The sequence below is a fragment of the Pinus tabuliformis genome, chromosome J, assembly GCF_031772625.1.
Source record: "Pinus tabuliformis cultivar Carrire ecotype Pingquan chromosome J, CPIR1, whole genome shotgun sequence".
Lineage (NCBI taxonomy): Eukaryota > Viridiplantae > Streptophyta > Pinopsida > Pinales > Pinaceae > Pinus > Pinus tabuliformis.
The window spans coordinates 1,511,948,321-1,512,020,409 of record NC_142295.1 but is presented as its reverse complement, the minus strand read 5'-3'; the positions used below and the strand labels follow the sequence as shown (position 1 = coordinate 1,512,020,409).

At 38.5% G+C, this 72,089-nt stretch overlaps 1 protein-coding gene and 2 pseudogenes across 1 annotated transcript; all 3 read left to right on the top strand.

Moving 5' to 3' along the window:
* The first annotated feature begins 19,676 nt into the window (after window positions 1–19,676).
* On the top strand, window positions 19,677–20,759 carry LOC149233203 (cytosolic sulfotransferase 5-like). The gene has a single exon (XM_089382122.1). The coding sequence runs from the start codon at window positions 19,677–19,679 to the stop codon at window positions 20,757–20,759; it is 1,083 nt and encodes a 360-aa protein (XP_089238248.1).
* Window positions 20,760–48,284: 27,525 nt separating this feature from the next.
* LOC149233202 (cytochrome P450 71AU50 pseudogene) lies at window positions 48,285–48,793 on the top strand (annotated as a pseudogene).
* Window positions 48,794–48,817: 24 nt separating this feature from the next.
* LOC149233201 (cytochrome P450 71AU50 pseudogene) lies at window positions 48,818–49,210 on the top strand (annotated as a pseudogene).
* Window positions 49,211–72,089: the final 22,879 nt, after the last annotated feature.

The following is a 72,089-nucleotide window of genomic DNA, read 5'->3' as shown; positions in this document are numbered from 1 at the left end:
CTTATTTATATATATATAACAACGTAAATTTATATTAAACTTAATTTATCAATCAGTTGTTAAAGGGGTTTAATTTAGAAAATATTAAAACAATGATAATATATATAATAGGATTTAATAATTGAATCTTAAATTTAAATTGATTTATAACCAATATATACTTGTATATATAAGTATTTATTTTTATTTATTTTTAAAAAATTATATATAAAAAATATCTATATATCAAAATTAATATAATTACCACTTCCATATATTTATAAAAATTTAATCTTTCATAATTTAAAGTGAAAAAATTCTATCAATCTCATATCTATACATACTATTATGTATAATTAATATAAATAAATATTTTGACAATTATATAAATATAAATATAAAAGTTAAGAGATTTAGTAAATAAACTTATAAATGTAATCGATGATAATTAAGTAAAAGTTGTCTTAGGAAATAATTAGATATTACTAACATAATTACATGATAATGAAATAAATTTTATATTAAAGAGTTGTATAGTAAAGTAGAAATTGTATTGAAGGAGAAATTAAATGTAGAAAGTGTGTTTCATGAGAAGTAGTGTTGGAGCAAAGTGTTAGAATTGATTTATTCCCTTTTTATTGTTACTTTGAAGGTCTCAATTTTTTTTAAGCATTTATATTCTAAATGATCCTTCATATACAAGCTTTCTTTCCCATGAAGTCCTTTTAGCAAAAACTCAAATATTTGGAACGCTGCATCAAAATATGGAATAAGAATGAATTTGGGAAAATATGGAATAAGAATGAATTTAGGAACATCTTACATGATTAGTGAGCTCTTAAAGAATGCATCCAAGAAATAAAACAAAAAATCATCATGGGTGATAGATCAAAAGGAATTGTGACAAAGGAAGAAACCCTCATCACTCATCTTGAAGATCAGAAAAATTAGGATGAGATTCTCTGGCATTAGAAATCATGCATAATATGGCTCAAAGAAGGTGCGAAAAATTCTAAAATTTTCCATTTCTAAATACTTAATCACAAAAGTAAAAATAAAATCTCCTCCCTAAGAATTTTAGTAGGCATCAAACTCTAAAACATGTCCATATTGAAGATAAGCTCGTTTCCTATTACCAACATCTCTTATTGGATTTCTCCCCTTTAAAAGTTGAAGCAATTAGAAAAATCACCTTTGCATCCCTCCTTTAGTCAACTTGGAGAAAAATTAGGCTCTACATCATTCTACTACTATAGAAGTAAACGGAACCACCTTTGGAATGCCTAAAAGAAAAGCAGTAGGGCCTAATGGCTTGATCTCCAATTTCTATTAGGCATGTTGGCCATTCACAAAAGAGGATGTCTAGATAGTTGTTGAGGAACCTTGATGAACAAAATTTTTCCTACCTTCCCTAGATGGTACTCTTCATACCCTTGTGCCCAAAAAGGCCAATTTATAGGACATTAATGGTTTTTGTTTATTTCCATTTACAACGCTATCTACAAATTCATCTATAAAGTCATTTCCAATCGTTTGAAACTCCTTCCATCACTCATCTCTTCGAAGAATATATGCTATGTTAAAGGAAGACAAATTTTGGATGGCATAATAGTGGCTGAAGAGCTAGTTCATTCCATTCATCTTCTGAAAAAATAGGTATGATCATCACGCTCAATTTATCTAAGGATTTTGATAAATTAAGTTAGTGTTACATTTCATAAAAACATTAGAGTGTTGCTTCCTTGGAAGCCTAGATCATCTGGATCATTTCCCTTATCTCCTATGGCTTCTTCTCTATCTTAGTTAATGGCTCTCCTTATAAGGCCTTTAAACCTCCTAGAGGAATTCATCAAGGAAATCATGTTTCCCCCTCTATCTTCAACCTAAGGGATGAAGGGTTGGGACATGACCTAAAACAAGCTATTACTACTTGTGCTAGCAAGGGTCTACATTTCTCCAACTCTAATGAGAAAGCTTCGCACCAACAATTTGTGGATAATGCAATGCTCATGGGTATTCCAACTATCTAAGAATCATTGGCCTTTTGAAAAGTCTTGGATGATTTCCTAGCTACCTTATGCATGGACATAAATTTGCAATATTTTGAAGTCTTATTCTTCAATAATCCCCTTCCTATTCATTGTCATCTTAGTAATATCTTGGTTTTCAAGAAAAGAACCTTAGCCACTACCTATCCAGGTGCCCCTTTAGATCCCAGTTCCATGTGTACCAAAATTTGGTCTAAACTCATTCAAAGTTTACCAACCAATTGTATAGATGGACTTTTTGCTCAATTAATATATGTATCCTCCTTAAATTTGTCCTGCATCTGTTACCCATGTATCTTCTCTCCTCTCTTGTACTCCCAAAATCATGCTTCATCTAATCAAAGTCCTGCGGTGAACTTTCTTATGCGGAGAAGAAAAAAAAGAGAAAAAATGGGAACTAGTTTCTTGGGAGAAAGTATATATCCCCAAAAAATCACAAGTATTGGGATTCTAAGATCTAGAAAATTTGAACATTATCTTAGGATCGAACCTTTGGTGGTGTTGGCTACAAGAGGGTCAGGACTTTTGGAAGAAAATATGGTCCAGTAAATACAACAACCGCATTTCTAATGAATTGTGCATCTGCATTTTATACAATAAAATTGCTTCTAGGAAGTCAAGCGTGAAATAATTACTCACTTTTGGGATGATTCTTGGCATCGATTTTGAAAACATTCCCCCTAAGAGCATATTCAAGATATACACTATGTTATGGAATCTCATGTGGGGATTCTTGCGTCTAATTACTGGGAAAACATTGTAAACTCCTCCCACATCTACCCAAGCAATTGGCCAGGTGGGGTAAACATGCGACGAGAGGCCATGATGATAAGACTCAACCTACTAGGTAACCTTAAGGAAATGGAGTCGATAAAACAAGACCTTACATACCTCCCTTAGGTGCTTCAGGAACCCCAAGAGCTAATCCACCACTCTAGGTGCCCAACTCCTAAGTTAACCTAGCATTTAGATGAATTAAACCCAATTTCGCTCCCATGACAAGGCATGCATGTGAATGTAACCCTAAATTCACTCTCACAAGCTTTTGTACTAGCACTTAGAGACCTAAATTGTCAGTGCTATGCCAACGACTCTGGGATTTGAGCCACTTTTCCAGGCCTAAGGCCTAGGTCACTACCTAGAACTGAACCATCTCTTCAAATAAGTAAAATAACATGGAAATGACAGTACTAAAGAAAATACTTGTTCACGACCTTGACTGGACCCATACTATCCATGACAGGTATTTTATCAAACACTTAGTAAATATGCAACCTACAGGTGTAAATAACAAATCTTAGCATAGGGGTCTCATACTTTTCTGAGATTCGCTTTGAAGAATTGTATTCTTATCACATTAGCTGCCATTTCATCCATTAGGTCATAGATAAATTGATTATTCAATAACAAGTAAGAACATGATGAGATCAATACATAACTGTTTTCATAAAATACATACATAACCAGTATAATAGGGACAAAAATTTCAATAAAATAACAACCATATACACCTCATATAATCCATCATAATATTCATAGAAATACCAAGAGATATCGCCTTTCATTAATGATGCAGAATCCAAACCTAGGATGGGACTTCCAAGCTCCACCCAACCATATAATGGTTGAGCCTAATCTCTCTTCAACCATTCACCCTCGTGCCATATTCCAAGCATGAATGTGGGATCTCATAAAACACATCAATCAAAACTCATCCATGACTTATAGAGGCCATCCGCCTCAACCCATTAAATAGTGATTCCACCTCGCGGTCGAACATCACAAAACCATCCTCAGATCAGTCTCCATCCCAGCCATCGAGGGCTCCAGAGTGTTTGTTCCAACCCGGCTTCACGAGGGCTTCACTGGTGGAGAAATACCATACCACTTAGGTTCATATTGGGGGATATATAATAAGGAAAACTTGACTTAATATATTGGGGGATATATAGGGGGTAAAGGGTTTTTATATTAGCAAGTATAAAAGATGGAGCTCAAAGTTAATGAAAAAATATAAAGGGGTATAAAAACTGTTAATGAAAAAATGGATACCTACAATACTTAGTGAAAGTAGGGGTTCTTTCAATTGGGGAGGTATATTGGGTTCATATTGGTAGGGGGCTAAATAATGTGATTTTTAGAGGTATTTTCCAATATGTAGTCCAATTAGGGGTATTGTTTAGTATGCCATGAACGCATGTGATATGTCAGAGGTTCATTGAGTGAAGCCCCCATGCCTAGCTTCTAGGACTAGTAACTCAACCCACAACTTTTATCGGGCTCCAGAGCATTTGTCGAACCAAGGCTCCAGGACAAGTAACTCAACCCATAAATTTTACTGGGCTCCAGAGCATTTTTCCAACCAAGGCTATGGGACTAGTAACTCAACCCATGAAGGGCTCCAGAGTGTTTGTCTAACCAAGGCTACGGGACTAGTAACTCAACCCACCAAGGGCTCCAAAGCATTTGTCCAACCAAGGCTACGGGACTAGTAACTCAACCCAAGTTGTTACAGGCCTCCAAAACATTTTTCCAACCAAGGCTTCGAGAAACTAAGAGCTCAACCCAAGCTAAGGAAACATGAGAATTAACCAAAAACACAACAAGGAAATAAACCCACAATCACCATGGCTATCCAGGAAATGGCAAGGCTAGGAAATCCACTGTCATTCTTGGCCATCCTCCATGCCAATGATAGATCACAACCAACAAACCTCATGCATATGCCATGCATGCAAAAGCTAGTGAAGGAAACATACATGCAACTCGATACCTGCAACAAAACCTGTTGTAACTGCTGATACTGATGCCCTTTTGTGCTTTCCTACTCTTCATTTGCCTTCTTGGTCCAAAACTCCAAGTATGCCACACACTCCAAGAGTTCTCTAAGAAAAATCTAAGTATCCAAGAGTATGAGAGAGAGAGAGAGAGAATAATGAGAGAGCTCCAATACTGAATATATCAAGTCCTGCCCACTGATCCTCAGAAGCCTTTTTATTAATGAGACCTCTATTTTCTTCATTTTCCATTATTTCCCTTCAATTTCCTCCTCACATGCAACCTCTGACCTTTCACCTTCCTTTTTTCCTAATTTCCATTATTTTCATAAATAAAATGGCAATAAATCCCTCATGCCTTTCGAAAGCCTTTGCCATTGCCTTTCCCAATTTCCTTAACCATAATAAACCGAAATCAACACCCATTAGGATGCTTCCCCCACCATTCAGCTTGGAATACATGTCCCATCACCATGGCCTTATCTCTCTCTCTCTCTCTCTATATATATATATATATTACATGGAATTTTCACTAGGAATTTTATAGAACCCTCTCCCTTGGGGGAAAACCATCCTCGATGTTCACTGACACCTATAACCAACAAGACTACTGAAAAAAAAACATACTTCCCATGGAGCTTTATAACATAGCTCGTTGCAATATTTACAATGAGCAATGTTGAAACATGACAAACATACAGTTTACTGGAGCTTTATAACACAACTCATTACGGTATTTACAGTAACCACATATACACATACACATTTTCTTCAGCTAGAAAATAACCGTACTATCTATGGATCTTTATAAATACAGCTCGATACAACATTTACAATAACATACGCATATACACATTTTCTCAGCCAACAAATAAAAATTAATGATGCCTGCATCTGTAACAAGGGAATCTAGAGGCTCAGACATCCACCCTCAAGTAATTCTAGGATTCACCTCCTTCCTAGGAAGTCCAGAATCCACTACCACAATCAAAATACATCTAATGTCCAACACTATAATCCTCCACCACTTGTCCTCTTAGTGAACAATTACCATCTCATTGTTCTAGGGTGTACTCCAAATGTGCATCTGAATCCACCTGGCAATGCTAATGACCAAAAAAAATGCATCCTCTACCTTCCCTTGTCTGCTACACAGCTCCTCAGGTAGCCCGGTCACCCCTTCCATGTGGTCACTCACCTTCCAAGTTCCGCTGGAACCCCCATCTTGGGAATTCCATCCCTTGTCAACGCTTCCTCACATCGGAAGATACAAAAACCAAGGAATATCCCTGTCTCAAAACCATCATACCGGTCATAGAATTCTGATGGAAACCAATGGAAATGATTGGGTACCAGTGTCCCACAATGGCCCTGTTCTTGAAGTGCTTTACCAACATACTACTGCATGTTCCAATTTCTTTTGCTACTGCTGCCAATTCTTGCAGTCGATTCAAGCACCCAACTGGGCGTGTTCATGCATTCATGTACCAAGCACATAACTTCCATTAGATTTAAAATAAATTGAAATAAATTCATGTCATACCTCATTGGTAGAAAAATATCACATCAGGTTAGCTCAAAAAATAACCACCAAAATTATAAATCACATATAACCATCATAAACTAAAATCATAGATCACATGTAATCATCATAAACCAAAATCATAGATCACATGTAATCATCATATACCAGGATCATAAATCACATGCATAATAAAACTAAAATAATATACCGATACTTATCCTTTAATTGATCCTTACTTCTACCTTTGTTCTTATTTCCTATGCACACTAGATCGGTTTCCATACCCATCAAACACCCAATTCCTTCTCCTCAACCAGGTGCACATATACATAGTGTGCATCACACACATACGACCACTCCTGAAATCCAACTCCATGTAATACATGCACCTACACCTGACATACAACACATACACCTACACCCAATTTATACAATATAATACATATTCCTACATCTAATGCATAACATAATACATACACCTGACGTACAATAGAACACAACACATCTATACCCAATATACAACACCACACAATACATGCACCTACACAATGCACATACCTAGTACCACATGATCTCAACACAACATGTATGACATGCACACGATACCACATGTGCACTAATACCATATGTACAACATGTACACAGTGCCACCTGTACACCACACCACCTGCACAATGTGTGCACAACATCACATGTACACGACACCACCTGCACAACATGTACACAATGCCACATGTACACTACACCACTATACAATGTGTACACAATACCACATATACATAGTACCACACACACGACATGTACACGACACCACATGTACACATCACCATATGCAAGACATGTACAGAGCACCACTTGTACAACACGTACACAACACCATATGCACACAGAGCCAATTTTACAATCATGCACACCACACCATATGTACATAGCACCACATGTACAACATGCATGCAACACCACATGTACATAGCATAATCTGTACACAACACCTCATATCCAACAGTGCAGAGCACCATATGCATACAACACCGCATATCCATCTTGCACACAGTACAATATGTACACAACACCGTATATCCAACATGTACATAGCATCATCTGTATATGACACCTCATATCCAACACATGCAGATCACCATATGCATACAATATCGCATATCCATCATGCACACAGTACAATATGTACACAACACCATATATCCAACATGTACATAGCACCATCTATACCCAACACTGAATATTCAACATCATACAACACTATCTGTACTAACACCCTATAGATAATATTGCATAAGAAACATGTACACATACGACATATGCACAATAATGGATGTGCATAATCATCATATATGAAACATGTACAAAATATACAACATATGCACAAAAATAGTACCACACATTCAAAAACACATTGTCTTCACCAAGAACCTTGCTTCCAGTGTCTTATCCATGCTTGTCCCAGCATGTCACAGACCACACTGCTTTCATTTCACCGATGTATCCCTTGGTATTGCTGGGTTGTGTTATATTCTTTCCATGACTAGCCCATGTAGTTAACCGGGGGGTTAGAAGGGGTGCAGGTAACCCCACTCTATGGGGTCCGGTGTACCGCCCCGGAAAATTTTGGTTTTCGAACCTATGTTAGGTTGGGCAGACCCACCTATCATTTTGTGCATGATTTTCGCACATGTTTTTTGGACGCGATGGTTTCTGGTCCATGGTTTTGGACGCAATGGTTTTCAGTCGATGGTATTGGATGCTTTGGCATGTATAAATATGTATTGTAACATTGAAAGGATAATAATGAAAAATCAAGCTGGTAGTCCCGGTTTTGGGATCCAGGGGAAAATCTCTGTGTATATGTGTTTTATGTGTTATGCTCTCGCATTGTTTATTTTTTGTTTTTTAGAATTCATATGCAGGTAATTTTTGTACAGGGTTAAAACATACATTTGGTATCAGAGCTATTTTGGCTTCAAGGGGATGCCTTTGTTGCTGAGGGGTTTCACTCAGGCTTGTGGTAGACCCTATTCAGTGGGAGATCTGTGAGATCGATTCTGGTGGTGAAAGAAGATGGAGAGCAGTGGAAAGATAGAGATCGAGAAATTTAATGGTCAGAGTTTTGGGTTGTGGAAACTCAAGATGGAGGATTTGTTGGTGGATAAAGATCAGTGGATCGCAATATAGTACTAAACCAACGGGAGTGTCCGATGAAGAATGGAAGAAGTTGGATCGGAAGGCAAAGAACACAATATGATTGTGTGTCTCAGATTCAGTATTGTTGAATGTATCAAGGGAAGCTACGACGAAGGCTTTGTGAGACAAGTTAGGGACTTTGTACCAATCTAAGTCTCTGGTGAATAAACTATTCTTACAGAATAAGTTGTATAACCTGAGGATGAAAGATGGAGACTCAGCGACAGAGCATCTGAATGCATTTAATATTGTGGTAAGTCAGATAGCATTTGTTGATATTAAAATTTCAGATGAAGATAAGTGCATTAGTTTGTTGTCTTCTCTACCAGATTCGTGGGATAGTCTGGTTATTGCAATAGGTAGCAATGCAACTGCCTTGTAGTTTGATGAAATAGTCTCATCCTTGCTAACGGAGGAGATGAGATGGAAAAATATGGAGAGCCAGAATGGTGATGCCTTGTCTGTACGAGGACAGTCCCAGAACAGAAACAAAAATAAGTCATCGAGTGGGAGATCTAAATCTAGAGAGAGATCTAAATCTCCAGGAAAACTTGTAAAGGTGGTGTGCTGGAAATGTGGAAAGGAAGGGCACTACAAAAGGGACTGTAAATCTAAAGCTCCTGAAAAAGGAAAGGGATTTGATGATGCTCCTTCTGCATAGGTGAAAACCACCTCAGATGAAGGTGGGGATGTGTACTTGGCTTCTTCAAGTACACATGTAGATCATGAGGCATGGTTGATTGACTCAGGTGCATCTTTTCACTTCACTCCCCATAGAGAGTGGTTCTGCAAGTATGAGAAATACGATGCTGGTGATGTCTTCTTAGGGGATGATAGGAAGGCTAGAATCGTTGGTCGCGGAAAAGTAAAGTTGAATTTTTTAGTTACAAGGTGGAAGGGTTAGAACACTTTTGGGTGTTCTGCATATTCCTGCATTGGCCAGAAATCTAATTTCTGTAAGCAAGTTGGATGATACAGGTGTAAAAACAATGTTCGATAAGGATACCTGCAAGATGGTTTCGGGAGCACTGGTATTGATGCGGGGAGTTTGGATTGGAACTTTGTACAAGCTGCAAGGTAGCATGGTTGTTGATGGGTGCAACAGTTCTGTGGTTCCTGAAAGTGGAGTAGAAAATCTAGTGGTCTCTAGAGAGAAGACCATGTTGTGGCATAAAAGGCTTGGACATATTAGAGAGAAGGGCCTTTGAATATTTCATGGTAAAGGTGTGGTAGAAGGTATGAGTAATAGCTCTCTGGATTTTGATTTCTGTGAAAATTGTGTATATGGGAAGCAAAATCAGGTGAGTTTCTCCTCTGGTGGTAAGAGGGCGAAACAGATATTAGAGCTTGTACACAGTGATGTGTTTGGACCTGTGAAGGTTCCATCACTGGGTAAGTCTGTGTACTATGTATCCTTTATAGATGACTTCTTAAGCAATACATGGATATATTTCCTTAAGAAGAAATTTGATGTCTTTGACAGGTTTAAAGAATTCAAGGCTCTGGTGGAAAACTAGACAGAGAAGAAGATAAAGGTGCTGAGGACAGATAATGGTGGAGAGTTTTGCAATAAGGAATTTAAAGAATTCTGTAAGAAGTGTGGTATATCACGACAAAAGACTACTCCATATACACCTTAGCAAAATGGAGTTGTAGAAAGAATGAACAAGACATTGATGGAAAGGGAAAGAAGCATGCTCAGTGGTGTCGAGTTAGGATAGGAATTTTGGGCAGAGGTGGTGGAGACAGCATGTTACCTGGTCAACAGATCACCTTCATCACTGTTGGAGGATAAAACTCCACAAGAGGTATGGACTGGTAAGAAACCCTCTCTTTCACATATGAGGGTATTTGGATGTGACGCATATGTACATGTTCCAAAGGAGAAATGAACCAAGTTGGATAGTAAATCTAAAAAGTGCATCTTTATTGGGTATAAGGATGGTTAAAAGAGTTATAAGCTTTGGAACCCAATAACAAGGAAGGTTGTGTACAATGGAGATGTGGTGTTCAGAGAGGTGAAAGATGTTATTAAACATGAATTCCAACCAAAGGAACTTGAGAAGATAGAGTTTGATCTAAAGGAGGAAGAATCAGACTCTACAATAGAGGAGGAATCAGAAGATGAAGAGCCAACTACGAGTGTGAGAAGATCAGTTCGAGAAAGAAGGTAGCCAGAAAGGTATAGTCCATCTACTTTCTGTTCAAATTTTTCTTTATCTATTACTGATGATGATACCAAAAATATGAAGGAAGCAGTAGATTCAGAGGATGGAAAACTCTGGAAAGAGGCCATGGTTGATGAAATGGCATCTTTGCACAAAAATGAGGCTTGGGATTTGGTGGAGTTGCCGGCTAGAAGGAAACCCATTGGCAGCAAATGGGTGTTCAAGAAGAAGACAAATGCATAAGGAAAGGTGGAGAAATACAAAGCTTGGTTGGTAGCAAAAGGTTATTCCCAAGTGCCAAGAATTGATTTTGGTGATATTTTTTCTCCTATTGCCAAGGTAACTTCTATTAGATTACTTTTATCTATTGCTGCTACTTTTGATTTTGAGGTAGAACAGATGGATGTGAAGACAATATTTCTTCACGGGGATTTGGAAGAGGAGATCTACATGAAGAAACCTGAAGGCTTTGCAGTGAATGGTAAGGAATAACTGGTATGTAAGTTAAATAAGTCTCTGTATGGGTTAAAACAGTCACCAAGGATGTGGTATCAAAAATTTGATACATTTATACGGGGACTTGGCTTCACCAGAAGCAAAGTAGATCACTGTGTGTATTTTAAATTAAGTGGTGACCATGTTATTTATCTGGTCTTGTATGTGGATGATATGTTACTGGTTGGAAATGACAAAGAAATTATCTAGGATTTGAAGATCCATTTGTCCTCCAAATTCGACATGAAAGATCTTGGTGCTGCAAACTATATTTTGGGCATGTAAATTAAAAGAGATTGGACAAAGAGGAAGCTCTGGTTAAACCAAAGGAAGTATGTCGAGACAATATTACAGAGGTTTAATATGCAGGATAGTAAACCAGTGAAGGTTCCTATTCCCGTAGGTGTAAAGTTATCTGCTAAACAGTGTCCCAAGACACAAGAAGTGGAAGAGGACATGTCCCATGTTCCATATGCAAGTGCAGTTGGTAGCCTGATGTATGCGATGGTCTAGTGATTATGGTATTTACTACCAAGGAAGACCTAGATTGCATAGAGTGTTGGATATTCGTGGCTTTGTTGATGCAGACTGGGCTGGAGATCTGGATCAGAGAAGATCTACAAGTGGGTATGTGTTTAACCTATTTGGGGGTGCAGTCAGTTGGATGAGTAAGAAACAATCTGTAGTGGCACTATCAACTACAGAGGCATAATACGTGGCAGCCACTCATGCAAGCAAGGAAGCAGTTTGGTTGTAGAGATTGTGTTCAAGTATGGGGTTAGTACAGGGAGCTATAAGGATGGACTGTGACAGCCAAAGTGTAATTTTGTTGGCAAAGAACCCTGCATATCATTCAAAAACAAAGCACATTGATGTTTAGTATCACTTTGTGAGGGATATGATAGAAGAAAAAAAGGTGTTGCTGGTAAAGGTGGACAATTTGAAGAATACTGCAGATGCATTGACAAAATCTGTGAGCTCTGAGAAGTTCTCTTGTTGTAGAGAAACAATGGGCGTTGTAGGGCTGGATAAATGACTAAGCTCTCTTGTGTCCCCCTGTGGAAAGAAAATAACAAGTGGAATATTGTTGGGTTGTGTTATATTCTTTCTACGACTAGTCCACGTAGTTAACCGAGGGGTTAGAAGGGGTGCAGGTAACCCCACTCTATGGGGTCTAGGGTAGCGCCCCGAAAATTTTGGTTTTGGAACCTATGTTAGGTTGGGTGGACCCACCTATGTTTTTGTGCATGATTTTCGCACATGTTTTTTGGACGCGATGGTTTTCGGTCCATGGTTTTGGACGCAATGGTTTTCGGTCCATGGTATTGGATGCTTCGACATGTATAAATATGTATTGTAGCATTGAAAGGATAATAATGAAAAATCAAGCTGGTAGTCCAGGTTTTGGAATCCAGGGGAAAATCTCTGTGTATATGTGTTTTATGTGTTATTCTCTCACATTGTTTATTTTCTGTGTTTTAGAATTCATATGCAGGTAATTTCTGTATGGGGTTAAAGCCTACAGGTATTACCTGTCCATAACATAGACATAATATAATCACATAATATCAACTCATAACCACGTAATACTGACCTCATATATTTTTCATGACTACTCTTCCCAATTGATTCCTCGTAAGGCCAGGAACCTCTTCATGTCATTTGTTTGCGTAAGAAATCATACCTCCACATGAATTATTCTTGATGATCCTGTCGGATAGTGACATAGATACATAGACACATGCATACATATACATAAACATTAGCATAAAACAATCATGATCCATGATGACCCTGTCAGATAACAACGTACATACGTACATATATGCATATAATAATTAGCATAAAGAAATCATTATCACAACATAAATACTAGATATCAAGGTCAAGGTTAAGAAAACTTCCTTTATTCATGCACAACATTGATAACCACCATTACCAACTTAGTCAAGACATCTGACATCTCAGGTCCATTTACTTTACCATTTTTGGCTACCTTTCTCCTGCCTATCTTGTCATCATCCATTTACACAAATGAACCCAACCAGTCCAAATGGGTGTCATAGTCTTACCCTCCGTTGTGCTTACTCATGCATAGAGCCTCATCTGAATCATATATTACCTTTTGGGTACCGCACAACTCTCCCAAGCTCCATCAACTTTCCTCTTTCCCAAACAATTTCCAAGACTCAAAACATAAAAGGAAAGACAAGAAACAACTAAGAAGAAAACCATGAAAGTCAATAAAAATATGACACCACAACAAAGTGGAAAGGCCTTACACAAGACATAAAAAAACCACAATCAAGCTCAACAATTCATAAAATACCAAAAGCACAAGTCTGGAGATAGACACCATGACTCAATCCCCATGGTTCCTAAGGAAAGCTCAACCTGAGCCTTCTTCAAAATTTCATGGAAATTTATACATAACAATACACCAATTACCTTATCGTGTTTGCCAAGCATGCTACCTTGTAGCTGAACACATTTATGCCATGTCTCAAGGGACTCCAATTCCCTTGACGGATCTACCTGTAACTAGAAACTAGCCAATATACCTGTCAAGTACGTGTTCATGAATGTAACATGTATCCACATAATGTTAGACAAAATCAAGGTTAAGAAGACTTCCTGTATGCAAGCACTCATTCGTTTGGAATTAGGGTTTTGAAACATAGCCAAAGGAATTCTTGTCCAATTCCTTCCTTTTTCCTTTTTATTCTGTTGCAATAAAGGATTACTAGTACTGTCACATCACCCAACTGTTAGTTATATAAGAACGTCAATTATTACCTTGTCATGCTAATACCAAGCATGTTACCCTACAACTACTCACGCATGTTAACCACATGTTCCAGATATGAGGACAATCATATCTATCAATTTGGAATCAACTTTTGAACCCTTTTGTTTGAGACTTATCATTGAACCCTTTTGTTTGAGACTTATCAATTGGCTAAAAAAGGTGTTGCTTTTTGTATCCTCATAATGTGTTGTCAATTCTTCCATAAAAATTGTCCAAGTGACAATTTGTTTATGAGAGCAAAGCCATCGATACCACACAAACTGATTTGGTTCCAAATATAAAGTTGCTATCAAATTTCAAGATTTTGGGTGCCCTAGAGGTTTATGATGGTGTTGAATCCATTTCCACCATCAAAAACATGATTTAAACAGTATAATTGAATTATTTTTTCGAAAAAATCAAGTAATCATATCTAAATTCTCCATGCAATATACTATTTTCAAAAAGACAGGAACATTACCCTCTCTAAAATTCAAAGCTCAATTCATGGTACCAAATGTGAATGGGCAGATTAGAATCATGGTTCAATCTCTTTATTTAAGTTTATGGGTATGAAAGGAGAGACCATTATTTGATTTTTGTGTTTCCTTTCTTGATTTTGGGCACACCACAAACCATTATTGAATGTATGTCTTTATATTTTTCCATTTATTAGTGGTAGTCTAATCAATTTGTTTTTTTCAGTCTAATCAACTTGTTTTTTTCCCTAAAATTTATAGAAATTCCTGTAATATTTTGATAAATTTTGGTAGGGATTTTTGTAAATCGAAGTTATAGCTGTCACATTTCAAGATTTTGGGTGCCCCAGAGGTTTATGATGGTGTTGAATCCATTTCCATCATCAATGACATGATTTAAACTCTGTTTCGGCAAGATTTGTTGAATTTTTTTTGCCAAGATTCCAGCCACTTTGGACCATCTAGACAATTCCTCCACCTCTATAGACTTATCTGTTTATTATGAATAAAAAGAAACAAATTAAATATAAAATTTATAGTGACTCGAATAATTTTAGGTTTAAATATTATTAATTAGGCCGATAGGCCTTCCTATGCATCAACAATCGTCAACACTTTTACCTTGCTTCGTTCGATCAGGTGAGACACTTTCAACCATTGATTTAAGCATTGCCGAGTTTATAGGCAGTTGTTACAAATGGATAAAGCTCGAAGATTTTTTAAGCATTGCCGAGTTTACACGCAGTTGTTACACAAAGCTCGAAGATTTTTTAAGCATTGTCGAGTTTACAAGCAATTGTTACACATTACAGGGATGACTGATTTCTAAGCATGAGGCTGTCAAAAGCCAACTACAAATGGATAAAGCTCGAAGATTTTTTAAGTTAAGGGAAGCTTTCTATTATTACCCTATATTGTTTCCGTTTACGGGCTGGGCTGCATGCATGCCCGCTATTATTATTAGAGCATTGGAGTCCTCTTCAATGTTAGTGGATTTGAAGAAGCTGCAACCTGCAGGAGGGGGGCATCGAGGCTTCAAAACTTCTTAGTATTCGATCAAAGATCGACTACAACCGCTAGAGCTGTTGGGTTTTTGCATATTTGATTTTGTATGAGGTTTCGCATATTTCATGTTGTATGCATGAGTTCTGTTTGCTAGAGGACATTGATGTGAAAATAGAGGGTGAATGCTTCTTCTACTCCTATTTCCTGCAGGAAAGCTCAAGTCTGTAAAGAAGTAAAGGGACATAAGTAAAGGGTAAGGCTTTTGTGGAAATAAGAAGTCTTCGTTTGGATTCCGTTCCATTTCAGGGCATTGTTCACATTATTCAGTGTTATATTAATTTAATTCATAAAAATTCCTTGAAATGCATTCGCTTTGAGAAGCCCAGAGGTTGTTAGTGTGTTTCATGCTAAAAACAAAAGTAAATTAATTGCCATCCCTGCTTATTTCAGTACTTCGAGTTGCACAGGGGGCATACCTGTCTTCAGCTAGGAATATCTCGCTTTCACCATCTTTCTTCCGGAAAACAGTAATGCTAGTGCTGTTAGGGTTTCACAAAATGATTTTATATGCATGAGCTCTATCAGATATAGGATGTAAACGTGGAAGCCAAGGGTGAATAATTTTTTGCCACTCATATCTCATGTGGAGAAACTCTAAACAAGTCAAGGGTAAGGCTTTTTAGGGCAATACGACTGAGTCTTCTTTTGCATTCCATTCTATTTCATGGCATTGTCCAATTTATTCAGTCTTGCCATAATTTAGTTTGTGAAAACTTCTTGAAACGCCCTACATTTCGGAAACCCAGAGGTTGTCAACATGTTTACTCCATCCGACTCTTCAACATTCTCTAATTTTATGCTGATAAAAGATTTAAATTTATTGTCGTCCCTACTTATTTCAGTATTTTGAGCTGTGAATATCTCGTTTCACTATCTTCCTTCTGGAAAAAGAAAGATGATAATGCTGGTGCTACTGGGTTCACATGTTTGATGTTAAATGAAAGAGCTCTGTTTGCTACAGGACGATGATGTGAAAGCAGAGGGTGAAGAATTTGCTCCTACTCGTATTTCTTGCGGTGAAGCTCAAGTCTGTAAAGAAGTAAAGGGTAAGGCTTTACACGACAATACAGTCGAGTCTTCGTTTGCATTCCATTCCATTTCATGGCATTGTTTAGATTATTCAGTCTCACCTTATTTAATTCTTAAAATTTGTTGAAATGCTCTTCATGCTACAAAGCCTGAGGTTGTGAACGTGTTGACTTTATCCGTTTTTTTTAACTTAAGGTAATTTTACGGTAAAAAGAGATGTAAATTCTTATAATTATTACATTCCATGATTTTGGTGGTTCCACGGCCGTATCGTCATATTCGTTGGTTTAGATCTGTTTATTTTGAGTGTTGTGGTTAATTTATGGGTAATCAATTTCAAAAGAGTGTGAGCTTATAAAAGCATGTTAATAGCCCATATTTAAACTTTGGGTCCTCTTATATTGCCTAATAATTCACTTGAACCAACATCTCTTCTAGAGAAATTCAATAATTCTAATTTAATAATCCTATCTGTCTCTCTTTGTACCTTTTGGGACAATTGCTAATATTATATAATTGATATATGCGAAATTCTTTTTATTAATTTAACTTTTAAGAATTTAATGATTAAAAAGTTAATAAAAATGTTTAAAGTTCAATATTATGTTCTCAACCTTCAAATCCATTGTTGAGTAATTAAAAACTAATTGAAAACGATATTCTTCCGATAAAGTTCTCCATATTATAATATTTTCTAAATTATTACAAAAATACAGTATTAAAAGTGTACACCTAACCTGATCGTGAAGCAAGAAGAAATTCAAACATTAATAATCGCTTAAAACCTTTTGATTATGATAAATTCAATATTAATAATTACATTACATTGTGACAAATTCAATATGTTTCCGACAACAATTTCCAACTTTCACATGGTTTGCACTTTCCATTCCAACTTTCGATTTTAACGGCTGGAAGCAACTCAACCCGCCGACATTAAGGATGTTTACTGTCTCCCAACAACCATCTCGTAAAGTGAGGCCAACCCTCAGTTGGCCTGTCCACTTTTATCATAACTACTTACTGACTATCAACAGCAACCTATCAACAGCTGGCCTCGTCGGATCGGTGGATAGCCGTTCGAATCGGTGGAGATTTTCGAACGATTTTTGCTTGACTTGCAAGTTCTCGCTGCTCCCTCCGTAGGCACATGATGGCATTAGAAAAGCATGACGTGTCGTTATAATTATAGTGGGAAGAAAAAATTGGACAAAATGTTGTCTGCAATCGATACCGAAGTGGAAAATTCCTATTTCATAGACCATAGAAAAATAAACGCTGCTTGATATCCCAGTCATTTAGCTCTCGCCCTCTCTCTCCAGGCTGCTATCTCAATTCGAGTGCTGTCACTCAGAAAACAAAAACTAAATGCCTGGCATATCAGGGAGCATTTACTTTTCTATAGTCTATGAAATAAGAGTTTCCCAAAAAACGACATTTACTATGGTATAAAATATTTTTAAGTCCAATAATTAGAAAATTTCAGAGGTCAACGTGTCCTTCTCGTTGCTGTTCGGAGTCTCTTAGGATAGGGTAGGGTGAGGTGTTACAATTGTATAGATTTAATACCCAGCAGCTGTTTTTCCCCGCCTCTCCGGCATGGTGTCTGTCCAAATCATTGTTTTTGATCGCACATTATTTCAACTTAACTAAATTTTACATTTTGAAGTATTTATTTTACAAGTTAAATAATTAATTTCGGAGTTGTCTATAATGTGACTTTTTGGAGATTCCGGTGACGGAATCTGGCGGAAGAAATTGAGGTTAAATCTTGATTTGTTGCAGTTAAAATGGTTTTTTAATTGCATATTTGGATTTAGCGCCCTGGAAAACCCCTGGGACGCTTTCATTGTGCAGAAACTAGCTATCAAACTTGCGATTCCAATAAATTCCTACCGGATTTCGACTGGAAAAACCCGCCGGAAAAGTTTTCAAAAAGTCGCGTTATAGACAACTGCATTAACTTCTACTTCACTTTATTTATAAAATTTAAAAATATTTCAAAATCAATAATCAATATAAAGATGAAGACCGCATAGCCGATTAAGACTGGGCAATCACAATTGCCAAAGCTGATTCTCATTTTAAAACCTCGTTAAATATTTACAAGTAACAAAATTGATTTTCATTAAAAGGTTTCCTATTCTTGCAACTTAAGTTTTGATTTGATCAGTACCGGTAATTAAGTTCTTTACAAATCCATAAAATTAAAAGGTCAAAGATACGCATAAATTTGTATAACCAGAATTTAAATTACTTCTAAAATTTTGGTCAAATTTACACGAAAGATCTTAAATAGGTAAAAGTTAAATTATTTTAGAAATTTTGGTTACCAAATTCAAGCGTACATTCAAATTTTGATAATTCATACAAATTATTTCAAGCATGTAAAAGTTAAATTATTTGAAATTTTGATAACCAAATTCAAATTTAAGTGTATATTTAATTTTTTTAAAATTATTTAATTTCATATTTATTTTGAAAAGATTTAACTTCCTATCTAATATTTATTGGTCAAATTTACACCAAAGATCTTAAGTATGTAAAAGATAAATTATATTAGAAATTTTGGTTACCAAATTCAAATGTATATTCAATTTTTAAAAATTCAAAATTAATTTAAAATTTTGGTAACCAAATTCAAACGTATATTCAAATTTTGAAAATTTATTTAATTTCATGTTTATTTGCAAAGGATTTAACTTCCTAGTTGATATTCCTAATAATAATGATAGACTTAAAGATTGAGATGGGCTGTAGCCTACAATGGGCTACACCCTACCGTGTTTCAAAAGATAAAGATTGAGATGGGCTATACCCTACAATGGGCTAGATACCCTACCGTGTTTCAAAAGATAAAGATTGAGATGGGCTATACCCTACAATGGGCTATACCCTACCGTGTTTCAAAAGAAAAAGATTCCGTGGGTGCTACCAAATGTTCCTCTCAGGTTTTCAAGAAGGTACTTAGTCATGCAACTTCTCCCAAGTTCCGGAATTCCTAGTGTATATATAGCAGACACTCCCTCACTCCCAATCTATCGTTGTTTCGTTGGAAGATCTTTGTGTTCCCGTGCATTTCTACTTGTACCCTTATTCATTCATTCAAGAAAAGAAAAGGGCAATGGCTGTAGTTGCTTCCAATTCTCTACAACTGCAGCGTGAAGAGGAGGCAGAGACGATGATAGCAGATCAACAGCAAGAAGCGTCATTGTCTCATCCCAATATTGTGTCCAGCTGCGGGATGAGGTTCCAAAAGTACCAGAGTGTTTGGATTGACGCCAACTTAGTCCCCGCAGTGAATTTCATCCAAAACGAATTTCAACCACGCCCTGACGACATTTTCTTCGCTTCCCTTCCAAAGACTGGAACCACATGGGGTAAGGCGTTGCTGTATACCATCTTGGAATTTGCTTCCACGGGCAATAACCATCCAGCAGGCCCGAATGGTAATTCTGCTGCGGATGAGAAAAGATTTGCTGTGGATGAGAAAAATCCGCATGCTTTGGTCCCAACCATGGAAACTTATCTCTTCAATTCAACTGACAGCGAACGCTATGATATTTCCTGCTTCTCTGATTTTCGGTCTCCGCGTGTGCTCCACACACATTTGCCAATCCATACGCTGCCTCTTCTTGTGAGATCTTCTCCGAATTGCAACAAGATAGTTTACATTGCCCGCAACCCCAGAGATTCCTTCGTTTCCCTTTGGCAATTCTACGCCAGACTTCGTGGAGCGGGGTCTCATTATTTGGACGGAGATCTCGGCAAGGAAACGGTGTTTGATGCATTTTGCTCTGGCTTCTACTACGGCGGCCCCTTCGCCGAGAACGTTCTGAGTTACTGGCATGAAAGCAGGCGCAATCCGAATCAGGTGATGTTTGTGACGTACGAGGACCTGCAGGCCGAATGCGTGGGATGGGTTAAAAGAATGGCTCTTTTCTTAGGCTGCTCTTCTCCTCTTCTGGAAGACAACGCCCAGAGAATTGCAGACAAGTGCAGTTTCGATACCCTCTGCAATCTGCAGGTGAACAGAAAAGGGAAAGTGGGGACGCTTAAATACGGAATGAAAAACGCCTTCTTCTTCCGGGAGGGCAAAGTGGGCGAGTGGAAGAAGCATTTCACGCCACAGATGGAGGAGCGTATTTATTTAGAGATCGAGCAGAAATTGAGCGATCAAGGCCTTCGTTTCACTAATAGCTTGTAGAAAGCCATTTCGTTTGTGTTGAATTTATATTAGCTAGATAGCTATCAAGTCTTCGGATTCTGAAATCTTCCTGAACTCTACAATTAAGATAAAGAAGTCAGATCCATTTCCATCTACTTGTTACTTTTATTGACCATCAGTTGCAGTGAAATTCCTTAGTGTAATGAGTACATTGCCTTATGCATAGTTGATGTTGTTTGTTATTCTCGTAAAAGTTATAGTCAGTTGCAGTGAAATTTCTTAGTGCAAGAATACATTGCTGTGACCATAACTGATGTTGTTTGTGATTTCAATGTTTGAAATTAAAGATTAAAAGAGGTCAGATTGTTTTTTTATTGCATCCTTTTGCAGATATTGTTGTTATTTGTGAATCTTGTGGCTGCGTCTCTACTAATAAAGTTTCTGCTGCAATAGAAAACGTTAACCATGATAATGCTTTTCCTTTTATTTTTCATCTATTACGGCAATGGAGTCAGTTGAGCTCTTCTGATCAGAGGATGCGAGTAAGATAGGTGAACTGGGAATGCTGTGTGCATGCATAAGAGAAGGTGGGCAGCTAGTTGGGACAAATTTGGCACTCGATTCCAAAACAAACTGTTTCGATATTACTGATAACAAATCAAATTCCTAAAATGGCGAGACATTAAAAGAATAGAAAAAATAATTTGGCACTGTATTCTAAATGTTGCGCTTCTCATTAATGGCAGTGTTAATCCAAGGCTCCCATGTGTTTCGTGTCATGTTTTTAAATCTAGCGATGTGTCTGTTTACTAACACCTGCGGGTTTTGGTGTAACGGCAATCGTGACTCCAACCAGTGGTATCAGAGCCAAAAGTCTCGAGTTTGAAACACACCTGCCTCGCTTTGGGGGGCAGATTGTTGCACTCCCCGTTAATGGAGGTGTTGATCCAACGCTCTGGTGTGTTTCGTGGCATGAAAAATCTAGCGATCTAACAAACACCTGCGAGTTTTGGTGTAATGGTAATCATTACAAACTATTTCGATATCACTGATAACAAATATCGTGACAAACTGTTTCGATATCACTGATAACAAATCAAATTCTTAAAATGGCAAGACATTAAAAGAATAAAAAAATTGAAACTGTGTTGAAATGGCATTATGTGTTTGTTTACTAACACCTACGAGTTTGGTGTTACGGTAATCGTGACAAACTGTTTCAATATCACTGATAATAAATCAAATTCCTAAAATAACCAGACATTAAAAGAATAAAAAAAATGAAACTATCTTGATGTGACTGGTCACAAATCAAATGACTAGTAAACCAACACAACCAAATGACTAGTAAACCAACACAACGGCGTGACTCCAACACCAAACAAACTGTTTCGATATCACTGATAACAAATCAAATTACTAAAATGGCTTGAAACTTTCTTACATGTACTTTAAGAGAGGTTCACACCAATATACGGTAAGAGCTAACCGGTATATTATAGGGCATTAAATGCCCCGCTACATGTGTTTTTGTTAGCTATTTAACACGTGTGCAGTAATAGATAAATAAAAATAAACCCTGCACGTGTTAAATAGCTAATATAGACACATGTAGCCAGGGATTTAATACCGTATAGTATCCCGTTAGCTCTTTCCCATACGAATAGCGGCATGCTTAGCCATCATTTAAGAGAGATCCAGACCAATAGCTATTTGCTTTACAAGTAACAAATATGCTTGAAAATAATGCTTTTTATATTATTTATTGCGATTTGCTTTACAAGTAACAAATATGCTTGAAAATAATGCTTTTTATATTATTTATTGCGGTCAATAATTATTTAACAAATTTATTGATTGCTTTGCATAAATTTTAACTTCAGTTATTATGATATATTGTTTTTAAAAATGATTATAGGTTAAATAGAGCATGGTTTATAAAAGGTTATAGTTAATGTTATTTAAAAGTATATAATTGTATTTTTGTATTTTAGTGATTTTGAAGTTACAATTACTCTTTAGGTGAGAAGTGTTTTTTATTTTAAATTATTTTTGGTTATTTATAAAAAATGTCTTTTTAGTTTTATTAATATGTGAGGTATTTGGTAAAAGTAAAAATTAATTTTTTTTATTAGTGGGCTATTTGATGAGACTCGATTTTTCCTAAACAATAATATGAGTCAATTTTATTTTTCCTAAATAATAGTATGAATCAACTAATATTTGTGATTTGTATTCAGTAATTACTAATTATATTGATAGGGGTGTTTATTTAGTCAATAGGTGTATTTAATTTGGAATATGACTTTTATAATTTTAAGTTATTTAACTATAATTATTAAATGGATGGTAGAGATTTAACCTTTGTGAAATGTCTATGAAATATTTTTAATAGTAGTCTGTAGTGAACATAGAGGGCTGAGATTTATATCAAAAGTGTGTATGCCATTTTTATCTTTAATTTAATTATTAAAAATATCTTATACATAAGTGTTATTGAACTCTTCCGGCTTTGTTGTTTTATTATATTTTTCTTGTTGAGTTTTCTTTCAAATGTATGTGTTTTATTTTTATAAGCTATATTTGCATTGGGATAGAAAATATTTACATTAGTTTAGCAAACTTACCACCTTTGGCCACCCAACTTGGAAACCAAACCAGAGGCACTAAAGTAGAGAGTTAAGAACTTCAAAAAATTAGAAGAGAGTCCTTGAAAAACATAGACCAAATCCATTTGTTGCTCAAATTGGGGGAGACTAGCAACATGAGACAAAATTAACAATCTTGTAGTTGTCGAGCTACAGAGTCCATGATAACAAGAAAGTTAAATTGAGCATGGAAGTAAAGGAAAACATAGCTATAGCCCAACTCCATTTATTTCATTGCTTTCCACCCACATCAAGGTACTAATATATTGAGTTGTCTTTCCTAGTATTCATGTTTTAGTGGGGAAGGGTGGAAGGAAGATCAAGGATAATCGTTGAACATAGAGAGTGTAGCACCACCTTTGTTGGCTAATGGATTTGTGAATTGATTAGACGATATGCATATATGTGAAGGATGACAATAGAGTTTTGAGGAAGGAGTTATTTGATGAGATTCAGGAAGCTTTCAAGTCTCCATATTTTGGTGATTTTGAGAGAGGAGGATCCATAGAGGAGCTTAGTAACGAGAGAAGTAACAAGATAAGGGTCGCCTTTGAGGACAAGGCAAGGGAAATTGAAGGTGGAGGTAATCCTCAACCCCAGTTCAATAACTTTGAGTTATGCTGCATTATTATTAGTATGGCCAATTTCACCAAAATATAGATGAATATTTCTACTATTTTTTAGAAAAATATTCCCCATAACGTGAAAGGCCAATGTTTCTCTTGGAGGTTCCATTGATGTTTTGTTTGATAAATTTAAGAGGGAAAGACTAGTGTGAGGGGGGGAGGGAGTCAATGAGGTAGGGGGAGATGGGAGTTGGGCAAGGGAAGAGGGAAGATTGAGAGAAGTAAAAATAAGTGCCTCAGAGTCTTAGACTTTCCAATTTGAGGGTAACCAACTGGAGATAAGGATGGTTTCTTTGAGATTACAAAAAAATTTATTCTAAAGAGAGAGGATGGAGTCCAGAGAGTTACAAAAGATACGTTCATTGTGTTATTTCCAAAGAATCCATAGGAAAAATCCAGGTGCAAGAATCCAATCTCTATTGAAAATGGGATTGTAGAATGAAGAAAGAGGTCAATTATTGATCAATTCTATGGGAATTGTCTCCAATCGGATAGGTTGTCTAAAGAGATTAAAGAAATGGTTCCCAATATCCTGAGCTAGAGGAGAAGAGTGGAAAAGATGTTCATGGTTTTCTTCACTAACTTGACATAATAAATAGAGTGAGAGACCATCATAACCTGTGGAGAGAAGTTTCTCCCATGTTAACATTTTTCTATGGAGGGCAAGCCTCAGAAAATAAGTTATCTTGGGCCAAAGATTTTTCGAGTAAATTATAGACTATATCTACTAAATCAACATGTGAGTGTTATTGGCCACAACAAGGGGAGCTTATTTAATGGTGAAAGAAACCTGTGGTCGACATCCCTAATGAAGTTTTTTTAGATATTAAGAAAAGTGGAGTTTTTGTTGTCGAAAGGATTTCTTGAACCGCTCAAGGGCTTGGGCTAATAAGGGGATGTACCAGGAGGAGGGATATTTCCATTGTGATAATTGAACTATCGGGAAATGTTTTTCCAGTAACCAGACACAAGAATCCCTCCATGAGATTCCATAGCATAGTGTGTATCTTGACGATGCACTTAGGAAGAATGTTTGGAAAATGGATGCCAAGAATCATCCCAAATGTGAGTACTTATTTCATCCTTGACTTCCTAGAAGTAATGCTATTGTATAAAAAGTTCTCCATTACAAGCCAAATTCTAGATAGATGATCCTCTTGGAAATATAGTTTTACAGATGCACTATTCATTAGAAATGTGGTTGTTTCATTTATTGGACCATATTTTCTTCCAATAGCCCTGACCTTCTTATAGCCAACACCTCCAAAGCTTGGATCCTAGGATAGTGTTCAGAGTTTCTAGATCACGGAAGCCAAATACCTCTGATTTTTTGGAGATACATACTTTCTCCTAAGTAACTAGTTCCCATTTTTTTTTCTCTTTTTTCAGTTCTCCCCATAAGAATGTTCAATCAAGGACTCTGATTAGATGAAGGATGATTTTGGGAGCTATAAGGGAGGAGAGAAGATACATGGGTAAGAAATTCAGGACAAATTTAAGGAGGATAGTTCTGTCAAATATGTTAATTGAGTAGAAGTTCCATATATACAATTGGTTGGTAAACTTTGAATGAGGTTAGACCAAAATTAGGTACACATGGAATTGGGATATAAATGGGTTCCTAGATAGGTAGTGGGTAAGGTGCTTTTCTTGAAGCCCAATATATTACTGAGATGACAATTAATAGCAAGGGGAGTATCAAGAAGAATACCTCAGAATATTGTGAATTTATGTGCATGCATAAGGTAGCTAGGAAATCATCCAAGAAATTTCAAAAGACCAATGCTTCTCAGATAGCTAGAATACCCATGAGCATTGTATCATCCAAAAAATTTTGGTCCGAAGCTTTCTCATTAGAGTTGGAGAAGTGTAGAACATTGCTAGCACAAGTATTAACAACTTTTTTTAGGGCCCATCACAACCCTTCATCCCTAAGGTTGAAGACAAAGAGGGAAATATGATTTCATTGATGAATTCCTATAGGTGTGTTAAAGGCCTTAGAAGGAGAGACATTAACTAATATGGAGAAAAAGGAAGGGGAGACAAGGGAAGTAATCCAGATGATATAGGCTTCTGAGAAACCAACACACTAAGGATTTTTGAAATGTAAGACTAGCTTAATTTATCAAAATCCGTAGATAAATTGAGGGTGATGAGCATACTTGTTGTTTTTAATGATGATGGAAATGAACCAACTCTTGGCTCACTATTATCCCATCCAAAACTTGTCTTCATTCAACATATCGTATCTTCTTCGGAGAGATGAGTGATGGAAGAAGGAGTTTCAAATGATTGACAGTGACTTTAGAGATAATTTTGTAGATAGTGTTGTACAGGGAAAAACCATAAGGGTTCTATAAATTGGATTTTTTTTGCAAAGGGTATGAAGATTAGCATCCAAGGAAGGTAGGGAAAATGTTGTTTATCAACTTTCCTCGACAACTATCTAGACATTTTGTTTTATGAATGGCCAACATGCCTAATAAAAATAAGCGGTAAAATCATCAAGCCCTATTTCTTTTCTTTTAAGCAATCCAAAGTTTGGTGCTTCTACTTCTATGGTAGTAGAATGAAGTAGAGCCTGATTTTGCTCCAAAGTGACTAAAGTAGGGATGGAAAGGTGATTTTTCTAATTGCTTCAGGATTTAAGGGGAAAGAATCCAATAAGAGATGTTGGTAGCAAATAAACACATATCTCAAATTTTTAGGGAGGAGATTCTCTTTTTGCTTTTGTGATTATGCATGGAGCAATGGAAAATTTTATAATTTTTCTCACCTTCTTTGAGCCATCTTATGTTTGATTCTTGATGCGAGAGAACCTCATCATATTTTCTTTGATCTTCGAGATGAGTGATGAGGGTTGCTTCCTCTACCACAATGTCTTTGGATCTATCATCCATGATGATTTATTGTTTCATTTCTTGGATGCATTCTTCAAGAACTCATTGATTGTGTAAGATGTTCCCAAATTCATTCTTATTCCATATTTAGATGAGCTTTCCAGATATTTGAGATTTTTCTAAAAATACTTGGTGAGAGAGCTTGGATGTGTTAAGGATCATTTAGAATATAAATGCTTAAAAAAATAGAGACCTTAGAAGCAACGATAAACAAGGAAAACATCAATTCTAATACTTTATTCCAACACTCTCATGCACTTCCTACATTTAATTTCTCCTTTAATACAATTTCTACTTTACTACACAACGCTTCAATCTAAAATTTATTTCATTATCATGTAATTATGTTAGTAATATCTAATCATTTCATAAGACAACTATTAATTAGTTACATTTATAAGTTTATGTATTGAATCTCTTAATTTTTATATTTACATTTATATAATTTTTTAAATAATTATTTATGTTGATTTTACATAATAATGTGTATAAATATGAGATTGATAATTTTTTTTATATAAATCTTATAAATAATCCTTTTTCAAACATAAATAAAAATAAATACTTATATGTACAGATTTATTTTATTTTATTTTTAAAATCAATTTAAATTTAAAATTTACATATTTAATTCCTTTTTATATATTATTTTTTTATAAAACATTTTTTAAATTAATCCCTTTTAAATTAATAAATTAAATTTAACATGGATTTAAATTATTTTATTTTATTCATATATATAAATATAATATACCACCCTCAATATTAATAAGAATAACATTTTATAAACAAAAAATTCTATTCTATTTTACCTCTTATGAAATTAAAGTAAAAATTAAAATAAAAAATAGATAATTAAATTTATATATAAGAAAGATAAAATTTAAAAAATTGGAAACCAATCAAAATCTATTTTAAGTTTAAAAATGTTACATAAAATTAAATTAAATAAAAAATAAATAATTAAATTTATATATAAAAGAGATGCCCTTTAAAATATTAAAAACCGATCAAAATCTATTTTAAATTAAAAAATAATTAACATCAATTTTTTTCTAAAATGATACAAATTCGGCACAATATTACTAATAATGTCATTTAAAATCCCAAAAAATATTCTTCACTAAAAAAATAAACATTACTAAATATTGAGTTTATTCATATATAAATTCATTATCATTTGTTAATTTTATATATTAATATTTTTTAAAAATTTTTAATATATAAATTCATTTTCATATGTTAATTTTATATATTAATATTTTTTAAAATTTATTAATATATAAATTCATTATCATTTATTTATTTTATATATTAATTTTTTAATGTGAATTTGGGGTTGCTGTTGATAGTCAGTAAGTAGTTATCATAAACATAGACAGTTCAGCTATCATTTGGTTGACGACTTTCATGGAGTATGGAGTGACGTTGATTGTGTTGGTTTCCGTTAAAAAGTGAAGGTAGCAGGTCATGGAGATGGTTGATGGGTTCCTCCCCACTGTATGGTAATGGTGTCAGTAGGAAGCTTAAAACGTGAAGGTAAGTAGTTGGTTTTCTTATCTTTTAAAGATAAAGACAAAGTTTCACTCTTTGCGTGATCGTCTTGGAGTGAAGGACTCTTAGTTAGAGCATGTGACTGCATGCAAGATTCCTTTTGCATGTTGGAACTACTACACACTTACATGCGGACTCATAGTTAGAGCATGGGATTGCATGCAAGATTCCTTTTGCATGATTTACTCCTTGATTTGCTCCTTTTTTAACTCCGCAACTGACTAGTTATCTCCGAAACTTGTTGTAGGTGTTGAGTCTTCTCATTGATCACCACTATAGTGCATTACCTTGGGATCTTCACCCAGTGATGCTATATCATGAGCATTGTAACATATTTTCGAATGAATCATTCTTCTCTTCTTTCGATTTTCTTTTAGTGTTTTTGCTCTGCAAAGCTGTGTGTTCAACCTTTACTAGCTAGATTCATCTATGCAGGTTTTCTAACACATTTACATGGTATTAGAGCCCACAGGTTGCTAGATAAAAGGCGCACCAGAACTTTATTTTTCAAGTATTACAGCTTGGAGATCGAAGTTTGACAGAAAAATGGAGTTTCCCAAAGCATCGATCCTAACACCGTACAACTATCATGAATGGAAGGACCAAATGGTTGGATACCTTTGTCATAAAGGGTTGTACAGGATTACCATGGCTACAGAAGTGGAACCCACTTCAGCCATAGAGAAATCCAAGTACCTCAACCGTATGGATTAGGCCCACGGATCCATATGCATGTGCATCTCTCCAGAGTTGCAGTTTCATCTATTTGCCTGCAATACTCCCAATGAGATTTGGAAAAAGGTTGAAGAGCTCTACGTGAAACAAGATGAGATGAAAGGACATCTGCTCGAAGTGGAGCTGCTATCATTGGATCCACGGAACTATGACAAAATTCAAGACTTCTTCACCAAATATAATGATCTATTGCTGCAACTCAAGGGTTGTGGAATTGACAAATCCAAGGAGGAGAGTCGCCAAGTTCTCTCTATTATGTCAAAGCTCGGACCAGAATACTCCGTCTTTGTGTCTACATTTCATTCAATAAGGCTCGCAACAGGTAAATCCTACACTATGGCTTCTCTCAAAGAATTTATGGAGTCCCTTATTTTTGAGCAAGATAAACTCATTGGCATGGGGAAAATCAAACCTCCAAAAGCACATGCACTTGTTGTGCATGATGGCAGCCACAATAAAAATCACAGATCTGATTCAAATCAGAAAAATCAGCAGCAAAAAGACAAAGGAAAAGCACATTCCCATCCAAAGAAGGAAGGGTACACCAAGCCCTTCAATGACTCCTCTGGCTCGAGAAATGAGAAAGGGAAGAAAGGAAACAGATGCACCTACTGTCAAAGAGGATTCCATCCAAAATCCTCTTGCATGAAGAAACAAATTGACCAAATGGCAGAAATTCTTCAGAAGCACAACCTTGGGGACCACATCCCTCAGGGCCCCAAGAAGAAAACTGAGGATCCGCCACACGGAAAAGGTAACAATTTTCATGCTTTAGTTGCAATTAATTCTTCTCCTGATGCATGGATTATAGATTCTGGTGCATCACATCATATGGCTGCTGCAAAGGATGTCTATTCCTCTTTGGATGCATGCAAAGAACCTCCCATCCTCATGGGAGATTACTCACCTATTGAGGTCACCAGAAAAGGTAGAGTGGAACTTTTACACGGAAGCTTTGAAGATGTGCTTCATGTTCCAAAACTTTCGGTAAACCTGCTTTCAGTTTATCAGATCACTCATTCCGGCACCGGAAAGGGAGTGGAATTCACTCCAGATGCATTTTACATATATGATCTACATAGCAATGCCAAAATTGCAATTGGTGAGGTAAACAATGGAGCCAGACTGTATACATTTTCTGAATTTATTGAATTTGAATCCTCCTTATTGCTTACACATGCTGATGATAGTAGTAGGCTTTGGCACGAGAGGTTTGGTCACTTAAATTACGGGTATATGCAGCAGCTAAGCAAGAATGAGATGGTGGAAGGCTTGCCAAATATCAGTTTCTCCAAAGGAGTTTGTGAAGGGTGTGTTCTTGGCAAACATCCCAGAGAAAAGTTTGACACCTACAAGACTCACAGAGCATCCTCCCCTCTAGATCTGATCCATAGTGATCTCATGGGGCCTTTTCCTCATCCTTCCATCAAAAAAGCAAGGTATGTGCTTACATTTATTGATGATTTCTCACGGTATACTTGGGTGTATCTTCTCAGGAACAAATCTGAAGTTTTTGAGCACTTTGAAGATTTCAAAGAACTAGTTGAGACACAGTCAGAGAGAAAGATCAAAGCCCTTCGTACAGACAATGGGGGGGAATATGTTAACACCGCACTTCGGAACCTTTGCCTTCAGTACGGCATACAGTTGCAGTACACAATTCCATACACTCTGCAGCAGAACGGAGTTGCTGAGAGAAAGAACCGATCTCTCAAAGAGATGGCTTCTTGCATGTTGCATGCCAAGTCACTGCATCATAAGCTTTGGGCCGAAGCACTTAATTGTGCTAACTACATCCATAACAGATCTCCCCATAGGTCTGTCAAGGATCAGACCCCCTTTGAGGCTTGGAGCGGCACTAAACCAGAGGTCACTCACCTCCGTGTTTTCGGATCTCGAGCATGGGCCCGGATCCCCTCTAAAAAGAGGAAAGCTCTTGATCCACAGAGCATTGAGTGCATCTTTGTTGGATACCCTGATGGTGTGAAGGGATATCGACTCCTGATTCCCTCTACGGACAAGCTCATCATTGAGAGAAGTGTCAAATTTGAGGAAAGTCTCTTGCATGCACCTCAAGCGCCGCATGCAGACACTTTTTATCTACCTCGTGTCAGAGATGATGACTCAGTGCGTTCAAATGTAGATTCAGATCATGCAGATGCCGAGGAAGAGCATGCAGATGCAAAGATAGAGTCTTCAGATTCAAATCTAGTGCATGCAAATGATGATCCACATCCAAGCCCAGATCGGGTTTCCAGCAGTGAATCATATTCCCCTGTCATAAATCAGAGAACAAGGAGCTTACGTGAGATGTATGCACAAGACCAACCAGCTGCTAGAAATGGTCTTGTGGGAGATAATTATGATCTGCAGAGGACTAACTCGGAGTTTATTGAGCCTCCTTTTGTCCTCACTGCCACTGAACTTTCACCCTCCTGGCATTGTCATTTGGTTCAGTCTTCTGATCCACAGTCTTATGTTGAGGCTGCTGGGCATCCATCTTGGGAGTCCGCCATGGAGGAGGAGTATAACTCCCTCCTCGAGAACCAGACTTGGGATCTGGTCCCCCTTCCTTCAGGAAGGAAACTTGTCCGATGCAAATGGGTCTACAGGACCAAGAGTGCTGCAGATGGGCAAATCACCAGACAGAAAGCAAGGCTAGTAGCCAAAGGCTTCCAACAAGTGCATGGCATTGATTATGACGAGACCTTTGCTCCAGTAGAAAATATGGATTCCATACGCCTTACACTTGCCATTGCAGCTGCCGAGCGATGGGAAGTACATCAGATGGATGTGAAGAATGCCTTTCTTCACGGAGACGTATCTGAGGAGATCTACATGGAGCAGCCACATGGTTTCATTCAGGATTCATCTTTGGTCTGCAGACTGAAGAAATCTCTCTACAGCCTTAAGCAGGCCCCGAGAGCTTGGTACGCGAAGATGGATTCTTTTCTCTTATCACAAAACTTTGAAAGATGTAAGTCTGATCCGAATGTTTACATGCTTAGGACACATGATTCTCTTCTTATCTTAGTTTTGTATGTAGATGATCTCCTAATCACTGGCAGCTCGGCTTCAGCCATTGCTACAGTCAAGAGGGCCTTGCATGATAGGTTCTTGATGACGGACATGGGTCCATTACACTTCTTTCTTGGTCTTGAGATCAGCCAGAATGCCACAGGCATCAAACTCTCTCAGGCTAAGTATGCACGAGATCTCCTCGAGAGATTTCGCATGACTGACTGCAAGCCAGCACCGACTCCTTTTCTGTCTGGGGTCCACCTTGAGGATGGAGGTGACACTCCATTAGTTGACAGCACTCTCTACCGACAGCTAGTGGGGAGCTTATTGTACCTCACCCACTCCAGACCAGATCTCTCATATGCAGTAGGGGCAGTTTCTAGATACATGCAGGAGCTGCATGAGCTACACTGGAATGCTGCCAAGCGCATCCTCCGATATGTGTAGGGCACCATCACCCTCGGGATTCACTCTGCAGCACGCACTGCATTGCATCTCCTTGGCTTCACAGATTCTGATTGGGCGGGGGAAAGCATTGATCGCAAGTCCACCTCCGGATATTCACTCAGTCTAGGATTTGGCCCAATCTGTATGTAGAGCAAGAAGCAGGCTGCTATTGCTCTCTCTTCAGCTGAGGCTGAGTACCGAGGAGTAGTCAACATCACCATTTAGGCTCTGTGGCTACAACACTTCCTCACTGAGTTGGGCGTCCAGTTTCACCAGCCCATTGTCATCTGGTATGACAACCAGAGCACTCTCAAATTTTGCAGGGATCCAGTACAGCGGTAGCGGACGAAGCACATAGAGATCCATATGCACTACATCAGAGACTTAGTACATGATTGGGTCATTGATTTGCAGTTCTCTCCTTCAGCAGAACAGACTGCAAACATCTTCACCAAGACATTCACTGAGAAAAAGTTTTGCTCTTTGCGTGATCGTCTTGGAGTGAAGGACTCTTAGTTAGAGCATGTGACTGCATGCAAGATTCCTTTTGCATGTTGGAACTACTACACACTTACATGCGGACTCTTAGTTAGAGCATGGGATTGCATGCAAGATTCCTTTTGCATGATTTACTCCTTGATTTGCTCCTTCTTTAACTCCGCAACTGACTAGTTATCTCCGAAACTTGTTGTAGGTGTTGAGTCTTCTCATTGATCACCACTATAGTGAATTACCTTGGGATCTTCACCCAGTGATGCTATATCATGAGCATTGTAACATATTTTCGAATGAATCATTCTTCTCTTCTTTCGATTTTCTTTTAGTGTTTTCGCTCTGCAAAGCTGTGTGTTCAACCTTTACTAGCTAGATTCATCTGTGCAGGTTTTCTAACACATTTACATGGTATCAGAGCCCATAGGTTTCTAGATAAAAGGTGCACCAGTACTTTATTTTGCAAGTATTACAGCTTGGAGATCGAAGATTGACAGAAAAATGGAGTTTCCCAAAGCATCGATCCTAACACCGTACAACTATCATGAATGGAAGGACCAAATGGCTTGATACCTTCGTCATAAAGGGTTGTACAGGATTACCATGGCTACAGAAGTGGAACCCACTTCAGCCATAGAGAAATCCAAGTACCTCAACTGTATGGATGAGGCCCACGGATCCATATGCATGTGCATCTCTCTAGAGTTGCAGTTTCATCTATCTGCCTGCAATACTCCCAATGAGATTTGGAAAAAGGTTGAAGAGCTCTACGGGAAACAAGATGAGATGAAAGGACATCTACTCGAAGTTGAGCTGCTACCATTGGATCCACGGAACTTTGACAGAATTCAAGACTTCTTCACCAAATATAATGATCTATTGCTGCAACTCAAGGGTTGTGGAATTGACAAATCCAAGGAGGAGAGTCGCCAAGTTCTCTCTATTATGTCAAAGATCGGACCAGAATACTCCGTCTTTGTGTCTACATTTCATTCAGTAAGGCTCGCAATAAGTAAATCTTACACTATGCCTTCTCTCAAAGAATTTATGGAGTCCCTTATTTTTGAGCAAGATAAACTCATTGGCATGGGGAAAATCAAACCTCCAAAAGCACATGCACTTGCTGTGCATGATGGCAGCCATAATAAAAATCACAGATCTAATTCAAATCAGAAAAATCAGCAGCAAAAAGACAAAGGAAAAGCACATTCCTATCCAAAGAAGGAAGGGTACACCAAGCCCTTCAATGACTCCTCTGGCTCGAGAAATGAGAAAGGGAAGAGAGGAAACAGATGCACCTACTGTCAAAGAGGATTCCATCCAGAATCCTCTTGCATGAAGAAACAAATTGACCAAATGGCAGAAATTCTTCAGAAGCACAACCTTGGGGACCACATCCCTCAGGGCGCCAATAAGAAAACTGAGGATCCGCCACACGGAAAAGGTAACAATTTTCATGCTTTAGTTGCAATTAATTCTTCTCCTGATGCATGGATTATAGATTCTGGTGCATCACATCATATGGCTGCTGCAAAGGAAGTCTATTCCTCTTTGGATGCATGCAAAGGACCTCCCATCCTCATGGGAGATTACTCACCTATTGAGGTCACCAGAAAAGGTAGAGTGGAACTTTTACACGGAAGCTTTGAAGATGTGCTTCATGTTCCAAAACTTTCGGTAAACCTGCTTTCAGTTTATCAGATCACTCATTCCGGCACCGGAAAGAGAGTGGAATTCACTCCAGATGCAGTGAACATATATGATCTACATAGCAATTCCAAAATTGCAACTAGTGATGTAAGCAATGGAGCCAGACTGTATACATTTTCTGAATTTATTGAATTTGAATCCTCCTTATTGCTTACACATGCTGATGATAGTAGTAGGCTTTGGCACGAGAGGTTTGGTCACTTAAATTACGAGTATATGCAGCAACTAAGCAAGAATGAGATGGTGGAAGGCTTGCCAAATATCAGTTTCTCCAAAGGAGTTTGTGAAGGGTGTGTTCTTGGCAAACATCCCAGAGAAAAGTTTGACACCGACAAGACTCACAAAGCATCCTCTCCTCTAGATCTGATCCATAGTGATCTCATGGGGCCTTTTCCTCATCCTTCCATCAACAAAGCAAGGTATGTGCTTACATTTATTGATGATTTCTCACGGTATACTTGGGTGTATCTTCTCAGGAACAAATCTGAAGTTTTTGAGCACTTTGAAGATTTCAAAGCACTAGTTGAGACACAGTCAGAGAGAAAGATCAAAGCCCTTCGTATAGACAATGGGGGGGAATATGTTAACACCGCACTTCGGAACCTTTGCCTTCAGTACGGCATACAGTTGCAGTACACAGTTCCATACACTCCGCAGCAGAACAGAGTAGCTGAGAGAAAGAACCGATCTCGCAAAGAGATGGCTTCCTGCATGTTGCATGCCAAGTCACTGCCTCATAAGCTTTGGGCCGAAGCACTTAATTGTGCTAACTACATCTAGAACAGATCTCCCCATAGGTCTGTCAAGGATTAGACCCCCTTTGAGGCTTGGAGCGACACTAAACCAAAGGTCACTCACCTCCATGTTTTCGGCTCTCGAGCATGGGCCCGGATCCCCTCTGAAAAGAGGAAAGCTCTTGATCCACAGAGCATTGAGTGCATCTTTGTTGGATACCCTGATGGTGTGAAGGGATATCGACTCCTGATTCCCTCTACGGACAAGCTCATCATTGAGCGAAGTTTCAAATTTGAGGAAAGTCTCTTGCATGCACCTCAAGCACCGCATGCAGACACTTTTTATCTACCTCATGTCAGAGATGATGACTCAGTGCGCTCAAATGTAGATTCAGATCATGCAGATGCCGAGGAAGAGCATGCAGATGCAAAGACAGAGTCTTTAGATACAAATCTAGTGCATGCAAATGATGAGCCACATCCAAGCCCAGATCGGGTTTCCAGCAGTGAATCATATTCCCCTGTCATAAATCAGAGAACAAGGAGCTTACGTGAGATATATGCACAAGACCAATCAGCTGCTAGAAATGGTCTTGTGGGGGATAATTATGATCTGCAAAGGACTAACTCGGAGTTTATTGAGCCTCCTCTTGTCCTCACTGCCACTGAACCTTCACCCTCCTGGCATTGTCATTTGGTTCAGTCTTCTGATCCACAGTCTTATGCTGAGGCTGCTGGGCATCCATCTTGGGAGTCCGCCATGGAGGAGGAGTATAACTCCCTCCTCGAGAAACAAAATTGGGATCTGGTCCCCCTTCCTTCAGGAAGGAAACTTGTCCGATGCAAATGGGTCTACAGGACCAAGAGTGCTGCAGATGGGCAAATCACCAGACGGAAAGCAAGGCTAGTAGCCAAAGGCTTCTAACAAGTGCATGGCATTGATTATGACGAGACCTTTTCTCCAGTAGAAAAGATGGATTCCATACACCTTACACTTGCCATTGCAGCTGCCCAGCGATGGGAAGTACATCAGATTGATGTGAAGAATGCCTTTCTTCACGGAGACGTATCTGAGGAGATCTACATGGTGCTGCCACATGGTTTCATTCAGGATTCATCTTTGGTCTGCAGACTGAAGAAATCTCTCTACAGCCTTAAGCAGGCCCCCGAGAGCTTGGTACGCGAAGATGGATTCTTTTCTCTTATCACAAAACTTTGAAAGATGTAAGTCTGATCCGAATGTTTACATGCTTAGGACACATGATTCTCTTCTTATCTTAGTTTTGTATGTAGATGATCTCCTAATCACTGGCAGCTCGGCTTCATCCATTGCTACAGTCAAGAGGGCCTTGCATGATAGGTTCTTGATGACAGACATGGGTCCATTACACTTCTTTCTTGGTCTTCAGATCAGCCAGAATGCCACAGGCATCAAACTCTCTCAGGATAAGTATGCACGAGATCTCCTCGAGAGATTTCGCATGACTGACTGCAAGCCAGCACCGACTCCTTTTCTGTCTGGGGTCCGCCTTGAGGATGGAGGTGACACTCCATTAGTTGATAGCACTCCCTATCGACAGCTAGTGGGGAGCTTATTGTACCTCACCCACTCCAGACCAGATCTCTCATATGTAGTAGGGGCAGTTTCCAGATACATGCAGGATTCGCATGAGCTACACTGGAATGCTGCCAAGCGCATCCTCCGATATGTGCAGGGCACCATCACCTTCGGGATTCACTATGCAGCAGGCACTGCATTGCATCTCCTTGGCTTCACAGATTCTGATTGGGCGGGAGACAGCATTGATCGCAAGTCAACCTCCAGATATTCACTCAGTCTAGGAACTGTGCCTATCTGTTGGTAGAGCAAGAAGCAGGTTGCTATTGCTCTCTCTTCAGTTGAGGCTGAGTACCGAGGAGTAGTCAACATCACCATTCAGGCTCTGTGGCTACAACACTTCCTCACTGAGTTGGGCGTCCAGTTCCACCAGCCCATTGTCATCTGGTGTGACAACCCGAGCACTCTCAAATTTTGCAGGGATCTAGTATAGCGGCAAAGGACGAAGCACATAGAGATCCATATGCACTACATCAGAGACTTAGTACATGATCGGGTCATTGATTTGCAGTTCTGTCCTTCAGCAGAACATACTACAGACATCTTCACCAAGACATTCACTAAGCAGAAATTTCGCTCTTTGCGTGATCGTCTTGGAGTGAAGGACACTATTGCTTAGCAACTGTATTTTTCTTCCTCTTTTCTTTTGATTACATTGTATTTTGAGGGGGGGTTTTTCCCACGAGGTTTTCCCTCTTTCCTCAATTTTAGTACAAGTTGCATTGTATTTTGGGTGACCTTTGGCCTTAGTTTCCAGGGCCCATTTTCTATTTTTCCCCATAGTGGTGTTCACGGGAGGTGTTGGAACTACTACACACCTACATGCAGACTCTTAGTTAGAGCATGTGACTGCATGCAAGATTCCTTTTGCATGTTGGAACTACTACACACTTACATGCGGACTCTTAGTTAGAGCATGGGATTGCATGCAAAATTCCTTTTGCATGATTTACTCCTGGATTTGCTCCTTCTTTAACTCCGAACTGACTAGTTATCTCCGGAACTTGTTGTAGGTGTTGAGTCTTCTCATTGATCACCACTATAGTGCATTACCTTGGGATCTTCACCCAGTGATGCTATATCATGAGCATTGTAACATATTTTTGAATGTATCATTCTTTTCTTCTTTCGATTTTCTTTTAGTGTTTTTGTTCTGCAAAGCTGTGTGTTCAACCTTTACTAGCTAGATTCATCTGTGCAGGTTTTCTAACACATTTACATGGTATCAGAGCCCACAGATTGCTAGATAAAAGGCGCACCAGTACTTTATTTTGCAAGTATTACAACTTGGAGATCGAAGATTGATAGAAAAATGGAGTTTCCCAAAGCATCGATCCTAACACCGTACAACTATCATGAATGGAAGGACCAAAAGGCTCGATACCTTCGTCATAAAGGGTTGTACAGGATTACCATGGCTACAGAAGTGGAACCCACTTCAGCCATAGAGAAATCCAAGTACCTCAACCCTATGGATGAGGCCCACAGATCCATATGCATGTGCATCTCTCCAGAGTTGCAGTTTCATCTATCTGCCTGCAATACTCCCAATGAGATTTGGAAAAAGGTTGAAGAGCTCTACGGGAAACAAGATGAGATGAAAGGACATCTGCTCGAAGTGGAGCTGCTATCATTGGATCCAAGGAACTATGACAGAATTCAAGACTTCTTCACCAAATATAATGATCTATTGCTGCAACTCAAGGGTTGTGGAATTGACAAATCCAAGGAGGAGAGTCGCCAAGTTCTCTCTATTATGTCAAAGCTCGGACCAGAATACTCCGTCTTTGTGTCTACATTTCATTCAGTAAGGCTCGCAACAGGTAAATCCTACACTATGCCTTCTCTCAAAGAATTTATGGAGTCCCTTATTTTTTAGCAAGATAAACTCATTGGCATGGGGAAATCAAACCTCCAAAAGCACATGCACTTGTTGTGCATGATGGCAGCCACAATAAAAATCACAGATCTGATTCAAATCAGAAAAATCAGCAGCAAAAGGACAAAGGAAAAGCACATTCCCATCCAAAGAAGGAAGGGTACACCAAGCCCTCCAATGACTCCTCTGGCTCGAGAAATGGGAAAGGGAAGAAAGGAAACAGATGCACCTACTATCAAAGAGGATTCCATCCAGAATCCTCTTGCATGAAGAAACAAATTGACCAAATGGCAGAAATTCTTCAAAAGCACAACCTTGGGGACCACATCCCTCATGGCGCCAATAAGAAAACTGAGGATCCGCCACACGGAAAAGGTAACAATTTTCATGCTTTAGTTGCAATTAATTCTTCTCCTGATGCATGGATTATAGATTCTGGTGCATCACATCATATGGCTGCTGCAAAGGAAGTCTATTCCTCTTTGGATGCATGCAAAGGACCTCCCATCCTCATGGGAGATGACTCACCTATTGAGGTCACCGGAAAAGGTAGAGTGGAACTTTTACACGGAAGCTTTGAAGACGTGCTTCATGTTCCAAAACTTTCGGTAAACCTGCTTTCAGTTTATCAGATCACTCATTCCGACACCGAAAAGAGAGTGGAATTTACTCCAGATGCAATGAACATATATGATCTACATAGCAATGCCAAAATTGCAACTGGTGAGGTAAACAATGGAGCCAGATTGTATACATTTTCTGAATTTATTGAATTTGAATCCTCCTTATTGCTTACACATGTTGATGATAGTAGTAGGCTTTGGCACGAGAGGTTTGGTCACTTAAATTACAGGTATATGTAGCAACTAAGCAAGAATGAGTTGGTGGAAGGCTTGCCAAATATCAGTTTCTCCAAAGGAGTTTGTGAAGGGTGTGTTCTTGGCAAACATCCCAGAGAAAAGTTTGACACCGGCAAGACTCACAGAGCATCCTCTCCTCTAGATCTGATCCATAGTGATCTCATGGGGCCTTTTCCTCATCCTTCCATCAACAAAGCAAGGTATGTGCTTACATTTATTGATGATTTCTCACGATATACTTGGGTGTATCTTCTCAGGAATAAATCTGATGTTTTTGAGCACTTTGGAGAATTCAAAGCACTAGTTGAGACAAAGTCGGAGAGAAAGATCAATGCCCTCCGTACAGAAAATTGGGGGGAATATGTTAACACAGCACTTCGGAACCTTTTCCTTCAGTACGGCATACAGTTGCAGTACACAGTTCCATACACTCCGTAGCAGAACGGAGTTGTTGAGAGAAAGAACCGATCTCTCAAAGAGATGGCTTCCTGCATGTTGCATGCCAAGTCACTGCCTCATAAGCTTTGGGCCGAAGCACTTAATTGTGCTAACTACATCCAAAACAGATCTCCTCATAGGTCTATCAAGGATCAGACCCCCTTTGAGGCTTGGAGCGCAACTAAACCAGAGGTCACTCACCTCCGTGTTTTCGGCTCTCGAGCATGGGCCCGGATCCCCTCTGAAAAGAGGAAAGCTCTTGATCCACAGAGCATTGAGTGCATCTTTGTTGGATACCCTGATGGTGTGAAGGGATATCAACTCCTGATTCCCTCTACGGATAAGCTCATCATTGAGCGAAGTGTCAAATTTGAGGAAAGTCTCTCGAATGCACCTCAAGCGCCGCATGCAGACACTTTTTATCTACCTCATGTCCGAGATGATGACTCAGTGCATTCAGATCATGCAGATGCCGAGGAAGAGCATGCAGATGCAAAGACAGAGTCTTCAAATACAAATCTAGTGCATGCAAATGATGATCCACATCCAAGCCCAGATCGGGCTTCCAGCAGTGAATCATATTCCCCTGTCATAAATCAGAGAACAAGGAGCTTACGTGAGATATATGCACAAGACCAACCAGCTGCTAGAAATGGTCTTTTGGGGGATAATTCTGATCTGCAGAGGACTAGCTCAGAGTTTATTGATCCTCCTCTTGTCCTCACTGCCACTGAACCATCGCCCTCCTGACATTGTCATTTGGTTCAGTCTTCTGATCCACAGTCTTATGCTGAGGCTGCTGGGCATCCATCTTGGGAGTCCGCCATGGAGGAGGAGTATAATTCCCTCCTCGAGAACCAGACTTGGGATCTGGTCCCCCTTCCTTCAGGAAGGAAACTTGTCCGATGCAAATGGATCTACAGGACCAAGAGTGCTGCAGATGGGAAAATCACCAAACGGAAAGCAAGACTAGTAGCCAAAGGCTTCCAACAAGTGCATGGCATTGATTATGACGAGACATTTGCTCCAGTAGAAAAGATGGATTCCATACGCCTTACACTTGCCATTGCGGCTGCCCAGCGATGGGAAGTACATCAGATGGATGTGAAGAATGCCTTTCTTCACGGAGACGTATCTGAGGAGATCTACATGGAGCAGCCACATGGTTTCATTCATGATTCATCTTTGGTCTGCAGACTAAAGAAATCTCTCTACGGCCTTAAGCAGGCCCCGAGAGCTTGGTACGCGAAGATGGATTCTTTTATCTTATCACAAAACTTTGAAAGATGTAAGTCTGATCCGAATGTTTACATGCTTAGGACACATGATTCTCTTCTTATCTTAGTTTTGTATGTAGATGATCTCCTAATCACTAGCAGCTCAGCTTCAGCCATTGCTACAGTCAAGAGGGCCTTGCATGATAGGTTCTTGATGACGGACATGGGTCCATTACACTTCTTTCTTGGTCTTGAGATCAGCCAGAATGCCACAGGCATCAAACTCTCTCAGGCCAAGTATGCACGAGATCTCCTCGAGAGATTTCGCATGACTGACTGCAAGCCAGCACCGACTCCTTTTCTGTCTGGGGTCTGCCTTGAGGATGTCGGTGACACTCCATTAGTTGACATCACTCTCTACCGACAGCTAGTGGGGAGCTTATTGTACCTCACCCACTCCAGACCAGATCTCTCATATGCAGTAGGGGCAGTTTCCAGATACATGCGGGAGCCGCATGAGCTACACTGGAATGCTGCCAAGCGCATCCTCCGATATGTGCAGGGCACCATCACCTTCGGGATTCACTATGCAGCAAGCACTGCATTGCATCTCCTTGGCTTCACAGATTCTGATTGGGCGGGAGACAACATTGATCACAAGTCTACCTCCGGATATTCACTCAGTCTAGGATCTGGCCCTATCTGTTGGTCGAGCAAGAAGCAGGTTGCTATTGCTCTCTCTTCAGCTGAGGCTAAGTACCAAGGAGTAGTCAACATCACGATTCAGGCTCTGTGGCTACAACACTTCCTCACTGAGTTGGGCGTCCAGTTCCACCAGCCCATTGTCATCTGGTGTGACAACCAGAGCACTCTCAAATTTTGTAGGGATCCAGTATAGCGGCAGCGGACGAAGCACATAGAGATCCATATGCACTACATCAGAGACTTAGTACATGATTGGGTCATTGATTTGCAGTTCTGTCCTTCAGCAGAACAGACTGCAGACATCTTCACCAAGACATTCACTGAGCAGAAGTTTCGCTCTTTGCGGGATCGTCTTGGAGTGAAGGACACGATTGCTTACCAATTGTATTTTCTTCCTCTTTTCTTTTGATTACATTGTATTTTGAGGGGGGGTTTTTCCCACGAGGTTTCCCTCTTTCCTCAATTTTAGTACAAGTTGCATTGTATTTTGGGTGACCTTTGGCCTTAGTTGCCAGGGCCCATTTTCTATTTTTCCCCATAGTGGTGTTCAGGGGGGGTGTTGGAACTACTACACACCTACATGCAGACTCTTAGTTAGAGCATGTGACTGCATGCAAGATTCCTTCTGCATGTTGGAACTACTACACACTTACATGCGCACTGTTAGTTAGAGCATGGGATTGCATGCAAGATTCCTTTTGCATGATTTACTCCTTAATTTGCTCCTTCTTTAACTCCGCAACTGACTAGTTATTTCCGGAACTTTTTGTAGGTGTTGAGTCTTCTCATTGATCACCACTATAGTGCATTACCTTGGGATCTTCACCCAGTGATGCTATATCATGAGCATTGTAACATATTTTCGAATGAATCATTCTTCTCTTCTTTCGATTTTCTTTTAGTGTTTTTGCTCTGCAAAGCTGTGTGTTCAACCTTTACTAGCTAGATTCATCTGTGCAGGTTTTCTAACACATTTACAAGGTATCAGAGCCCACAGGTTGCTAGATAAAAGGCACACCAGTACTTTATTTTGCAAGTATTACAGCTTGGAGATCGAAGATTGACAGAAAAATGGAGTTTCCCAAAGCATCGATCCTAACACCGTACAACTATCATGAATGGAAGGACCAAACGGCTCGATACCTTCGTCATAAAGGGTTGTACAGGATTACCATGGCTACAGAAGTGGAACCCACTTCAGCCTTAGAGAAATCCAAGTACCTCAACAGTATGGATGAGGCCCATGGATCCATATGCATGTGCATCTCTCCAGAGTTGCAGTTTCATCTATCTGCCTGCAATACTCCCAATGAGATTTGGAAAAAGGTTGAAGAGCTCTACGGGAAATAAGATGAGATGAAAGGACATCTGCTTGAAGTGGAGCTGCTATCATTGGATCCACGAAACTATGACAGAATTCAAGACTTCTTCACCAAATATAATGATCTATTGTGGCAACTCAAGGGTTGTGGAATTGACAAATCCAAGGAGGAGAGTCGCCAAGTTCTCTCTATTATGTCAAAGCTCGGACCAGAATACTCCGTCTTTGTGTCTACATTTCATTCAGTAAGGCTCGCAACAGGTAAATCCTACACTATGCCTTCTCTCAAAGAATTTATGGAGTCCCTTATTTTTGAGCAAGATAAACTCATTGGCATGGGGAAAATCAAACCTCCAAAAGCACATGCACTTGCCGTGCATGATGGCAGCCACAATAAAAATCACAGATCTGATTCAAATCAGAAAAATCAGCAGCAAAAAGACAAAGGAAAAGAACATTCCCATCCAAAGAAGGAAGGGTACACCAAGCCCTTCAATGACTCCTCTGGCTCAAGAAATGAGAAAGCGAAGAAAGGAAACAGATGCACCTACTGTCAAAGAGGATTCCATCCAGAATCCTCTTGCATGAAAAAACAAATTGACCAAATGGCAGAAATTCTTCAGAAGCACAACCTTGGGGACCACATCCCTCAGGACGCCAAGAAGAAAACTGAGGATCCGCCACACGGAAAAGGTAACAATTTTCATGCTTTAGTTGCAATTAATTCTTCTCCTGATGCATGGATTATAGATTCTGGTGCATCACATCATATGGCTGCTACAAAGGAATTCTATTCCTCTTTGGATGCATGCAAAGGACCTCCCATCCTCATGGGAGATGACTCACCTATTGAGGTCACCGGAAAAGGTAGAGTGGAACTTTTACACGGAAGCTTTGAAGATGTGCTTCATGTTCCAAAACTTTTGGTAAACCTACTTTTAGTTTATTAGATCACTCATTCCGGCACTGGAAAGAGAGTGGAATTCACTCCAGATGCAGTGAACATATATGATCTACATAACAATGCCAAAATTGCAACTAGTGAGGTAAACAATGGAGCCAGACTGTATACATTTTCTGAATTTATTGAATCTGAATCCTCCTTATTGCTTACACATGCTGATGATAGTAGTAGGATTTGGCACGAGAGGTTTGGTCACTTAAATTACAGGTATATGCAGCAGCTAAGAAAGAATGAGATGGTGGAAGGCTTGCCAAATATCAGTTTCTCCAAAGGAGTTTGTTAAGGGTGTGTTCTTGGCAAACATCCCAGAGAAAAGTTTGACACTGACAAGACTCACAGAGCATCCTCTCCTCTAGATCTGATCCATAGTGATCTCATGGGGCCTTTTCCTCATCCTTCCATAAACAAAGCAAGGTATGTGCTTACATTTATTGATGATTTCTCACGGTATACTTGGGTGTATCTTCTCAGGAACAAATCTGAAGTTTTTGAGCACTTTGAAGATTTCAAAGCACTAGTTGAGACATAGTCAGAGAGAAAGATCAAAGCCCTCCATACAGACAATGGGGGGGAATATGTTAACACAGCACTTCGAAACCTTTGCCTTCAGTACAACATACATTTGCAGTACACAGTTCCATACACTCCGCAGCAGAACGGAGTTGCTGAGAGAAAGAACTGATCTCTCAAAGAGATGGCTTCCTGCATGTTGCATGCCAAGTCACTGCCTCATAAGCTTTGGGCCGAAGCACTTAATTGTGCTAACTACATCCAGAACAGATCTCCTCATAGGTCTGTCAAGGATCAGACCCCCTTTGAGGCTTGGAGCGGCACTAAATCAGAGGTCACTCACCTCCGTGTTTTCGGCTCTCGAGCATGGGCCCGGATCCCCTCTGAAAAGAGGAAAGCTCTTGATCCACAGAGCATTGAGTGCATCTTTGTTGGATACCCTGATGGTGTGAAGGGATATCGACTCCTGATTCCCTCTACGGACAAGCTCATCATTGAGTGAAGTGTCAAATTTGAGGAAAGTCTCTTGCATGCACCTCAAGCGCCACATGCAGAAACTTTTTATCTACCTCATGTCAGAGATGATGACTCAGTGGACTCAGATGTAGATTCAGATCATGCATATGTCAAGGAAGAGCATGCAACTGCAAAGACAGAGTCTTCAGATACAAATCTAGTCCATGCAAATGATGATCCACATCCAAGCCGAAATCGGGTTTCCAACAGTGAATCATATTCCCCTGTCATAAATCAGAGAACAAGGAGCTTACGTGAGATATATGCACAAGACTAACCAGCTGCTAGAAATGGTTTTGTGGGGGATAATTCTGATCTACAGAGGACTAGCTCAGAGTTTATTGAGGCTCCTCTTGTCCTCACTGCCACTGAACCATCGCCCTCCTGGCATTGTCATTTGGTTCAGTCTTCTGATCCATAGTCTTATGCTGAGGCTGCTGGGCATCCATCTTGGGAGTCCACCATGGAGGAGGAGTATAACTCCCTCCTCGAGAACCAGACTTGGGATCTGGTCCCCCTTCCTTCAGGAACGAAACTTGTCCGATGCAAATGGGTCTACAGGACCAAGAGTGCTGCAGATGGGAAAATCACCAGACGGAAAGCAAGGCTAGTAGCCAAAGGCTGTCAACAAGTGCATGGCATTGACTATGACGAGACCTTTGCTCGAGTGGCAAATATGGATTCCATACGCCTTACACTTGCAATTGCATCTGCCCAGCGGTGGGAAGTACATCATATGGATGTGAAGAATGCCTTTCTTCACAGAGACCTATATGAGGAGATCTACATGGAGCAGCCACATGGTTTCATTCAGGATTCATCTTTGGTCTGCAGACTAAAGAAATCTCTCTACGGCCTTAAGTAGGCCCCGAGAGCTTGGTACGCGAAGATGGATTCTTTTCTCTTATCACAAAACTTTGAAAGATGTAAGTCTGATCCGAATGTTTACATGCTTAGGACACATGATTCTCTTCTTATCTTAGTTTTGTATGTAGATGATCTCCTAATCACTGGCAGCTCGGCTTCAGCCATTGCTACAGTCAAGAGGGCCTTGCATGATAGGTTCTTGATGACGGACATGGGTCCATTACACTTCTTTCTTGGTCTTGAGATCAGCCAGAACGCCACAGGCATCAAACTCTCTCAGGCTAAGTATGCACGAGATCTCCTCGAGAGATTTCGCATGACTGACTACAAGCCAGCACCGACTCCGTTTCTGTCTGGGGTCCACCTTGAGGATGGAGGTGACACTCCATTAGTTGACAGCACTCTCTACCGACAGCTAGTGGGGAGCTTATTGTACCTCACCCACTCCAGACCAGATCTCTCATATGTAGTAGGGGCAGTTTCCAGATACATGCAGGAGCCGCATGAGCTACACTGGAATGCTGCCAAGCGCATCCTCCGATATGTGCAGGGCACCATCACCTTCGGGATTCACTATGCAGCAGGCACTGCATTGCATCTCCTTGGCTTCACAAATTCTGATTGGGTGGGAGACAACATTGATCGCAAGTCCACCTCCGGATATTCACTTAGTCTAGGATCTAGCCCAATTTGTTGGTCGAGCAAAAAGCAGGCTGCTATTGCTCTCTCTTCAGCTGAGGCTGAGTACCGAGGAGTAGTCAACATCACCATTCAGGCTCTGTGGCTACAGCACTTCCTCACTGAGTTGGGCATCCAGTTCCACCAGCCCATTGTCATCTGGTGTGACAACCAGAGCACTCTCAAATTTTGCAGGGATCCAGTACAGCGGCAGCGGATGAAGCACATAGAGATCCATATGCACTACATCAGAGACTTAGTACATGATCGGGTCATTGATTTGCAGTTCTGTCCTTCAGCAGAACAGACTGCAGACATCTTCACCAAGACATTCACTGAGCAGAAGTTTCGCTCTTTGCGTGATCGTCTTGGAGTGAAGGACACGATTGCTTAGCAACTGTATTTTTCTTCCTCTTTTCTTTTGATTACTTTGTATTTTTTTGGGGGGGGGGGGGGGGGGGTTCCCACGAGGTTTTCCCTCTTTCCTCAATTTTAGTACAAGTTACATTGTATTTTGGGTGACCTTTGGCCTTAGTTGCCAGGGCCCATTTTCTATTTTTCCCCATAGTGGTGTTCAGGGGGGGTGTTAGAACTACTACACACGTACATGCAAACTCTTAGTTAGAGCATGTGACTGCATGCAAGATTCCTTTTGCATGTTGGAACTACTACACACTTACATGCAGACTCTTAGTTAGAGCATGGGATTGCATGCAAGATTCCTTTTGCATGATTTACTCCTTGATTTGCTCCTTCTTTAACTCCGCAATTGACTAGTTATCTCCGAAACTTGTTGTAGGTGTTGAGTCTTCTAATTGATCACGACTATAGTGCATTACCTTGAGATCTTCAACCAGTGATGCTATATCATGAGCATTGTAACATATTTTCGAATGAATCATTCTTCTCTTCTTTCGATTTTCTTTTAGTGTTTTTTCTCTGCAAAGTTGTGTGTTCAACCTTTACTAGCTAGATTCATCTGTGCAGGTTTTCTAGCACATTTACAAAGAGAGAAGGAAGTGTGTTGTATGATTCGTTCTATTATTGAAGACAGTGAGGGCTCTCATGTTCCCGTAAGCATTAGCAAAGCTGTGTCAACACTTGCGACTTCTATTATCTGCAGGATGGCCTTCGGCAGAAAGTACTCGGACCAACAGTTATTTGAAAGCATCAAAGAAAGTTTTCTGTTAGCCGGTACTTTCAATATCGCAGATTATATACCATACTTGGCGTGGCTCGATTTGCAAGGTTTGGGACGGCGATTCAAGAAAATACACAAGACGGTAGACCATTTCTTCAACAATGTGATAGAGGAACACATTGCGCGGAATGACCCCAACGTCACACCTGATCTTGTCGACGTTTTGCTGGCAATCTGCGCAGATAATGATACGGAGTTCCAAATTAAACGAAAACATATTAAAGGCGTCATATCCGTACGTTAAATGTTTTTTCACATTAAAACATTCAATTACAGTGACTTTTAAACTGTAAAGATTTATACATTTTTGGTAAGTGATGTACATTGTATTTGCAGGATATGTTTGCCGCGGAAATGGACACGTCATCGATTGCGATAGAGTGGGGAATGTCCGAAGTGCTGAGAAACCCGCCAGTGCTGAAGAAGCTTTAGGAGGAGCTTGAACGCGTGGTTGGAATGGAGTGTATGGTACAAGAATCTGACCTGCCTTGTCTCATTTATTTACAAGCTGTGGTCAAAGAAACGCTTAGGCTCCACCCACCGGGGCCTCTTGCTATTCCCCATTTATCTTTGGAGGATTGCAGTGTATCGGACTATGAAATCCCTGGTGGCACTTGCGTTCTGCTCAACCTTTGTGCGATTGGGAGGGATCCAAAGTCGTGGGAGGATGCCGAAAGTTTCAAGCCAGAGAGGTTCATGGAAAAAACTGGGGCGGCAGAGGTGGATGTAAATGTGCAAAACTTTGAGTGGATTCCATTTGGAGCGGGAAGGAGAGGATGCCCCGGACAGCCACTGGGAATGCTTGTTGTAGAGTTTGGGATGGCGCAGTTGCTGCACTGTTTCAACTAGATATGAGTGAGAGGTTTAATGGACTGACACTGCCTCGGGCGCATGAACTCGTGGCTGTGCCAACTCCTCGACTCTCTGTACTCTGATTTTATATTTCAATAAAAAAGGTGAGACAGATAGAGAGACATTCTATGTTTATCGTGTTTGTGTAACGTTAATATCGCGCTGAAGTAAGAGACCTTTCGTAAGAGACCTTTCGAAGCCGGTATTTTAGATATGATCGCCAAGCGCTGTGACGTGTATATTTTGATTATCCTAATATATATGGGGATAAGAATGTGGCTTTTTAATATCCTTTTATTGATTTTCAATTTTTAATTGTGGTAGATGATATTATTTGGTTTATGATTATATTTACGGATTAATATATTGGTAGTGATTTACTGTTATTGAAGTTTTACTCGTTTGTAACTGATATTATTTTGGTTATGTTTGTATTTATTTATTAATATACTGAGAGTGAAACTGCTTAAAACCGAAGTTTAAAATAATGAAATTTAATGATAAGAAAGCGATATATGTTTTTTTAAGTTGTGTCAATGTCTATATATATATATATATATTTGAATTAAGTTGTTCTTAATTTTAATTTTAATATGAGATTTATGCCATTTTATTATATATACACAAAGTTAAAAAAATATTTTTAATTTAAAATAATATTTTTAAATTAATATTTTTTTAGTAATATTGAATTTCTTTTTATTTTTATTTATATAATATAATATTTATATAATATATTTAATCGTATATTGTTATATATAAATAAAATAAAATAATCAAATATTTCTAAAACCCTAAAATTATTATAATTTTGATTCTTTGTATTTAGAATTAGCATATCATCAAATATTACATATATGGATATAAATAACCATATTATATTTATATATATATATATATATATATATATATATATATATATATATATATATATATATTTCAATATTAATTATTATATATTTCAAAATATATATTATTTATTAATATATTATATTTAATTGAATATAATATAATAAAAATAGGATTATTGATTATCTTTAATCTTTGTTTATTATATTTTGTTATATCGATAAATTAAATAAATGAGTCAAATATCATTAAAACCCTTATCAAATATAGCCATTATTAAGTCGATAAAAAAAAATATATCGAGAGCCTAGCTATGATTAGGCTTCTATTGTACAAGCACAAACTCAATAAGATATGGAAAGGGAGTTGAGCATATGGCTTGAAAGTGAAGGTAAGCGGGCTAAAGGCCAAGCGGGTTTTAGAAAGCAGCACTCAACAACAAACCACCTCGTTATGCTTAGGATCATTGTTGTAAGGCCTTCGAGCCCGGTGCGATGGGCGTCGGGCGAGGTCGTGCACGCGGACGCGCCGAACGACGGAAGTGCGACAGAGTGTGGACGATAATGCGATATAAAGTGCGACGATAGTATGAAGGCTTATGCGGCTAAGTATGGAACGCACCACTTATATGTGATGTAAAGGTTACATGAAAGCCGACTTGTAAAACGTGGACATGTGGGCATATGTGCCAGCTTGTGGGGTCGGCCATGGGGCTGCACACCCCTTAAAACATACGCAAGGATTGGTATAAATAAAGGAGCATGAGGCTCATTTTAACACCAACGAATTCAAACATCACTTCTACACATAGAGGAGAGGTAAATCTGTGCAAGAGGGGTAAAGGACTGTGCATATCTCATGCGTAGGTTATCTAAGTGTAGATTTGGAGTTTCTTATGCCGGTTGAAGTGTAGGCAAGCGTGGCGAGGTTCAGTTTGTATGTGCAGGACTTGGTAGAGAGGATAAGTGGCTCGGGTGAGCACTTCTCTTCATGCAAGGGTGCACATGATTATAAAAGGTTGTTCTATGCCTTGGATGTAAAATATTCTAATTATAGACTTGGAGTTTTGCCAAGTATACTTGATGATGTATTATTGAAAAGACTGATATAATATATTGTTGGGCAGACTGTTCGGGAGTTGCCCCTCCCCTTTATACTTGTTGCAATTGTTATTGTTCTCGGTATAATTGCATGATGATAATGAATGAGTATGGGCTTTATTAAGTATAAAGGATAATTTCATTTTACTTAGTTGCGAAACACAAGCTAAGTATGTTAATGTGAAAATAGGCGTAGTCCATGAATGTTAGTATTGGTGAAAAGAAAGCGTTCGTTGGTGCCACACCTTGCTACAAGCAGTTGGAAGACTACCGCAGGTGTAGGGGCGTGACAGGTGGTATCAGAGCAGGTCTGAAGACTTGGAGAAGTCTTGCAGGAAGCTGAAGCAAGTGTGCATACACTTGGAAGTTGGTGACAGGTACTTGCAGGTGAAGGAAACCGTTTCACACGAAGTGGAACAAGGGTCGGTTCAGGTTGCAGGTGACTTGGTAAAGATGTCTATCTTGCAGAAATTGGGTTATGCTACCTTTGAATAATTTGAAGGAAGTCTACTTGAAGAGTCAAAGGAAGTAAAACAAGGATTTGCAGAATGTGGCAAAAGGTTGTTTGAAACAAGAGATGCTCTTCGTGCCTTGGTCAAGGAGGGGATTTCTGATGGGAATAGAGAAGAAGCCCTTCAACTTGCAGAGGAAGCAGACTTGATTGAAGCAGAACTCAAGAAGCTTGAGATAAGACAGAAATTGAATCAGAAGAAGTGGGATTGCCTAGCTCTTGAAGTGAGGTATCTCTTAGCCTTGAAGAGGAAGGCTGAGTCTGATGGAAAGAATGATGATGCTTCTGTGGGGATGATGCAGATACTTGGTGCTTCTGCTACTACAGAAGTGGCCTCTAGAAGGGATCATGAAAGGAACAAGTTGGAGTATGTTCGAATGAAGGTTGGAGGTGCTGATGTGCTCACTATGGTGGATAGTGGGGCTTCTCACAACTTCATGGGCGAAGATACTGCGAGAAGAATTGGGCTGAAGTTTGTACTGACAAAGGCACAAATGAAGACAGTGAATTCTCCTCCTATTGAGATTCTTGGTATAGCTGAGAGGGTGGACACTACACTTGGTGAATGGACCGGGAAGGTGGACTTCACTATAGTGCGGATTGATGATCATGAAGTTGTATTGGGGATGGAGTTCATGGAACAATTTGATGCTATGATCATTCCACATTTGAAGAAGCTCTACATTTATGATGGAAGGGAAGATGTACCCATTGGTGTGCCAACCATTGGTGTGACTAGGCCTGATTGTAAATTGGGAGTGATGCAAATAGAGGATAAGGAAAAGATGAACAAGCGGTTGTCTAGTGTTGAGGCAAAGCTTGTGGAGCAGTCATTGGTCATCAAGACACTTTCAGATAGCATCTTGGATTTGACAAGAAGGCTAGAGCTGGTGGAGGATGATGATGATGATGATGAGGAGGTATATGTGAGGCTAGATGTCCAAAAGGAAGACCGGGTTGCTTATCTACAAAGGATGGAGATTGAGGATCATGATAGGTGGATCGCGTTGATTAGTGAGGGAGAGCCTTCAGGCTCTACTCCCTCTACATCTTCTTAGATGGATGGAGAAGATGGGGCTCATTGTTAGCTGCTCATGGCAGTGAGTCCTTAAACATGTTTGAGCAGGTATGATTGATGGTGCAGGGATGGCTTGGCATCAAGCATCATGACATGTTGCAGATGAGATGGATGAAATTTCCATGGACCTGAGCATGGACTATGAAGATGGATTCTTGAGGAGTCAAGGATGTGGCAGATGTTTGAGGAACAACTGATGATGGCATGAGGATGTTCACTCTCATGGATTGAGTGTGATGGTTGGATTAGCTACCCAACTAGTTCAGACATGAGGTCCGGAAGTGTGCAGAGATATGTTGGCATCATGCTGGAGTATCATGGTAGAGGTTCACATGGAGACACATGATGAGGTCGACACGAGATGTTGTAGTGGAGATTGTGACAGAGGGGTCAATGATCATGGATCAGGATGATCTCTGATGGAGCATACCGTTGAGGTGCATACCTTGGTATGGTGAGCTTGGTGGCAGTTGGTCACTAAGGCGAGGCATGATGGAGATGAGTCTCTACATATGTTGCAAGGATGTTTGCCTTGCGAAGAGGAGTTCACATCACGGATGAGTGATGATCTTGGTGGATGACTACCGGGATGGTATGTTGTCGAGGACGACAACGATTTCAGGTGGAGGAGGATGTAAGGCCTTCGAGCCGCGGTGCGACGGGCGCCGGGCGAGGTCGTGCACGCGGGCGCGGGCGGGCGCGCCGAACGACGGAAGTGCGACGGAGTGCGGACGATAATGCGACATAAAGTGCGACGATAGTATGAAGGCTTATGCGGCTAAGTATGGAACGCACCACTTATATGCGATGTAAAGGTTACATGAAAGCCGACTTGTAAAACGTGGACATGTGGGCATATGTGCCAACTTGTGGGGTCGGCCATGGGGCTGCACACCCCTTAAAACATACGCAAGGATTGGTATAAGTAAAGGAGCATGAGGCTCATTTTAACACCAACGAATTCGAACATCACTTCTACGCATAGAGCAGAGGTAAATCTGCGCAAGAGGGGTAAAGGACTGCGCATATCTCATGCGTAGGTTATCTAAGTGCAGATTTGGAGTTTCTTATGCCGGTTGAAGTGTAGGCAAGCGTGCCGAGGTTCGGGTTGTATGTGCAGGACTTGGTAGAGAGGATAAGTGGCTCGGGTGAGCACTTCTCTTCGTGCAAGGGTGCACATGATTGTAAAAGGCTGTTCTATGCCTTGGTTGTAAAATATTCTAAGTATAGACTTGGAGTTTTGCCAAGTATACTTGATGATGTATTATTGAAAAGACTGATATAATATATTGTTGGGCAGACTGTTCGGGAGTTGCCCCTCCCCTTTATACTTGTTGCAATTGTTATTGTTCTCGGTATAATTGCATGATGATAATGAATGAGTATGGGCTTCATTAAGTATAAAGGATAATTGCATTTTACTTAGTTGTGAAACACAAGCTAAGTATGTTAATGTGAAAGTAGGCATAGTCCACGAATGTTAGTATTGGCGAAAAGAAAGCGTTCGGTGGTGCAGCACCTTGCTACAAGCGGTTGGAAGACTACCGCAGGTGTAGGGGCATGACAATTGTGGACGAATGTCGTAATGATAAATCTAATCTCTTTTCTTGCTTTGTGAACTTCTCGTTACACTTAGGATCATTGTGGAGGAACGCCGCAATGATAAATCCAATCTCTTTTGTTGCTTTGTGGACTTTAGAAAGGCTTTCGATACGGTTCCTAGAAACAACCTTTGGAATGGATTAGAAGAGTTAAAGGTTCCTTTTGAGTTGAGAGCTGCCACTATAAGGTTATACGAGAATGTAATTGCAAAGTTAAAGAGCAATGAGGGGTGGTCGAAAGATATTAAGAGTTAAACAAGGTTTCCCCCTCTCCCCTATCCTATTTGGCATTTACATCGACAAGCTAGAAGGTTATTTAGAGGAAGCAAGATGTGCTGGCACGATCTTAGCTGGGATAGTCATCATCCTTCTTCTCTATGCTAATGATATTGTTCTTCTCGCAAGGTGCCCATCTGATCTTGATAAGCAACTTATACTTCTTAAGGATTTCTGCTCTACCATGGGTATGATTGTTAACACTAACAAAACAAAAGTTATGATTATCAAATCCAAGGAGGACACTTACGCTAATTTTATGTATGACAATAGTAACTTGGAAGAAGTGTCTTCCTACAAGTACCGAGGCATTGATATTCATCACAAGTTCAACTGGAACTATAGCATTGAGAAAAGGATTAATGGGGAATGGAAAGCTTATTTTGGTCTTGAAAATAATTGTAAAACGACAAACCTCGTAATGTGGGATAGAAAGAAGTTCCTCTTTGAAAATTTAGTCACTCTGGTTATCTTATATGGATGTGAGGTTTGGGGTTGTAGCATCTCTAGAGAATCCTGGAGAAATATTGAGCAAATCTAGAAGCGTTTTATAACGTATAACCTCAAAATTAAAAGAAACACACCCTATCCTATTCTCCTTATAGAAGTGGGTCTTTCCCCTATCGAGAGCCTAGCTATGACTAGGCTTCTATTGTACAAGCAAAAAATCAATAACATAGGAGACCATAGACTTCCTAAGCTAGCTTTAAATTCCAGCCAAAACCACCTAAGGCTCAAACGAGGTTGCTATAAAGACACTAGGGCCTGGTTAAACCATTGGGAGATCGACGAGAATGTTGCATTGCAAAACATTAATAACATTAAAAATATTGTTACTTCTAAGTTCAAAGAAAAAATGTGGTGTGAGAAAGATTTAGCAGCGAAAAGAAAATTAAGATATTATAAGGAGGTCATCAACCCCACCCTAGAAGATCAAAAGTATCTCTCAGTTTTAACTAGCTCAAAAAAGAAAATTAATATAGCCAATATTAGAACGAACTCTCATCAGCTCCATAGTGAAACACGTCGTTGGGCAGTTCCTAAAACACCATGGATGAAAAGGTTCTGCCATCTCCGTGAGAATACAAACATCATGGATGAAAAGCACTTCCTCTTAGAGTACCCTGCGTACAACCACATTAGATCTCAGTGTCAAAATCTTTGTTGCAATACTAACCTTCCTATCCTTTTATGTTGTCAAAATTACAGTGAGCTCGGGAGGCTTCTCTCCAAGCTTTTTGAGCATAGGAATAAAATCTTAAATCAAACTAAATAATTCGTTTCTTTAGGTCGGAAAGACCAAAATTTGGTCTCAGTGGACATTAACCACCACCACCACCACCATCATCATATATATTAATAAAATAAACAATTAATAAATTAATAAAATTTATCTAAATATTATTAAACATTCCCTTCCCCAGTGAAATAATTCTCATAGATTAAAAAAATTAAATTAATAATTTTTTTCCAACTTTATTATAATTTATAATTTATTTTTTAATATAAAATAGTTTATGAAATAGTTTTTTTCATAATATTTTACGTAAATCTCAAATATATCGTGATTTTTTGTTATTCAAAATATATTTTTGAATATATAAATAAATTAGACACTACTATTAATTTTATATATTAAATAACTTAAACTCAAGTTTTTAAAAATCTATATTAATTTTGATTTTAACATAATTTTTTTCCCTTAAATAAACTAAACCATCCAAAAGATTATTTCTTATTTATTATAATGATAAAGATTATTACTTATTTATTATAATGATATTGTTTTGAACTTTTCCTCCCTCATAATACACGAAAATAAGAAATATATGAAATTTTTTTACACAAAGGCTTTCCTAGATCTTTACCGCTTTAGTTGACAATAAAATTAATTATTAATTAAATTGACATTGTTGCAGCCATTTCTTACCTCGTCAAATATAAACTAAAGTGAAACATATGAATAATTTTATTACCGTATGAATTTATCATGGAAAGATTTTGATAAGTTTATTATCAAATTTAGTCATCACTTACGTAGATCAACATCTAAAATAACGAGAACCTAGGATATTTAACTTTTATTTACTCTTCATATAGAAAATAAACAAAAGCGAGGATGTATGGTTTTTAATAAAATGTTTTTAATTTTTAATATTTTTTGGTGTTTATAATTATACACAATTATTTTATAATTAAATATTTTTTTTAATTTGTTTTTTTCTCTTTTATTTTTTCTTCTAATATTTTTTCCTTTAAACTAAATAAGAAAATTATAATTATTTGAAAAAAAAAATATTTTATTTTTATTATTAAAAATATATAATATATGATTTATAATATGAAAACAATATATTAGATTTAAATAGTGTTATAAAATAAATATTTTAATAATAGAAATAATAAATTGAATAAATTACATATCCAATGCATATATTTTGGTTTGTATGTAAATTATTTATGATTACATTCAACATTTACCTCAAAAATATTGTAGATATACATTTTCATGTTATTAGTCCCTGCCTTCGGCATAGCAGGGACTATAGCGATCGATCGTCGATCCATTTCATATTAATTAAGGCGTACCATTCTACCCTGAAAATCCATCTAAAAGGAACATTAGTTCAGACCCTACGATTGATTTTAATATCTGTTCCATAGGGGGTAGTGGAAAATTATCCTTTTGGCAAGCTTTATTGAGATTTCGAAAGTCAATACAAATCTGAATATCACCATTTTTCTTTTTAACTGGGACCAGATTGGAGACCCATCTGGAATGTCTAACAGAAAAAATTATCTTGGATTTTAATAATTTGTTCAACTCAGATTTAATTTGGCTTTCCAAATCAGGATGTATTTTCCTCAATTTCTGTTGAATAGGATTTTCATCAGAAATCATAGGAATTGTATGCTGGATAATAGAAGTGTCATAGGGTTTAAGATCATCGTAATTCCAAGCAAAGACACGCTTGTATTGTTTCAACAATCGAATAAAAGGTGCTTTTTCCTTGGATGTTAGGCCAAGACCTAAGTTGATGTTCGGTGGTTTCATGTCTATTCCCAGATTCACTAATTCATATCTTAGAGTTGAACTCCGAAGTTTTGAATTGGTGGACCATTTAAATCTATCCTTTAAGTCATATAGGTCCTCTAACTTGACTACATATTTTGGTATAGCATTATTGTTGTTTTCTTGTTCCAGTTGTTTTTCATGTTGGTCTTCATCAATTATCTGATTATTGTAAGAGCCTTCTGAAGTCAGAAAGCTCACAATATCAGTCAGGGTCATTGTTGAAAACTCTCCAATTTGTAATGTTATTAGGAGTAGAGGGTCTAAAGATTAATTCAATCAAGAATCTATCTGGGTTATAGTCCTCGGATGGAATAAGATTGTAAACTACATTAGCAAGGAGATCAGCACTTGCATTTTGGAGTCTGGGAATGCATGAAATATTAAATGCTATAAAGTGTGAGGTGAGGTCTTGTACTAAAGATTGATAGTGTTTCAAGTGTCCTGACAGACAATGTATAGTATTTCTTACCTATTTAATAATAATCTCAGAGTCTCCAAATACTTGCAGATATTTGAAATTAAGCCCGATTGCTTTGTATAACCCTTGAACTAATGCTTCATATTCGGTGGTGTTGTTTGTGCAATCGAATTCAATCCTACATGCTAACATGGTTTTCTCTCCTTGTGGACTAACTAATATACAACCTGCTCCTACTCCATCGTTGGATTTAGAACCATCAAAAGATAATTTCCAAAACAAGGTTCTATTTACAGGTTTATCTATATAATTGATGCATCTAGAAGTGTCAGTTTGAGAGAAATTTTCTATCTGAGATAAAACAGAATTTTCCAAGAAAGGTGACATATGAGCCTTGAAATTATCTAAGAATGAATCAATAGAATAGTTTCCGATAATGTTGTTGCTATATGCTATTGGCTCGTTTTCTCCTTCTAACTCTATCACTATATACTTTTGATGTTTCTCTCGTTCAAACTTGCTCTGATTAGGTTTGCCATTGTAGGGGAGCCACATATGAGACCAGTCGGTCGCAAAGTAACCATGAATCTTTTATGGCCAATCCCTACTAAGGATCAATCCATAAAATTTAGGGATGTCTGTGACAAGTATATCAATAACTTGACATACCTTTGGGTTTGACGAAAGCCTTATGGTGACTTGATTAAGTTCACTGATAACCTCGACTTGAGACCGATCTAGCTGTACTATTCATACTGCAGATTTCTAAGGTTGGACGTTTAACTTTGCGCAAATTGTCTTAGGTAAAATGTTAGATGATGCACTGGAATCAACTAGATACTTGTGCAAATTTTTATTGAAAACTTCAAAAGTAAGGAGAAATGGCAGAGTATGGGATTTGGATCTTCCGCCAATTAGAGCAATATCAGTTGGATCGACTTTATTTGAAATGCTAGTCGGAGGTCTTCCCATTTCATGAGTAGCTTGTGAAATTACAACAGTAAGGAGAGGCATAGTAGGTACTGCCTTCAACTCCTTCAAGAGTAATTTATGTTGATGTTTTAATTTACTGAGCTCATGAAGAGTAATGATTGCTCTCGTTTTCTTCATATCTTCATCAATGTTATATTCCATTTCATTTGAGATGATAAGCGTTTTAGATGAAGATAAGGAATTAGATTGAATTGGGTTTGTCTGAGTAGACTTCGGTGAGGATTTCTTACCTACTACTTTATCCTTGGGAGGTGGAATTGGGTTTTTCTGTTTAGCACTGGATTGTGGAGGATCAAGTTGATTTCTACTTCAAGTAGAAATAGGTAATGGTTCTTGATCTTCCTCATTTGGAAGAATGAAATCCCACATTCCTTGTAGTTCTATGATTTCTTCATCGTCAGTCTATTCCTCATTTGAAACTTCTTCCTCTTCCCCTTCCGATTCAACATTTGTTATAGCATTTGGAGGTTTTGGGTCAGTTGAAGGGTTTCTTTTATAGGGTCTAAATGGTTTCTTGGAAGAGGTTTTTGCTACTTGTTTCTTTATATCTACCATTTCATTAGACATGGTCTTCAAAACCTTTTGCAATCCTTCTAGGTCGAATGGGCCCTTCGATTGTTTCTTCTTAGAATCATCTCTAAATGACAATTTTTTAGACTTCCTTTCTTCTACAATGTTTTTCTTTTGTACAGCTAGGATACGTTTCTCTATAGCTATTGCCTCTTTCATGTTTTCCCCTAACGTCGGCTTGGAAGCTTTATCTACAAAGATGGTTGAATTTGAAGGTAAAGCAGAAATATACCATTCATTTCGGACTTCATTGCTAGGCTTAGATGCTGCTGGTATTTTGTTCAATAATTTATTAAAGCGAGAGTTGAAATCCTTATTTCATTCCTTTGGTTCAACTTTTAAATTTGAGAGGTCCTTTATTAAGGTTGTTGTTGACCTATCATCTCCAAATTTTGTTAAAAACTGATCTTAAAATGTATCCCAGTTATTAATGGAGTCTGTTTGTAAAGAAAAATACCTGGATCCTATTGCTCCTTGTAAAGTATAAGGGAATAATCTTACAACTATGTCCTCTTTTGTTACTCCATTCAAAATAATAGATAGCATAAAATTATTTATGTTTTCCTCAGCTAATTGGCCATTGTCAGGATTGAATTTTGGCAACCATTTTTCAGGATGTACTAGTAATTGAGATAAAGGTGCATGCATTCTTACAGCTCCTAGATTGGCCCATGGCCTTGGTGGTGGATTTCCTGCCATCATCGAGGTATGAGTAGGAGGAGGTGTGGCAGTAGTTGAAGGTGATTGGGTAGAGGAGGATGTTTCTCCTGTATCTGTATGAACCACAATCTAGAGTTGAGGGATGGATGAATGAACTTGTGATTATATGGATGGGACGGTAGAAGAAAATGATGATAGAACATCACTCTGAGATTCTGCTGATATTTTCCTAGCTTTCTTATGACTCGGTAGAGGAAACTCAATTGGTGCGATTCCTAGCTTTTCACTTTGTGCTCTAGTCAGTCATTGAGATGGGGTCAGATGAGAAGTGACACTACCTTGGGATAACCCAGATTCTTCTTGAGATATAGAAATCCCCTATAACTTATGAATTAAAGTTTTTTACTCAGGGGGATCTGAAGAAGAATGATCTAGCCTGTTTGGGATTTCAGTAATGTGCTCTGTATTTTTCTTTACAACTTCTGGTTTAGAGATGGAAGAATCGGAATGCGAACGAGAAGTTGAGGGTGATGGTGAGGGAGTTTTACTCTTAGAATGGCGCGAAGATGTAGATTTACTTTCCATTCACAGTCAAGCCCTCCTTCTAGTGCCAAAAATGTTGAGGGCTCGAAAAATCGGGACTCCAACAAGGGGGATAACCACCCAGTTCGAACCTTAAGACAACTCCTTTTCCATTTGGAATAGTGGCTCCGACTGGGGATGATGGGACCAGTTTCCCAGTCTATTTATGATGTTTGTGCTAAGGGAATGATTTTTATCTTTTTTGGATTTTATGGGGTGAATACTTGTCCTAAATCTAATCTATATTCTAACTATCATATGCAATCTATCATAATCAAAGAAAACATCTAATTTTAAAACTATCCCGAGAGTAATGTTTATGTATGTGATTTAAAATGATTTCTAAAAGCGACTCATAATGAAGATCATTCAATCAAAATAAGAAGAGAATCTAGTTAAGAATGATTGTTCTGTATAAAAGTTAGCCGAAACAATATGAGAAATATGTCGAATAAAGAGACATTCACATATTCAGCATAAAGACTAAGTCATCACCATATAAAAGTGCAATAATGATAACTAAACATTTAAACTTTCATACATAAATAACTGAAAATGATTTATTGCTTGACACACAAGTAAAAAGCATTAGAAGATAAAAGTACCATTTATAATACGTCCTACTCATGAGTTGCAGCAATATTGATTTATCTTCAAATCACTTAACATCAACTAAGAGTACAAAAGTGCAATTTCACCAGCAGATGTTAAGCTCAAATAGAAACTAAATCTCGTTCAATTGATTTTATCAAAACCTCCTCAATGGGGGGAAAAATGCACGTTCTGAAGAATTTTTTTGATAAAACTCTGGACCCCTCTCTAAATGCATGAGAGGGATTTAAATACTAATCTATGAAAAAAATATATTACAAAAATAGATGAGGAGTTTTAAATGACCTGCCTCATTTTAAACAAAAAAAAAACAAAAACAAAAACAAAATGTATCTATGACTAATCCTGCATCTAATTCTTTAGATCACAAATAACGAGAATTGGTTTTAAGAGTGACGATTGGCCGACCTCAACTTTTAACTATCCTGCAAATACTGCGTGGGTGAGAGTTGGCACTATCTTTTCTGCGGAAGTCATCAGGCACTTTAAAGTCAACCATTGGCTATGTGATTTCACCAGGTACTGCCAGTATGCTTCCCAGTTCAATTTGTTTACTTGTTTAATTTCCTTTTCCATTTCTTCTCATGCTTGTTTCCACACTGCTTGAAGTTGTTGTGCTTTTGGAAGAAAACCAGGGGTACTTTCTGCTACCAAATTAGCCTTGCGTAGATTTTCATTTATGCATTCGATGACACTGTTTGTTGCTACCACTGCATCCTCCATTTCCTGTTCTGCCTCCTTTAGCCAAGAGTCCCATTTCACAAATAAAATCTCTTTATGTGATTCATCAATTTTGGGCATATCTGCTCTTTTCCCTTCTTCAGATTTCTGCCAGTTTAAGAAGTTAGAGACTTTCTAAAAAATTGAATCATATTCAAGTCCTAATTCCATGACTTTATTTGTTATATTATCACTCATATCACAGTGGGAATTCCACTATGAAATCTTCTAGCATAAAAGTTATTTCTGTTGCAAGAGCTAGAAATTGAGACCAAGTACCTCTGTGATAAACTCCCAAATTTTGGGATCATATTTATGCAGTTCTATTATATTCTATAACTATTTTTCTTTACTAGCCAAACTACTTTGATGTGCCAATTGCATTTGGTGAAAGTCTTACTGAAGTTTTGCCAACTCTGTTTTCGCTTGTTGGTTGATGCTGACTTACTGTAACTGTTGTTCCAAAAACAAAATCCTATCTTCTTTTTCTTTAAGTAGTGATTGTACCTCTATCGCCTTGTTGATAGTTGTTGAAGCGTATGCGTCTGTGACCTGTGAGAGCCTAGTGAGATTTGTTGAGGGGTCTATAGATGGGTATTTCCAAAGAACATCCAGAGGTTCATCCTTGGGAGCGAGCACAGAATCCAACTTTCTTTTCTTTCTTTTCCTTCTAACGACAACTTTATGTTGAGGGCTATAGAATACATCTAGAGGAGGAATTTCCTCTATTCTTAGTACAATCTTAGATGAGGGAGCAATAGGAATGTGCTCCATTTGTTGAGTGTTGACTGCCCTTTCTATTACCATTTATGTGGTTGTTTCTTTTGGATTTGTTGGTGGCTCTACACTTTGTCCTTCCGTGTTAAGTATCTTATTGAAATTTTCCCATTCTCCTTCTAGATCAATTATGAGTAGCTCTACTTTCTTTGTAAGGGGAGTGGAGGCTTCAGCTTGTTTTTCAACTGAAGTCTGCTGATCAAACTTTTTTGTGGACTGGGCTGTGTCTTTTATTGACTCTTCGCTCTTACTGTTTTCATTCTTAGATTGATCGCCAGACTTTTCTGCTGATTCTTTTTCAGAACTTGTTTTGGACTTCTCTTTTGAACCTTCACTAATGCTTATGCTGAGGGTAGGATTCCTTACTGGTTCGATGAGTAATTGGTCCAATGGGACCTTAGACAACCTATGTTTTCTGTAATTCTCAAAATTTTGGAGACCACCTTGGTCAAAAAGAATTTGTGCCATATGTTGAACATTTTTGAAAGTGTTCTTCTACAGAAAAACATCATCAAAGGGATCTTTTTCATGAGTAAAAACTCTTATTTTAATCATTGTGTTAAAATCACTTACAATACCAAAGGGATCGTATTGCCTTCCTAGGAACTTGGGTAGTTGTAAAGATAATACATTATTAACTTCTTTGAAAGCATGACGTAAGTCATGCAATGAAAATGCTCCACATGTTACAGAAAATTGAGGCCAAATGGCCTTCTTGGAATCTTTCAGTATTTTGCTCATCCCCCCTCACCGCATGTCTAATAGGCTATCTCCCTAGCCATCAGTTTGTCTAGGACATAAAAAGGTAGCACATGGGGTGAAGAAATGTTTCCAAACACTCTGATATATGTGAATAATTCTTCCCCAAACCATCTCCCTATGGGGAGAATATCTACCTCAGTTTCTTATGAAAATCTTGGGGCATCTGTGTTGTAGAACTTTTTATGAATCGGGAGTATAACTCCGTGACAAATTTTGAAGAAATGTGGCACAAAATTTGATTCCCACATGAATTTGTGATAAATTTGAATGGGAAGTGGACTTTGAACCGTCAACTTCCATCCCATAATAGGAAATTTGGAAACAAAACAAACAATGTTCATAACATAGGCGCTCATGAAAAATGTAGGGTAAACCCTCGAAACAACACTTATTTTTCTTTTGTATTCTAAAATTTTAGTGGCTAAATTATCTGACAGGATTTGGGCCCAATTCATTATTTTGGCATTGATAGCCACATCCACTAGGGGTAACCATTCTGATGAAAATTTGTTGCTGTCTAGTTTACCAAACAGTCTACATAACATAGCACTAGCAAAATAGTAAGGGGAACAAAGAGAACTAGTGGCGTAAATACTATTTTTATCTTTCCTGATTCTTTCCTCATTGTTTCACCAATGCGTCATGCATTATGCTAAGTCTTCATTCTCCTTGGAGAACTACTCGAAAAACTGTCTGTTGTAGACAGCCTGCGGCTCTGGTAGATGGTACATGAGCCTTAGGTTGTCTGGAGTAAATTACCCTTTGACTTCTTCGCTTGCTGTCTTGAATTTCCTATCTAAGATGTTTGTGTCATCTATAATCAACTTAACCGTGTCAGTATAAGGGAGTATCTTTGGTATTGCAACAAAGTGGTGTAGAAATGAGAATGCAAGTTCAGTTAGGGATGCATCAGAAGAGCTGTGTCCATCTGCTATAACTACATTACTTCCATAATTCTTGGTTGTTCCTCCTCCTACCGCTGTTACATTGTTTCCCCGGAAGATTTCCCTGCATCTCGATTACAGGTAGTGTCTGTGAATAATGGGGTCATTTCTGACTTTTCAGTAGCAGGTGCCTTTCCTTTCTTCCCCATTTCTTCGTATTTTTTGCTCTGTGTGTTCTTCCCGAAAGTTGAAAGAAGAGAGAAAAATATGATAAAAATGATAGCGAATGTAGAAATAATCAATAGAAGGATGAAAATAAGGTGATGGAGGGTCTTTATTTCTAAATCATATCAACAGATATCAACTTAAGTCAAATGGCCCTTTACATTGAGCCTAATCGATCTTTTAATAAATGACCACTAATGAACCATTATGCTTAACTTTAATGTTCATAACTTCACATCGAAAGTCAGGAAGTACTCTCCTATAACCCTGAGCCCTTCAAATTGTGATAAAAGCGATTTTGCAATTTACTTCACAATATCGCAGATCGCTATATCGCAAAACTTGTTTTCGTTAAAACCCACCACTACATGAGTTGCTGCGATATGCAATTTGCAAGATGCTATCACATTTCATGATATTTGGTTATGCTTTATCAAGTAGTGTTGCATGCTTGAAATTGTGATGTGATAAGGTTATAGGATTTTATGATCTCGCATTTTCGCAGATCACATTTTCAAGGGGTAAATTTTATAAGGGAAATTCACTGTAATTGTTTTGCGATGCAAGAATAATCCTCTTAAAGCAGGTCTTTTGAAGGTTTTCTTTAATATTCACGACTTTCAGTTATAAATTGATTCTTAGGTTTTTTTATCATATAGTGCTTTTTATAAGAAACTCATCGTTTGTGAAGTTTTATGCGCTTAAAGTATGAAAAGGTAAATTTCCATGTTTTAGCAAGTTCCACTTTGATATCTTATTTTACTCTAAAATCAAGAAAGGCATGATTAAATGCTAATATTTGATTTTTTTTGGAAGGGTCCCCAATTATTAATGTTATTACTGACACTAATAACAGGGGGGTTGTTGATAGGCACAACAGATCCCCAGCTAAAATCAGAGAGGATGAATGAAGGGTCCCAGTTTCCTCCATTGTATCCCAAAAACATTCCCGCTCTTTGTAAGGAGCATATACATTAAGGATGTGCATTCTTACCAGGATACCTCTGATGTTACCAACCAGAAAAATACCCACCAAGTAGGAAAATGGCTTCAGTTTTACCCACCTTGGGTCCCAGAAAGCTACTAAACCCCTAGATCTTCACGTGGCATCAGTTTCCACAATATACCATGTTGGAAACATCCTCCTAAAATAATCAATTTTTTGTGATGCAGAGTGCATTGATTCTTGGATGAGAATAATGTTGGAATAAGATGTGAAAAATAGGTCTCTTAATGTGAGGAATTTTCTAAGGGCCCACAAACCCCTTATATTCAATGAAAGGATGGAGTTCATTTGAGCCTATTAGAGGGCATACATGCTCTAAGTGCCCTCGGAGAGATGGGAGAGGAAATGGGGATATCAATGAGAGATGATGAGTTTGTTAGGGTTGTATGGGTTTGGTACAGGTGACCTTTGAAGTGTCTACTGCCTTTGTTGTTTGTACGTCTCATAATGATATTCCCTACTGAGGAGGGACTTATTACAGGAGAACTGGATCCCTTTGGCTTATGAATGGTGAGCGATTTAAGGTCAAGGTTTTTCCTTTGAAGAAGGAAGAAGAGATCACTATCCACAGATTTATTTGGTGATGAGACCAAAGATATTTGAGCAGGAGATTTAGCAATGGGAGAATTTGGTTGTGTAGCCAGAGAATGGAGCCTTCAAGCTTGAGTATAATGGCATATGAGGTAGATGGAATATCTGCCATAATGTGTTGTGATAGTACCTATGGCAGACGCAAGACTGGAGTGGAAAGAAGCTAGTGATGCTCCCAATATGGAGAGTTGGCAGCAATATGAGAGCCAAACTGTTCTGACGTCGGGGAGGAGGAGTGAACACAAATAGGAATAGGAGTAGAGACAATTTTTATAAAGCGAGGAGAGGTCTCAGAAAAAACTTGATTAGTGTGAAAGGAGTTACCTGAGCCCGAAATATTTTGAATATGTTTCGTGGCATATCCATGACGTGGAGAGAGGCATTCCAACTTGTTCTCATTCTGTAGCCTTTGATGAGTCACTTTACATTCCCATGAAGGCCACCACCCTCCTCTTGCTTTGGTACAATTAGCTATTAAATGTCCAATTTGGTGACAATTGAGGCACCGGAATGGAATTCCCCAAAAATCCAAGCGATGTGTGAGATTTATGTCCTCCCACCTTAGCTCAATGTGATCCAAAAGGGCCTCGCTAAAATATTTTTCTATAAGGACCCATGCTATCCTTTTATCCCTGGCTCCCAAACATCGAGGAGAAACGTATATGAATTTACCAATGGCATTGCCAATATCAGTAAATACTTCCTTCGTCCAAAATTCTAAAGGTAATCCAGGCAATTTAACCCAGATAAGCTTGTTTTTGGGTGTTTGCTTCAACGAATTAAAGCCTACATACCATGCATACATTTCCAGAAATCCACGGTCCTTGACCAATGGCAATGCAATGATTTTTTTGTGATCCTCTTCACTCAGAAAATGAAAGTTGTACCAGCCTCACCACCATGGAGACATAACCCAAAAAGATTTTCCATTTTTTTCTAGCCACTGCCTCATCTTGGCTTCTTCTATCTTTGTAAAATACCACCTTCCTACTAAGGCCCTCTTCTGGAGACTCATTACTCTATCGAGGAGAATAGTGTGGCCGAAAGAAAGTATAGATGCAGGTGTTGTTATCTTGATAGCACGTTGTTTTTTTCCACCCTGCCTTCTGCCACCTTTTTTCCCTTACAAAATATTTTGAAGCTAGTAGCCGGCATTTGCCCACACGTCTCTTCCATCACCCAGGGTTGTCAGCCAAGGGGAGTGTGCCACATTCCATTTCATGTCAAGGTTTGTGTGGCATTATGACTCGGCCGCCAATGTGGCTTGGATGAATGCTTTGTGTAAGGATGTGTCAGACCCAAAAGGGTCCATCAGCACATATGGAATAATTGGTACTTCCTTAAGGACTTAATGATGTCCCTCCCACCAAGACAAGCTATAGAAGTCAAGACAATTCCCACATCCCAACCCACTTGGAGACCACCTCCTAAGAGAATGTCAACGTTGCCAAGTAGGATAACCATAAGGATAGGTACATCCCCTTGGAAAATTTATCTTCCCAACTACAGGCCAGGTCACGACAGACAATAATATCAGCTGATCACATGCAGTCGCGGAAGTTCCCAAGCCTCAACCCTCCTAGAACTCGCCACTAGATCAGATGCCTGAATTGGGAAGATATCGCCTCGGTAACGTAGACTGTCCGAAAACAGTAATGTTACACGTATGAGGGATAGGGGTAGATGCCAGGAAAAGTGTGTTAAGTGTAGGAGCAGGGACACCCGTCACCTCTAATGGGCGCCAACAATTGGATCCAATTATTTTTTAAACCTAAATAGTTTTGAAAACTCCCCCGAAATTTCTAGTGTTAGAATCTGGTAACAACACATTCCCGAAATAACCAGTAAGTGCGAAAACTGCCTTCCGAGCCGGTTCAGGACTCGGGACCCTCACAACAATAGATGCAATACCAAACTTGGCAAAACCACCACCTATAACAAATTCGAATGGGAAATCTTTTGTAGGGACATGATACGAGAAAATGTTAATCCACTTATACCAATATGTGTCTAGGGAATGAGACTGTAAACATGCAGTTTCTATCTGGAGAAAGAAAGGACATGAGGGAGCTATAGGATAATTGTAGGCTATCATTCGAACTGTGAGAGGAGTGAAAGGATTATATCTAGTGAATTCCTTTCAGAATGGCCCTAGCCGAGAGAATTAACCGGAGACAGACATACGATAACTAGATACGAGGGAGTTTCAAAAAAATACTACTGGATTTTTACTTCATTTAATTATAAACCACTGTCAGGAAAACAAACATAAAAAAGCTACACTATGTCCTGTTTTTTGCATACAAACGAGATTTAATTCCTAATTAATAGGAAAACTCTAGGTTCAAATAATTCGACCCAAACCCATTAATACAACATAACTTTGCACTTTAATCGCTAAACGACATACCTTTTCCTTTTTGCGCAGTGGTTATGTTGTTCCTGGCCCATTTTAGGTTCTCGCCAACAACAAACCAATGTGTATTTCAAGACAAAATAGTATTCAGTTCCATCACGACCTTTAAACTTTGATTACCACCACTGTGTGATCTAAAATCAAATAACTAATACCAATTCATGAAATCACCATCAGGTGAGGAGACAGAGTGGTATGGTTTTGTGGAAATCACCGTCAATCCTCACCAAGGACACTGATAAGCTCAGTGGAAAGCTTAAAAATGTGGATATTGTTCATCTGATAAGCTTGGAGAATTCCGAGAAGAAATTGTCAATTGTTACTTTTTTTGTTGGTTCAAACAAATTGTTGATACTTTCTCTTGTTTCATTCAAACAAATTGTACATTCACCTTGACATCTTCATATGGTGAACATGTTGATAGATTTGTTAGTGAAGTAAAGGATATTTTTAACTCACTTTGGATGGAAGATAGAGAAATAATCAATCTTGTTAACTCACTACATGCATAGCCCGGTAAATGTATTCAGTTCAATAATGAAGGCATAATGGTGGTCATATGCATTTCTGATGGCAACCAAACAAACAACCAATGTGAGCATAACAATATCCTGATATCCTCAACACCAAAGCTTCATCGCCTGTACCATATTCTGCATGAAAAATCTTTTCAAATGTTTGGTTCTCATAATGCCATACAGTGAAATCTTATACTTGATTTAAGTTATCAATATACCCAGCTTTTTAATCATTACTCAAACCAACTATAACTCATGATTCAGTAGGAATCCCATTGTCTCTTAAATATTTATATGGCTTACCCTTTCGTGTTTTCTTTTTAATAAATTTTTAGAAATTTCAGTTGAATATATAATCTTTTTATTTAGAACCAATAATTCTTGATGTTACTCTTTTGAGTATAAAATCAAATTATGGATATTTTATAAATTTTCATTTACCATTAGATAATCATCCCAATTTGACTTAAATATATACCACTTAGATATAAAATTATTTTTATATGAATATAATATGAAAATGAAATTCAATTCAATTTTTAATAGATAAATATATATGTTTTGTTGGAATTATAGATTTATATTGACTACATAACAAGATATATGGCAATATAATGACTTCACTAACACTATCATCACACATACAAAGTAAAGAAATATTGAAAATACATAATTGACCTACTTATATAGAATTTTTAATTGTAACTCTCAAATTTCAATATGCTTTTGATTGAAAATGAAATTTCAATATGCTTTGAAGATAATGTTTTGAGTATTTTTCACTAAATTAAATTATAAAAATAATAAATTTATTTAGATTTCAATTATTAAATATTAAATAGATATTTATGTCAAAATTATTATAGAGAATATGGAAGCCTCGGGTACCCAAATTAACAAAGAGAAATCATGTGCTTACTTCTTTAACACAACTAGTAATGTCAAATCTTATCTTTCAAGAATGTTGGGTTTCACAGAAGGGGAGCTACCAACCAAGTATATAGGCATACCTCTGACTATCAACTCCTTAAAAATGGTAAATTGGTAGTAAACTATATAGAAGATCCAAGGTAGGATAGCCAATTGGGTGTTCAGATCTCTAAACTTAGCAGGAAGAGTGGTATTGGTAAAAGTAGTCCTACAATCCATACCAATTTACCAATTATCAGGGATGGCAACACTGAAGGGAGCGTGCTCCAAAATGGTGGCCTAGGATTGAAAAACCCATACCTCACCAACCAAATTATGGGGGCCAAGCTATGGTGGAGGTGGATGACTGGAGGAGGGGACCTCTGGAAATGAATATGGACAAAGAAGTATAACATGCCAGGAAGAATGGAGGATATATTAAGACATACAACAAAATCGCAAGGATCCAACATTTGGAATTTGGTCAGCAAGAACAGGGATATAATCACAAACCATGCCTTCTAGGAAATAAGAAATGGCAAAAAAATAAAATTTTGGGGTGAAGCTTGGCAACAACGTGAAAAATTAAATGGAAAGCAAGAACTTAGAAGTATTCTTTAGTATTCTAAAGATGTAGGATTAAATAGAGTAGATGATTTCTGGAAGAATGAAAACAGTGAGGAGAATTGGAGATTTTGGAAAAACCAAGAAGAATGGGGACAAAATATAGAAGAAGAACAAAGAGAACTTTATATGAAAGAAATGGAAATGAGAAAAATTCCAATCAGAGTAGGACCTGATATTTTGAGATGGGGCCATGCAATGAAAGGAAATTTCACGGTAAAGGAGGCATATGATCTAAAGGCCGAAAAGGAATAGGAAGGGAACCAACACTTATGGAAACAAATCTGGAAGAGCAAATGGTGGCCGAAAGTGGCTCACTTCCTATGGCTAACATGCAAAGGCAGAATTTTGACATGGGATCAATTACAATGAAGAGGGATGCAGGGACTAGCCCGCTGTGGCCTGTGCAAGCAGGAAAACGAAAATATAGAACACCTACTGAACTCATGCCAGTTTGCACAACGTTAGTGGGAAGCTATCTATGAGGTCTTCGGAAGGACAAACAGGAATCCACAGAGCATAAAAGAGACGATTCAACAGTGGGGACGTGGCCACTTTATCAATCTGGTCCTAAATAGAGCATGCAGGCTAGCTGTAGGTTTCAATCTATGGATGATATGGAAGGAGAGGAACATAAGGATCTTCAAAAATGAAGAATTCACATCGGAGAAGGTATGGAGAGGAGTAATCGAACATATAAGAGAAAACATACTAGCAGAAGAATGGAGGCAAGAAGACTGGGAGACCCTGCCATAGGAAACAAGTATCCTAAAAAAGCTTAACCTAGCCAAGGAGATGGTGGGAGCGAATGCTTGGAAAGAAAAGAGAATGAGTGGGATATCACCCCAGAAGTATAGTAGACTAGCAGAGGGCTTCATCAAATTAAACTTTGATGGAGCCTCCAAAGGCAACCGGTTAATGCAAGAATAGGTGGCATCTTCAGAGATAGCCAATGTAGGGTTCGGTTGTTGTATGTGGCTTATGGCAGCATGATGAGCAATAATGAAGCAGAACTCATGGCAGCAAGACTAGGGATGAGAATAGCTGTCAGGCTTGGGTACAAACAACTGGAAGTGGAAGGGGATTCATTAATGGTAATCAACATGATGAGGAAACTA

Excerpts from the sequence above, each read along its gene's own strand:
- LOC149233203 (XM_089382122.1), top strand. The coding sequence starts at position 19,677 with ATGGCTGTAGTTGCTTCCAATTCTCTACAACTGCAGCGTGAAGAGGAG.